At 35.6% G+C, this 72,089-nt stretch overlaps 1 non-coding gene across 1 annotated transcript; it reads right to left on the bottom strand.

Moving 5' to 3' along the window:
* Positions 1 to 39,645: 39,645 nt before the first annotated feature.
* Positions 39,646 to 39,717, bottom strand: TRNAE-UUC (transfer RNA glutamic acid (anticodon UUC)). The gene has a single exon. It is a non-coding gene; the product is annotated as a tRNA-Glu (tRNA).
* Positions 39,718 to 72,089: the final 32,372 nt, after the last annotated feature.

Genomic DNA, 72,089 nt, shown 5'->3' with positions numbered 1-72,089 from the left:
TCGAAGCCAAAGGAAGTCGTTCTCTCCTAAGGGAATCTGACAAGTGGCACCCTGTCAGTGTTTCGACACACATTTAATGCTGTCTGTAGACATTCGAGAAAACCTAGACTGAAGCAGTCAACTATCTATTGAGTAACCAGATTTCAACCTTTAACTTTCTTATTTCTATAAAAAGGAATAAGAAAAAGAATTTTGAAAAGAGTAGTATTGGGTAAACGAAGCCCTTGCCATCAAAAATAGCGTTCACGTTAGTTATAAAAATAAATGTTGTCGAAGACCTCAGGCAAGCTAGATGTGAATATCGATATGTAACTCTCTGTTGAGCAGTACGATTCTGTTTGTTTGACTAGCGTCGGTCGAAATGGTAAGAAATAAACTGAAGAAAATTATAATCTTTCTTTGTTTCATATTTAAAAAGGCACTTTCTTCGCATGTTATTGAGCAAGGTGTACTGATAAATATATACTTTTCTGCACGCTTCTTCAACATCATCTGCTACTCAAATTATAACATAAACGGAGACATTTGTAGAATACTCCATCCATTATGCTGCACAACAATACGCCAAACCAGATTCTGTCGTATGGCTTCGTATGTCGTCGAAGGAAGTAACTTTGGAAGAAGAAACAGTGGAGCCTTCCTTCATATCTTGTGGTGATAAAGATTTAATTGATAAGAGATATCAAGAAAATAAAAAAAATGTATTTTCCCCTTATTATTCATTCTCTCTTCTGAACATATCTTCCACCACTGTGTGAAAATGCGTTGTAAGAGATTTTATTAGACCACTCTTGGTCCAACATGACCACAAATCCAGGTGTCGTCTGTTGAGCACAGTCGTTTCTTAACATCGTAGTTCAAAAATATTTTATCGAGTTGAGACTGGATTAGGAATCCGTGCCGGCAAATCAAGTTTTTTTCTCATAATTTTCCAGAAACCATATTGCAATAGCATCTGCAGTCGAAAGTAGTACAACCAAAGTTCTGAATCTTGATGCAGGTGTGTACTGGGTGCATAAAACGTTTCCTCGATAAACCGTCATACTTACAGTCGCTCATGGCATGGACTTCAAATCTTTGATGACTTACACGATGTTCTTGACATCACTTTAATCTGGTTTGATTGATATCGTTTGGTGAGTGACTCACGTGCAGTCCCTTTCTTGGAAACTGGGACTGTACAGCTATTTTTTTTCACTATTAAAAGAACAGCCTCCGTAGACTCTTTGGACTCTGTGTTGATCGATCCAAATTGGTATTCTGAGATTTCCGCCCTTGAAGTTAATTTCCTCTGCTGGGGAAACTTTGCAATCACATCAGCTCAAGATGTTCGCTACAGTTCAATTTTAGTTGCGCAATCGTTTCTAATGACATGAAAGGATAGTTAGCTGATATGGCATACTGTGATAGGGCCTGGATAGAAGTACATAAGTTCTCCCCTTGTCACTGACAAATCTAGATTCAAGTATTTGCAGGTTATATATCTTCTCATATTAGAAGTAAAATCCTCGGATGAAGATAGGGACATACATTCTTATTGATTGAAAGTAAATCACTACATTTCACTGCATAATTCAGAAAGCCTGGTCAGATGGTCTAATTCCAGATGATTGGAGCAGAGCTCTTATAATACCCATCTATAAAAAAAAGGGAAATAAAACGGAATGTGAGGATTATTTCCCTACTGAGTGTTCCTGGTAAGGCTTATGGAAGTACACTTGAGAAACGGCTAAGAAAAAATTGTGCGTAGGGAAGCTTGGTGAAGAACAAACTGGGTTCAGGCCAAACATAGGTTGTCAGGAAAAAAGTTTTACTTTACGACAAATAGTTGACAAATCATGGGAATATAACAAAGATCTGCATTTAAGTTTTGTAGATGTGGAAAAGGCATATGACAAGGTGCTAAGAGAAAAGCTATTCAAAATGCTACAGTTATATGGTGTCAATGGGCATTACATCAAGAAATGCTTAGTCTTTATTTCAGTTGCAAGTCAGCAGTTACAATTAAAGCGGTACAGGAAGATAATTTGATGAGAAACAGGTGCGCGAAAATATGCAGAGTAGTGGAGAGAATATACTCTACTGTGTACATTATCTCTACTGTTATTCATTATCTATATGGATCACAATATGAAGGAAACTGATATTAAACCTAATATCAAAATTGGAGAAGTTAATCTCAGCTCTTTACGTGAGGCAGATGATGTTATACTTCTAAATAAATTCGGGAAAAAATCTGCAAGATTCTCTGATTAAATTGAATAACTGTTGTAATTGATTTCGTATGAAGGTTGGCAATAACAAGAAGGTTGACAATAACAAGAAGGTTGACAATAACATAAAAACAATGAAAATAGGCAGAAGCATTGAAAATATGAACTGTTGTGAATGGTGAACCTCTAGAACAGTATTTACCCAACGTTTTTTTGGATCATGTCCCACCTCAACGCCTCAAAGATTTTGATGTCCACCTCGCCGATAGCGATGAGTGTTTTGAGTATATCAGTAATGAGGTGACGAATGCAACATCATTTTGCAATGGCTCCCCAAAATATTCAAATTGCTCCCTGTGGGGCGTACGCCCCACGTTGAGAAACACTGCTTTAGAAGAAGTAAAATGTTTCAGCTTTTTTAGGAACAATATTTAGAAAAGATGGTAAATTAAATTTGGAAATAGACAACAGAATTAGTAGCCGACGGTAGGAAGTCGGCTGAATAAATTTATATGGAATAAAAAAAGAAATTAGTCAAAACTCTAAATTCGATGTATACAAGATAGTGTTCAAGCCAATTTTAACTTATGAATCTGATAGCTGGATTATAAATAAAACACTTGATCAAAAACTGGAAGCCTCTGACATGAGATTATTGAGAAAGATTAGTGGAGTGAACATATAACATTATTGTCACTATTTATTGTCACTTTTTAGCAAAAATAAGGATATTTGGAAAGAACTTGATATTGTTAGCATTCAGAATTGTGTTAACAGAGCTGATCTCAGATGATACGGCCACTTAAACAGAATGGGAGAAGAAATATTAACTAAAAACGTGTTCTTTGCCAAGTTGGCAGGAAAGTGACCCAAAGGAAGACCGAGATGTAGATTAATCGATATAGTGAAAAGTGCCTTAAAAGAAGAAATATAAGATCTGGTTATGTTAGAATCTTGACAGATCAGATAACAGATTAATTTGGATGAAAATTTTTGATCGAAGTTGGTAATAGTATAACTTTGGCACTATCGTTTAGCACTATCATATCCGGCACTCACACCCCCCTGAGGGTACATATCAGGAATTGGATGATGATGATGATGACATGTTACATTCTAAAATAAAGGGTGCCCTCAAACACTTATTTCTAAATAATATATACACTGATGCAAAAGAAACAAACATGTTTGCATAGAAAAGTAGTAATCAAATGCCATATATCTATAAAATTTAGAAGTGAATAACTTTATACTTAGACAGCATGGAGTAGATATATTGGGATATGTCTGGATTCACGAGGGGATGCATTGTTCAAAAGAAACTAACAATATTAAAATAAAATTTATGCCGATTTTAGGATTTCAGTATTTCTTATAATTAAAGTAAATAAGACAGATCGCTTGGGTGTCAAAGAGAGAATGTCTGGAGTATTTGATGTCTTCAAGGAAAGTTTCCTCATCTTATTAATTATTTATGAGAAACATTCACTGTCTGTTTCACTGGACTAGTTGGTCAAATGTCAGAAAATTTCCATGGTAGGAACTGACGACTAGCACGTGACTAAACAAAACGTGACAGACTCATACAGCTTTCAAGCCAATGCGAGAGTGGCCAAAAATCATATTAAAAATTACTACAAACCAGGATTCTCAGTGGAAGCCTTAAGAGCCAGTAAAGATATCAAAGCTACATTCGATGCTAAGACGCTTACATGCAGCAGGGTCTCGTTTATACGACAAAAATATAGTAATCGGAGCATACCAAGTCAAATGGGCATATGGTCAGAAACTGGCGATCTGTACGTCAGAAGAATGGGAAAGGTTGTTGACACAATAAAGTTTATAAGAAATGCTACAACTGGTCAAATAGCTGTGCAATACAGCATAAAACACAGAACACTGTCCCAAATGACGTGTTATAGCAGGTGACCATTGAGGGTACAACACCTTTTCAAAGAAAAACAAAAACAGTTATAACTAAAGATAGGCAAAGTACTATGGTAGTGAGGTCGCATTCCTTAATGGATAACTCTCCTTCAGTCACTGGATCTAGATCCCAATAAACATCTTTAAGATATATTGGAACTACACGTTCGTTATAGGCACACATACACAATCAACTAATTTGATACTAATCAAAAGATATCATTATGCTCTCTTGGATAGAACTGGAATGTTCTGAACTTCGTAGAGACAATGCTTCAAAGTGTCGATTCTTCTGCAACCTCACGGTGGGTATTTTTATATACATTGAATGGCCGGTTTATTAATCTCAATGTGAGTAAACTTCCCATTCAATGTATATGAAAGTATAGTCTATATTTCTTTCACCACCCATATTTATCTTCCTATCAATCAAACTAAAGGAGTTACTACTTATCTATTGATTACTGATGTATAATAGATATTAGCACTCCTTCAAGTTCTTTTTTTTTTCCTTTTGAAAATTTTTACCTTAAAATTATCATTGAAAATGTCAACTATATCAATGGGAGATATTAGCCCTTTTGGGAAACATTAGCACTCCATAGGTATTATTTCTAGGAAAACTGCCATGTTGCTCCTCTAAGTAAATATTATTTTTATGGCTATTTAGCCTATTTTTGTTTAGGAGTATCCCTTTTTTTTAATGTCATTGGCTTTTTACTCAAATTTTAGGGGATTGCTGATGTTTTGTATGACAGATATATGAAGAATATATAGGAAGAAAAATCGGAATATCTTGGTGGAATGTTGCTGGCTGTCTTTCTTTTTAGTGGCATCTCGGCGTATGGCGATGAACATTCATTGTTGAAAGAAGGAAGTATGACATGAACGGAAGGAAACTCGCACATACCCCGTGATGCCGCTAAAAAAGAAGATAGCCAGCAACATTCCACAAAGATATGTTCTGTTTTTCTTCCTATCAGTCATATATATTTTTTATTTCCTATATATTCTATTTTTATATATATATTTTTTCTTCCTATATATTCTTCATATATCTGTCCATACAAAACATCAATAAAGCCCTAAAAGTTGAGTAAAAAGTCAATGACATTATAAAAAAGGGGTAGTCCTAAACAAAAATAGGCTAAATAGCCATAAAAATAATATTAGCACTCCAGGGTTTCTATTAAAACTGCTCTCCCCTCTTTACAATGGAATAAGACATTAAAACGAATCGATATCAGACATGTAAATGCATCTGCCAATTAATGAAGGTCAGTTAAACGAATTGCATTTACTTGGTCCTTAAAAACCTCAGAGTCCCACACAGGAAGAATAAATAATATCTAATGAGAAGGCGAATTACTCTAACACTTTATTGGACAGGAGGGATTTCAGGTCGGCTTGTGATTCGTCTGTTTTATCATCTCAGCAACACGCGTTGGCGTGGTAACCACAAAGGAGAGGCTGGTTCGATTTTGTGCACGAGACCGCAAAGTCGGACGGTTAGCAGCAGAGTCCACAAGTCCTCCATCAGTGATGCGTTCGCTCAGCACTCGGCGTTACGATCGCTTGTTAAAAGTCACTAAGTTAGATAAAAGCGGGTATCGGCAGACGAGGAGCGAAAGAGCAGCATCGTCCGGGATTCAGTGAGGTGAGCATCGGAGAGGAAGATGGTACTGTGAGTGTGTCAGGGTGCAGAGACTGGGAGATATCCAAGGATCCGATAGAGAGGAGATAGGAGATTCCCGTTTAAAGGTAAGAGAGAGAGAGGGGGGGGAGGGAGGGGGGGAGAGAGGAATAGAAAGTATTTTTGAGTAACTTTGGATGGCAAATATGACAAACGAAGTATTCGGTATTTGATTATTTCCGTTTCAGATCCCTCTCTCCCATTACATTCAATACTCCGGAACCAAACTTTAGTAGTTTATAAGAGTTCTAAAGCAACTTAATTTAAACTGTTTAATACCATCAAAATAAATACGTATCATTTATGACATGTGGAATTTTTTGAAGAAATTTAATATATATTTAACGAAATTTAAAATTCTACCTTTTCCAGATGAATTCTTCCTATAAACATAAAGACATACATAAATATAATTGGGCAGCAAGAGGATGGAAATCAATATTAGATTATTTTATCTTAAATGAAGACATCAAAGTTTTCGTTAGATGTTAGAGTTCACAGAGGATATGAAATAAGCAGTGACCACTTCCTCGTTAAAATAAAATTAAGATTACCACCTAAATTGCTAAAAGTAACAAGAACAGAAAGAAAATTTAAAACATTTGTTTATAAAACTAGATTAATAAATGACAAAAATATACAATAGCTATATGAACAAAGAACTAACTTTGTTCTAGATAAATATGAAGAAATAGAAAGAGAATGGCTTAATATAAAAACGATACTAAATGCAGCAGCAAATGAAAACTTAGGAAAGACCAAATAATCCAGAAAAAGGAAAAAACTGAAGATATGGGATGATACAATCAAAGAAACAATCTAAATGAAAAAAAAGAAGCCTATCATAAATGGTTAAGAAGTAAAAGATTAGAAGATGAAATAGAATATAAAAGAATAAGAGCAATAGCTAAATTAGATGTCAGAAAAAAACAGAGAGAATCATGGAACAAATTTGTTTCTAATTTAGAACATGATTTATATAAAATAAGACCCAATGCATATAAAATTGAACTATTTAAATGCAGATACTGAAGAAAACATAAAATTAAACACTGAATTGAAATTAGAAGAATTTCTAAATTTCTACAAAGTATTGTGGACGGATAAATATTTTAGAAAAGACAACTGGCAAACATTTAATGAAAAGGAAAAGGAAATAACTAAAGAAGAATTAGAAATCAGCCTGAAAGAAAGAAGAAACGGAAAATCACCTGGAGAAGATAAGCTAGGTTCAGAACTATATAAATACGCAGGAACAAGATTTAAAGAAAGACTCCTATTATTTTTAAATAAAATTTATTCAATTTGTAAATCCCCCAGTAGAATGGAAAAAAGCAATTATGATTCCTATCTCTAAAAAAGGTAGTAGAAATGTCCCTAAAAACTATAGAGGAATAAGCATACTAAATTCCTGTTACAAAATATATAGCAGAATTTTAAATAGCAAACTAATGAAATATTCCGAAAACTTTATTTTAGAAGTGCAGAATAGATTTAGAAAAGGACGATCATGTATAGACCCGGCCTTTTGCCTAAAATTAAAAATAAATTAATAATAAATACAATTTAGAAACATATATTGCATTTATTGACTTTTAATAAGCACTGGGCAAAGTTAAGAGAAGCATTTTATTTAACATATTAAAAGAAAGACAAATACCAAATAATATCCTAAAAGTTATCATAAGTATATATGAAAATAATCAAATACAAATAAGATTAAATCATGAGCTATCATATACAAGAGAGATAAACCAAGGGATCCTACAGGGATGTCCCGTCTCATCAACTCTTTTTAATATTTACTAAATGAAATAATAATAAAATGGAATAAAATTTCCCTTCAAGATATTAAACTTTCTCCTACTGTGAACTTAAACACTCTCCTCTTTGCCGACGACCAAATAATAATTACAAATTCATAAAGATTTAGATCTAAATGAGATAGCCAAAGTTTACGGTATGATAATATCAACAGAAAAATCAAAAACTATGGCCTTTAAAGGACAAGATCCAGCAAAAGCTAAGATAGTAATAGATAACAAGATCTTAGAACAGGTGAATTCATTTAACTACCTAGGATGTAAGATCAGATATGAAAATGAAAAAGATATAAATGTAAAATTTTCAAAATATTTAAAAATAACAGGTGTAATTAACTCTATATTTAAACCAAACCTAGTTCAAAAACAAACCAGACTAAACGTATACAATACATTATCCCTACGAGTCTTATTGTATGGAAGTGAATGTGGACCATAAAACAAAAAGACAAACGAAGATTAACAACAGCAGAAATGAAGTTTATGAGAAAAACTGCAAGGTATACCCTATTTGATCACAAAAGAAACGAAGAAATTATGAAAGAATTAAACCAAGAATCAGCAACAGAAAAAATTAAAAAATATAAACATAAATGGATGGAACACGTTCAAAGAATGAAAACAGAAAGACTACCAAAACAAGCCTTAAAGTACAAGCCATTAGGAAAAAGAAAACCAGGACGTCCTCTTAAACAATTCAACGATGACTTCTAAGGCCAGACCAGGCCAAGCTAGGCCTAAATCCTTGGTATGTGTAATGATAATGATGACCTTTTCCAGATATATTTTTCAAATTTGTTAACTTGAACTTCGAAGAGTCTTTTAAGATTAGTTTTCTCACAATTAGATCTTAATTAAACTGCAACACGAAAACGGGATACTGGAAAACTCAAAACAGTATTCCCGAAATTTAGTTAACAAAATAACACTCCCACTCATGAAATATTAAAACCCAATAGTACTGTGGATTAGCCATTAAATTTGATATATGAGAGATCTTATAAGATTAAAATGGGGTTTTGCTATAATAAGCAAGATGGATGCATTACTGTCACATTGAATGACAAAAATCAACAATAATGATCATTGAATATAATTATAATTTTGTACCACATTATCATTATGCTTTATGATTTATTGGCTAAAAGTCTACGCTCATACAGAGCAGAAGCGTTTAAACTATAGATAATACAGTAAAATACTAAGAATTATCTGTGATATTTGTGACTATTTCATGAAGGCTTAACCAACTGAAAATGCTTATCTCACACACACACACGCACGCACACACACACATACACACACACACACACACACACACACAAAGTGAAGTAAATTTTTAAACAAAATATTAAAATCGATAAAGTAAATTTTCTTTAAGTGTTGTAAAAATAGCAATATTATTGATTAAATGTCTAGGAACAGTTTGGCAAATTTTAATGATAAAACATTAGTTAATTTCTGGAAAATTCTATTAAGTGCTATTCATATCGTAATTTGTGTAATATACGAAAGAAAGGAATCAAAATGCCCACAAATATATAAAATTTAGTCCAAGTTCTTCAGGATTGTTATTGAGATCACGTATTACAGATGATCCGGACTGTTCTATGTTTCACTCTGTCGCAGTTCCCTTAGCATGAAATATTGAAATCCTTCACCAGTGTCCCCTACGTTTGTTACCCCGCTAAGTTTATTTATTTATTAATATGTATTGAAACATTAAAATTAAAGAAACGGTGCCTCCTCGGTATGAAACCGATAATCCACCTTTAAATGAAAAGTCCTGATAATGGTTCTTCACGTCCTCGATCTGATCTTTCCAAAAATAAAATAAAGAAAGAAAACACTTCGTTGAATTCGACTCTACTATGGAAACTATCTGTCGTTTTTAAACATTATCAGTTACGGACACATAAGGAGAAAAAAAAACAAAAAAGTATAGATTAATATAGGTTGGATCATCTGTCATTTGAGTCACAACTGCAAAATTAAAGCATCGCGTCTTTTATTTTCAAAAACATTTTCAAAACATTTCAAAAGCATTTATGATTTGTAACCATCGTTGGTTCAGCACTGTGTCAATGGATCCTAAGTGTTCCTCTCTCTCTCTCTCTCTCTCTCTGGTAGCTCTTGTTTAGGATTATGAATCACGGGTATAAGACTCGTATATATCCTGTCTGTTCGAGGAAACTATATAAAGGCTCTACAACTGAAGGTGAGTTCTCCTGTCTCATACGGGACGACAAGGTTTTATTTTCATAAAGCAAATGGATTCAAGAACATCCTCACTCAATGTATGGGATATTCGTTTAGTTGCTAGAGTGAATCTCTCTCTCTCTCTCTCTCTCTCTCTCTCTCTCTCTCACTCACAATGGATTGCCATGGTTTCAGTTTTAACAGTCTTTGAAAATATGAATTCCATTATTGCACTAATGTTTGTAGTTGATAGAATGGCCTACTGTGGGATCGCTCCACTTATTAGGGGGTGTGAAATAGCTAGCATCAAATTATTGTATTCTGTCTCTTGAGACAGGTGTTCGGGTGCGCTAATACGTTAAAAAATTTACGGGATAGGAATTTCAAAACACACACACACACACACAAAGATGCCTGATTGAAAACTTGCTGTATTACCTAAGAGATCTTCCAATTATATTTATTTGTATGGAGTTCCCTTTTCTCCCCCGTCCCTATTAGGGCGAGTTGAGCCCCCTCATGGGGGATTAAGTATTTATGGCTGTAGATCCGTGTGTGTTCACGGGGCCTGTTTGCCTGCTTGCGGGATGAAAAACTGCAGATAAACGGGGGGGGTGACCATGCTGTTTACTCACAAGACCAGCTAACTTGACTATGGCTGAGGAAGATCCTTAAGTTCCTCACGTCGGCGACGGGAATCGAACCCAGGACACTCCTTCCCCAGGCATATGGTTGCGAAGAGCAAAGCCACTAGGCTACCTAATTAAGATCTTCAATGAGCATTGAAAACTGTTATTTTATTTCGTGTCAGTAAACTTACGGGTCACTTAATTAACCTTTATGCAGATAGATATAAACTTCACTTATGCAGCGATATACAAAATACTTGGTCATGTGGCTCGACGTATTCTACGTAAGTATTTAAGGATGATGCTGACAGTAACGTCAATAATGTTGATCTCCTCTTCTTCTTCTACGCGTTATTCCCGCTTCCTATGCAGGGTCCGCGTGTTACTTTTAGATGCGACTTCTTTTTAGTACTACTGCCAACCCACCCGTCGCCTGGTCTGCCGCTGAAGGGGGGATATATTTTTGACTGTAGAGGCGTATGTTCACGGGGCCGGTTTGCCTGTTTGCGGGATGAAAAACGCCAGATAAACTGGCGGAAAAAACTCTACTGACCGCGCCCAAGACCGGCTAACTTGGCTATACCTGAGGAAGATCCTCAAATTCCTATCGTCTACAACGGGAATCGAACCTGGGACACTCCTTCCCCAGGCATATGGTTGCGAAGCGCAAAGCCACTAGGCTAACCGCGCGGACAACCTCAATAATGTTGATCACAATTGGATAAACAAAGGATCTTTCGGAGTTCAAAAAATGACTTATTGTGCGTGCCCGTCTAGCTGGAGCTGCGATTTTTTAAACAGCAGTGTTGGCTGGTTTCTCAAAAGGAGGCATATCACGGGTGTTTAATCGGGGGATAACCCGAATTAATGTCTAAGAGACGTCACTGGAATGCTAACAGAGTCTGTCAGGAACGAGATGACCGTCGTCTGAGAAAGCTTGTACGGACAAACTGAATTCCTTTGCAGTAATAAACCGAAGCATTTAATGAATGAAGTTCCCGACCCAAATCTCACCGAGGTTTGTGCAGGTTTGTGTGTGTGTGTGTGTGTGTGTGTGTATATATATATATATATATATATATATATATATATATATATATATATATATATATATATATATATATATATATATATATATATATATATATATATATATATATATATATATATACCCATGGGAAAAGGCACATGGAGAGTCACATTTTTATCATCTGTGAGCAGACGAGCACACATTTAACTGACACACGTTTCAATTGCAAATCTTCTGTTAAAATTCGCTGGCACGAACTCCATGACAAATTCGTCTCCTCAAAAACTTGCTCGATGGTCTTTCGATGATTGTCATCGATTGCCCCTTTTCGCTGTTTCATCATTTCTGCTTGTTGACAGTCGGGCAGATTATGGTTGGTCTTCAACTGACATGTCCTCATTTTTGAAAAGGAAAAATCTCTGATAGACCTGCAGGATTTTTCTAAAAGCGTCTTCCTTAAAGACCTGAGGAAGCATAACAATAATTTCAACTGCAGTTTTATCCAAAAGAAAATAAAAGTTCCAGCACACTGTCTGTTCCTTGCGGTCAGGCATCACAAAATCGCCAAACTTGCTTGTTAAAGCAAGTAAAAACTAATAAAAAAGCAGCCAGAACGAACCACTTCACAATACATGACGCCACTTGCCAGACTTGCGCGAAAACTACACACTAACGATGCCTAGCGGCATCATCCATAACTAGCATGCGTCAAGTACAGATTCCGGTTATATTTAGGTACCTCCTCGTATGTGATCTATTTAAAAAAGTATTAGGTAAACAAAAAGTCTCTAACGCCTTTAATTCCCCTATAGGGAATCGGCGAAATAACTTAGACAAAGTAAAGAAAGTTCCACATCACATCCTTGTAAAACTCAATTTCAATCGTAGATATGAAAACGAATGGTGCTTCAGCCAAGTTTATCTTTTTTTCGAAAAAAAGATTTTTTTCGAAAAAAAATTTTCGAAAAAAATCTTGAAAGGCTATTGTGGATCAAATGATGCTGGGGTGATTATACGAAATTCGAATCGAAGAAGATAATTCTAGATTTCGATAAAGATTTCTATCAGCGGCAGAAAGTGGAGAATGTTGATGGCTGTAGGGAAAGTTTTCTGTAAATGCTAACAAAGCATGAATGAAACAGACCTCGTGTTCTAATTAAACATATATTGTTATTTGTCAATAATCTTCAATTGAAAACCTTAATATGGATACTGGCTTATTAATAGATTTCTTGCTTACGTCAGTATTTGGAAAACTACTCTGAAGATGTTTCTAAGCTAAGAAAAAGATCTTTCGGTTTATAAGAATCTTGCAGATGTTTCTTGCTTTTACGTTAAGTATTCTACTTCTGTAACTTTTTCTGCCAGCTGTTTTTCTTTGAAATATTAATATAAACCATATAGTATATAAAATTTTAACATAAAATTGAAAATATTTCAAATAAATCAAAAATTAAAAAAACTGCTTATACTTTTACACTTTCAATGTCATACTATTATATATATATTTTTTTTTACTGAAACGGTAAATTATTTCAAATTCGCTAATTAATCTCCTTTTTTTAATCGATCTTTTTTCGACAGAAAAAGTGCCATCCAATCTACTAAGCAATCCAGTTCGATCGTTTCTCTAAACAGGTTTTCTTTTTCTTCAGTTTATCATTTGATAGTGTACTTAGAGGGACAAACCTTTCGGTTAGTGTTATTTATTTTATTATCAACGCGTTTCTTAAGAAAATCTTGTTTCTTTATGCTGTTTATCCCAATCCACAAGAACTGGATTATAGAAATTTCTACTCATCGAGAAACAACAAAAAAATGCTGCCTGCTCAGAAAATAAATATTTCTACTTCAGAAATTGCTAGTTTACTTTACAAAAAGAAACTCTGGTTAAAAAGTCATTTGGATGCTTCCCTTAATTTCAGTAAATATCTTTGATCAAAGTTTAATGAAGTATTGTTGAAATATGCAGATGTCAGAAATCGAAAATTTCTGGTTATCCAATTTACGCTACTCCATTTTTCGAAAATAGTAGAAAGAATAGATGGGCGTATATGCAACAAATTAATGAATACGCAGACAGCTGGTGTTGTTTCCTTTGCAGTCGATGCAGATTAACTGAGTCGTTCGTGACTGCAGTTTGGCGAAAGTGCACACGGTGCAGTTTATGGTGTTGATTTTAATGCATCTCTTTAAATCCCAAGGCTTAACTGTGTTCATGTACGGCGACCGAGCAGAGCAAACAGTTTTGCTCTTAACCAGACTTAGTTTCTTTGGGATTCTTGAATAATTAGTTTTATTAAGAGTCTTCATTAACGTTTGAGAAAAATGCAGCGTCTTAACTAACTATAATTCAGCCCGGTTAAAACATGTCATATTATCTGGAAACGTGGTGAAGACGAAGTATGCGAAAAAGAAGAAAGAACATAAAAGAAAAGCTAAAAAGGTAGAAAAATGGTACGTTTACGAATACGGTAGAACAAGAAAGGAGAAGACTAGATAAAAACATATCGGAGGGTTTAAACCTATAGAAAATAAAACGAATAAATGAAGTTGGAAGAAACCAGAAGATGTAAGTCGATTTAGGAAGGAGAGAAAGAACAGAACAGAACAGAGCAAGAGAGACAGACACATAGCTGAATGGATAGCAAAAGGGAAATGTGGAGAATAAGTTGGAGGAAGATTTTTAGGTTTTTGTGACCAATTTTAAAACTGTTTGCTTTTCTAGGATTACGGTATGGAATTCGTAAAATTCTTTCAAGTTTTTGAAATTTTATGAACATCGATTATTTCCATAAAAAAGCAGATAATATGAAAGAGAGAATTTTAATCAGTGGCTCCACACGGTGGCGTGGAGCCATCTTATATAGCAGAAGGCTACATTTTGGTGGCAGCAACATTTGCCTCGACCAAAAAGATGTCTCTTGTCCCACATTGAGTTTTATTCTTCCATTTGCGTATTAGGCTAAATGGCCTGTAATTACAGTAATTACTGTAGTTACGGTAATGTAACTTGATTTAAAACACCTAATATTTATTATACAGAGAATATATTTGATCTCCATAATATTCTATGTATTATTGTGTGCACACTGTGTGTGTGTGGGGGGGGGGGTTCACTTTCACTTAACGAAAAACGCTTGTGATTTGGCAAACGCAACGTGTATATCGTTTCGAATGTATGAAAGGTAGTCGTTTAATAGTCTTCAAGACATGTTTTAAATGAAGTCACAATATCACTCCTCTTCCTCTTGGTTATGTGATTTTTGGAATTTACTCTGCTGATGATAGATTAAAATCTCGACCTAATCATCACTGTTTCCTTCGGCTATCACTAATTAAAGATCACGTGTTACATTCTTGCACGCGAGCTGATGACAGGGCAAGTACAGTATATGTGGAACACAGTTCCAGACACTAGACACATCATTTAGCAAAGCGGTTGTCTCACAACATGATATAAAATCATCTATTACCTGATGACGCTCCTTGACCATGACATCACATTAGTTTGTAGCCATAGAATGTTCATTACAAAATGGAAACCTATCCAACTTTTCCAAGCAAGCCAATAGATGGATAAGATTATTTAACTTATACATAAAAATCACACTTGTAACGGGGATAAAATGTTTAGCCCATTTAAGATACGAAAAGGAAACAGAAAGGTGAATAAGATAGCAACAGGAAGAATGGTCCATGACAAATATGCCGAATGACAGAAATTAAACTAAAATGAGACAGAGATGAAGAAGAAGAAAGGAATATGATAAAAATAATAATGATAATGAAGGCGAAGTTTAAGAAGAAAAGAAAAGAATATGATGAAAATGATGACGAAGTTAAAGAAGAAGAGAAGAAGAAGAAGAGAAGAAGGAGAAGAAGAGAAGAAGAAGAAGAAGAGAAGAAGGAGAAGAAGAGAAGAAGAAGAAGAAGAGAAGAAGGAGAAGAGAAGAAGAAGGAGAAGAGAAGAAGAAGGAGAAGAGAAGAAGGAGAAGAAGAGAAGAAGGAGAAGAAGAGAAGAAGAAGAAGAAGAGAAGAAGAGAAGAAGAAGAAGAGAAGAAGAGAAGAAGAAGAAGAGAAGAAGGAGAAGAGAAGAAGAAGAAGAAGAAGAAGAAGAAGAAGAAGAGAAGAAGGAGAAGAGAAGAAGAAGAAGAAGAGAAGAAGGAGAAGAGAAGAAGAAGAAGAAGAGAAGAAGGAGAAGAGAAGAAGAAGAAGAAGAAGAGAAGAAGAGAAGAAGACGAAGAGAAGAAGGAGAAGAGAAGAAGAAGAAGAAGAGAAGAAGGAGAAGAAGAGAAGAAGAAGAAGAAGGGAAGAGGAAGAAGAAGAAGAAGAGAAGAAGGAGAAGAGAAGAAGAAGAAGAAGAGAAGAAGAAGAAGAAGAGAAGAAGGAGAAGAAGAGAAGAAGGAGAAGAAGAGAAGAAGGAGAAGAGAAGAAGAAGAAGAAGAGAAGAAGGAGAAGAAGGAGAAGAAGAGAAGAAGAAGAAGAAGAAGAGAAGAAGGAGAAGAAGAGAAGAAGGAGAAGAAGAGAAGAAGAAGAAGAAGAGAAGAAGAAGAAGAAGAGAAGAAGAAGAAGAAGAAGAAGAGAAGAAGGAGAAGAAGAGAAGAAGGAGAAGAAGAGAAGAAGGAGAAGAGAAGAAGAAGAAGAAGAGAAGAAGGAGAAGAAGGAGAAGAAGAGAAGAAGAAGAAGAAGAAGAGAAGAAGGAGAAGAAGAGAAGAAGGAGAAGAAGAGAAGAAGAAGAAGAAGAGAAGAAGAAGAAGAAGAGAAGAAGAAGAAGAAGAAGAGAAGAAGGAGAAGAAGAAGAGAAGAAGAAGAAGAAGAAGAGAAGAAGAAGAAGAAGAAGAGAAGAAGGAGAAGAAGGAGAAGAAGGAGAAGAGAAGAAGAAGAAGAAGAAGAGAAGAAGGAGAAGAAGAAGAGAAGAAGGAGAAGAGAAGAAGAAGAAGAAGAAGAGAAGAAGGAGAAGAAGAAGAGAAGAAGGAGAAGAGAAGAAGAAGGAGAAGAGAAGAAGAAGAAGAAGAAGAGAAGAAGGAGAAGAAGAAGAGAAGAAGGAGAAGAGAAGAAGAAGGAGAAGAGAAGAAGAAGAAGAAGAGAAGAAGAAGAAGAAGAAGAGAAGAAGGAGAAGAGAAGAAGAAGAGAAGAAGGAGAAGAGAAGAAGAAGAAGAAGAGAAGAAGGAGAAGAGAAGAAGGAGAAGAAGAGAAGAAGAAGAAGAAGAGAAGAAGAAGAAGAGAAGAAGAAGAAGAAGAAGAGAAGAAGAAGAAGATGAGAAGAAGAGAAGAAGGAGAAGAGAAGAAGAAGAGAAAATAATATGACGAAAATGATGATGATGATCATAGCGAAGTTAAAGAAGAGGAGTGATAAAACATAGGAAGTTACATAGGAAGAAAGGAAGAGTGGATAAAACGTACAAAACGAAGAAAATTATAAATCGAAAGATGAGAGAAACAGAGAAAATTTTACAGGAGAGTTACATTTCTCGGTGATTTCCTTTCTTGCTCATCTAATGGAGGTGTGGGTGACAATATTAGCAGAGCGTTTCAACTCTTTATAATCTCCGCGAAAGTTTCCCGCCTATTGTCAACGAGTGGTGTCAATATTCACTGCAACTACTGAATCCCATTTTTCTGCAGCCACCCAAGGCGAGCTACCTAAAGGCCATTCACATGCTCACTCCCTTGGGATCGATCATACTAACTGAGAAAGAGACACATAGCAGTCCGAGCGTCTCACACGAGCAAGCTCGGTCGCATTTAGGTTTCCCGTGAATATGAGTCCAAAACAGCGGCAGTCTTTTCATGGTGTATGGCAGATGACTTTAAGGATTATTAATAAAAGAGGCTTGTCAGACGCAGAGACTCCCGAATATCGGTAAGTTCGTTTAAATCTTTTCGAAGATTTGTAGGCACACGATGAAGAGAGCAGCTACATGTAGTTCTGTTAACCTATTAGTAGTAATGTTGGTTGTCGGTGACTTCTTGCAGAGGAGTCACCGACAACCAACAAGGAGTCACCGACAAGGGTTTCGCCGCGCTACAAAGCCAAGATTATCTAGAATTATTAATAATTATGGCATCAGCTTTTAGATAAGGAGCTTCATTAAATCCGCCTGCTGCTACTGTTGCATCTCATGGAGCAGCAATTGAATTTAATTTTAATTGTTAATCCTTAAATAAAAAGCTGCTTACTTTTAATCTGTGCAGTTTTTAAGCGGTAGAGCTTGCGTTTGCTTCTCTTCTGAAGATTTTTTTAAAATTTTCCTATATGAAAATAAAATATAATCCTTTATTTGTTTGATAATTTAGCCATTCTTACTTCAAGTATTAACGGTTAGGAATTAACATTGCTCATGCGCGTTTGTAATTCTGTAATTTGTGAGGATTAAATATTTAAGCCAATCCTTTATTTCTTTTTTCACAGAGCAGAACTTTGGATATTTGTAACATGTTAGTTTCATCTCATGAAGGACGTGTTCTAATAAACTCAGTTTGCAAGTTAATGTCGTTAAATAAAGAGCTGCTTACTTTTAACCTGTGGAGTTTTTGAGCAGTAGAGCTTGCGTTTGCTTCTCTTCTGAAGAGATTCTCCTTTACGAAAATGAAATGTAATCCATTAATTCTTTGATAATTTAACCTTTGTTACTTAGGTTAGGTTAGGGACAATATATTGCACATAGAATTAAGCCTCTGAGAAGATTTTAAAAGCTGCCAGTTAACTTGTATAAGCGTAAATGGAAGAAGAAGACATTTCTCTTCACTTCTTGATGGTAAACACCATTTTGCTCGAAGCTTTTCTCAAAAAATGGTCTTAAACATTAGGAGAAAAATGTGAAAGATTCTCGTGGCACGAAAATAATTTTTCTGCAAGAAGAGAATAAATGAAGGATTATCATCAAATTAAGAGAGGATTTCATGGATTAAAACTTTAGAAATTACTAAGGATTTCAATTAACGAAAAGATTTCACTTCCGTTTTAAGAAAGGGAACTAATTTGCCTTTTCCTTTAATTTGGGTTTCCACTTTATTTTTCTACTCATTTTTTTTCTTCCTTTCATATTTCAAGATTTAAGAATTTTATTTCGAATCAGCAATCAGGAAATTAAGAATTAATCAAATATTCCTCAGAATTTATGGAATTATTTGAATATTGCAGAATTTAAAGAATATTCAAATATTTCCAGGATCTGAAAAGATTTTTCACAAATTTTCAGGATTTCGAGGATTATTTCATATTAATTGATCGAGTAATCATTTTAACGTCTTCCTTGAATGTGAAATTTTCCTGTTTTAGAGTATTTCAATACAGCCAGAGGAGGAAGAAGATTCTTACCAGTCATGAAATGCAAAGCGATTTTTTTCTAGAGGGATCGCCCACTTTATCTACTTCATAAATTCGTTAGTCTTTATTAATTAGAACAAGGTGATTAATTAACTGATTTCCGCCGACTCTTTTACTCCCGTTATGCAAAGCACGCAAGCCGAAGGCGCGCGAAGTACGCCAATCGATAAGATTCACTTTCGGGTTGCAGAGCCGAACACACTTCGTATTATAAGTCAAAGCCAAAATCATTTTGAGATTTCATAGAAAAAAAGCCATCGAATCATACATTTTCTGTTTGTTTTTTCTCTTACGTATTTCATTCTTGTCCGCGCGGTTAGCCTAGTGGCTTATGCGCTTCGCAACCATATGCCTGGGGAAGGAGTGGCCTAGGTTCGATTCCCGTTGGTGACGTGAGGAACTGAAGGATCTTCCTCAGCCATAGCAAGGTTAGCTGGTCTTGGGCGTGGACAGCAGGGTTTTTCCCCCCGTTTATCTGGGGGTTTTCCTCCCACAAGCAGGCAAACCGGCCCCGTGAACACATTCCTCTACAGACATAGGATACCTCCAGAAATAAGGAGTAACCAACCTATTCTGTAGGATTTCGGTTCCGAATGGCTACACGGTAAAAAGTGAAGTTCTACGCATAAGCACAAATTAGGATAGATAGACTTCATTCTTCTTTCTGGTTTCCAGATTAATCCTCTCATCTGGGTTTTAATCTATCTTTCCTTTTTTTTTTCTATTTCCACCTTTCTATATTTCCATTGGCAAGGTTTTATTTTTAATTTCCCCTTTCTTTTTTTTTTTCCTTTCTTCTTTTTCATCGCATGTGTTTCCTCTTATATATATATATATATATATATATATATATATATATATATATATATATATATATATATATATATATATATATATATATATATATATATATATATATATATATATATTTGCACTTTTTCTTTACTTGCAGGTCGTATCACGTCAAATAATGACAAAATATAGATATATATAAAGATTGAAAATCTAGTAATTTAGACCAAAAGAGCCGTAGGAGAAGTACGAAGACATTTTTGATGAAAAATCTAGAAATGTGTTTCAAATATAATACGATCCCAGTTTTATGTTAGGTTCAGTGGCCTGGTATGGCTACTTGGAAACCTAATTATTATCATTGCAGGGTGGTTAATCCTGCGTTCATAATTATTTGGCTGTGAAATGCATTTGTTCTTCTGGCGCTTGTTTTATTATTAGTAGTAGTAGTTGTAGTAGTAGAGTTATAAATTTCCTGGCCATCTAAGAGATGATGCTGAGAGAATATAAATATGTGAAATCTTTATTAATCAGTATAAACAAGATTCAGAGTAAATGAACACGATCATATGAAGATCCGAAGGAACTTTTTAAATTAAATGAGAAAGGCAACCAGCACAATTGCATGTATTACTCCGTAGACAATCCCAGTATTACATGGGAACAACATCTAAACTACTGACGAGTAACTGTCTACAGTGCAATGTCACTGAAGGGGATGATTGGACTGCACCTTTTTTTGAGAACACAGTTAGGGAGAAATCCCAAGTTAGACTCTTATCTTATCTCGATACTAAAAATTCAACCAGAACATATCTGTCTAATATTTTTGCAGGGCAGAAATTTATCAATAAGTTGTATTGGTAGATAGGATACAACTAGTAGGGGGACCTCTCTCATGCGACTTAATCTTCATGGAGTTCTCTCTTTGGAGAATTCTGAAGAATGAAGTTTACAAGAGAAAGAAAGGACACTTCTAGAATTAATAAAGAGTCCAGTTTGAAATTGACAAATCAAAGTAAATATATTTTTTTACAGAAAGAAAAACACTTTTAACCGTCATATGAAACCACCTAACGTACCTCATAAAGCATTTTCCAACTGAGGTGAGTCTTTCGCATCCTAGATTGGATTCAAATTGAAGTCTTTCCAGCCGAATGGTATCGTTGATACTATCTGAGCTACGGAAGCTGCATGTACTAATACTACACAGGAATGACATGACCACGCACATTTCTTATGATTGTCTGAATTGATGTCAATAGTTTACATTTTTTAGTGATGTTCCGAATTTAATGTTTCATTTCTTTTTATGTTATTTTTCAGATTACTTACCTGAACTCGTCTAGATGTTTTTTCCAAGCATGGTTCCCACTATCACCAGTAGAACCACCCAGCTAAATAACTCCGTCCGCTGCCATATGCCGTCGAATATGCGTCAGAATTATTTTATTAGAAGCATTTATACTGTGAAATATGGCTCCGAATAAAGAGTGAGCATCTGGCTGGGACTGCGAGAATGCGGTTGAATGCATGGAGGGGCCTTGACTTTCATCTACGCAACTGAGTCCATTTCGAAGTAGTACACACACTTCAAGTTATACAGAAAACGGGATTTTTGTGAAACTATTTAAGAGGATAAGAAGAAAGAAAATAGTACATTTGAAGAATAATTTCTTGTAAGGGTAACCCATAAATTAAGAAAATCAACCTACTGCATTTGTATTTACTTTGTATAAATTGTAAGCAGGGGGGGGGTGTTTTTATTATTATTTTTATATTTCTGTATAACGAATCATTCATCAATGCTTGGTTGTGTTGCAGAAAACTGCTCAGCAGCTGCGTTTAGATTGTGACATGAATCTGCGAGGATTTTTAGCACATCAACTTGAAATTCATTATTTATCTGCTCTAAGTTTCACTTAAGTGGCTCATCTTCACAATTTTTTTTTTTTTTAGTTTTGTATATTTGTACCTGTGTATATAAATATGCTAATTTAGTGTAAAATTCTGAGCAGCTTTATTAAAACTTTATTTGCTTATGTTATATATTTGTAATATCTTTTTTTACAATTGTATATATACCAGGTAGTGTTTGTCTTTATTAAAATTTACGGTGTTCTATACTGGTAAAAGTGTCTCTATTATTACGATTAGAAATAAAAAATAATAAACATCAACAATCATTATCTCACCTAACATTTTATTCATTATCGGCTTTTCAAAAATATGCACTAAATTCAGTCTTGCATATCATTTGGATTGTCATGTGATTTAGTTCTCTCAAACTGGGATTAGGAAAAATTGAGAAAATTCTTAACTGTGATTCACATAATCGTGTAATCAAAGGTTTAGAACAAAAAGTAAAATAACTATAAATGAAAACGTGAATGTGTGAGATTTTCTACTTCACATACATTAAATAAATAAAAAAAAATTATCCCAATTGTTTCGACCGCGACAGCCGAAAAAATTGCAGCGTAGGTCGCGTGTATATGAGAGATGCATTCATTACTAGTACGTGCTAAAATGCGATAAAACTTAAAAAAAAACACTGCAAATATAATACATGATGGTTTATTTATTTTCAGTTACAACATAGAAATTATTGAACAAGAAACAAAGAAAAAAACAACAACTAAATCAATACTATACTGACATTAGAGTTCGCGGTATCTCTCAGATTCAATTTACTATCAAATATCACTTTCGCAGTGGACTCTATCATTCTCATCATCGGACTAGAGTAACAAAATCGCTGAATCTCTTCAACATCTGATGATAAATAAATTAAATTAAATAAAATAAAAAACTAAACCAATATTATACTGACATCGGAGGTCGCGTTATCTCTCAGATATAATTTACACTGAAATATCACACAATTTTACATAACACGTGTTAAACCAAAACTCACCGAATAAACAGTGTGGAATATCGCTCGTAATATATGCATGCGCAGCTACTCATGACCTCCAAGCAATACACTGGATATGTGTATAACTTGGAATATTTATATTTATATTAATTTAATATTATTAAATATTTAACATAAATTAAGTATAAATTAAATATTAAATATAAAGAATATTTATATGAAACTATTTGTTTGTATCTGTCAGATCAGTCGCGACCTCCGCAGGGTTAAAGAATGTGTTTAAATCACACCTTTCCTAGTGGATGTAATTCCCACCTGGATCCCTAGGTGGCAGATAACTTTCATCGCCCCAGTGAATACCACTGCCTTGCTTACTGGAAGCAAGACATGGCTGTTTTCATAATGGGACAAGAGACAATGTTGCATCCTTCATTGTCATCAAGCAACTTTCTCATTACATATACTGTATGAGCATACCTAATAAACGCTAATTATATAGGGAGGCGTTACCTCTCTGAACGTGCAGCAGTAACCTGTACCCTCAAACGGAGGATGCACTCTTATACTAGGCAGCACATTAGGTTGAACTTGCTGTAGGAGGCATGTGATCAGCTAGAGAATAATCCTGTTGCCATTTACTCTTCTAAAGGGCCATGGGATGAATTCAAGTACAGTGGATAAGAGATAAGATATAGGAGTTATGTAAACGTGTTTGGAAGTCTTTTCCTTTCCCAAATGCACGTTATCCTGATTGTAATTAACTTCCGGGTATCGCCTTCTGTAAAAGACAAAAATACTGCTGTCCAGAAAAAATACAGAAAATAAGAAACCGACATTAAAAACATCGGAAATATAAAGAAACATCTCGAAATCAATAGAAACATTTTCGCTTTACTACAAACATAAATGATATGCATCACCACTTACACATTAAAATCTCACATCTTATTTCTTACGGAAACTCAAACGGCAGCTTCAACAATTATCCCACCTGAACATCCAATCTACATTTTCCATGATTCCTTCAGTTATAAAGATAGTACATATGGATTATATCTGACATTTGTCACAGAAAGCCACACTTAGAATTCTCTGTTTATAATGTGCAATATATCGAAATTTCATCGCCACACTTTGTATTTCTATTTTGGTATTCTTTATACCTCTCTAAATTCTAATAATTAATCACTGATTCATTTGATTTTCTGCAGCCCAAATGTTCAAGCAGTGAGGCCATCATCTTTTAGAAATTGAAGATCTGGAACTCAAGGTGACTCTGATTCCCTAACTTCATTGATCAAATTGGAATGGCCAAGTATTTTCTGGTGCTAATACCACACAAATTACCCATCTATTCACCATATGCAGTAATCTTCCCTGAGCTTCGTACATCATTCTAAATTGTAAAGCTCTCCTTCTAAGCATAGTTCAGACACAGGAATTAAAGATAGTCTTTGATTTCGCCTTGAACAAGGGTCTTTTTCCCATACACACTCTAAACTCCTGACAACTGTGCAAGCCTAGTTTTCAACAAGTATAAAGAAGTCTAATAAAAATTTCTGCATGTTTATTAAATTATTTATTTTGAAATGACCAGACAAAAAATATCTAACTCCAGCTAAACTGACATTTGAGATTGCGCTTCAAGACTGTAGGGATAGACTTCTGCTCATGCCCTTCAACCTTTCTCACATTCAGATTATACCAGTGTAATATCACTCACAAATAAGGAGAACGCCGATGCAGACTTCTACATTTGCATTCTACTTCAGCTCATGCTGGCGGAGAAGTCTAGAAGATAAAATGATGTTTACAGATCAAATTAATTTTATTAAATCAATAAATATACAGCTAAGAAAACATGATGAGTATTGTGGTATGTCGCCATCCACCAGTTGTTGCGACAGAATGTAAGCCGTCTCTTTATTTTGACTTTTTAACAATACAGTGCATCACCACCAAAACACAAATAAGATGTGCTATTTAACACAAAGATATATTTCGTATTCATCATTACATGTTTCGCACCACTGAATCGGACGTGTGTGCGGGGAGGGATGAAGCAAGATTTTAGAGGTGATCGGAAGGCATCTCATCCATATCCACAAACGCTAGAGCGCGAATTAAAAAACAAGGGTAATAAAACGCAAATAACTGTAGAAAAGGAAATATATATTCAGGGATTCATTAATTTTAAGATATAATATAATGTATAATGCTGTATAAGGAGTACTCACCACCATTTGTCACACACAAAATGCACATCACTAGATGACATAAATTTTATATCTATTTTTTATAAATTTTTATTTTCATTTTAAAAAGTGAAGACGATCGCCTGATATTAATTTTTGGCTTAAGTGTTCTTTAATGTTATAAGAAAAAAATACGCGCAAATGTATGATAACCATGTGATAGAAATTGTAAAGAAAACAGAAGCAATAAAAATTAATGCTTCTGGTTTAACTCTCGTTTGTACACAAGTACAGATATTTAGCAGCGTGTGGGGTTGCTTGAGTGAATAAATACGTGCTCGTGTCTTTGATAAGTTGACGTGGTACGAGCAGATGATAATAAAAGTCAAGTGTATTTAAGTGTTTCAAATTTTTTTATAATAAAAATAGACTATCACTGCAATACAGAGTTTTTTTTTTTTTTTTCAAAGCTTTTTCGAATGCAGAAGTTGAGATATGTTGTCCATGTATTGCGGTGGCATGTGGTGAAAAATTATTTCGCATTCCATAGGTTGCTTACCAATGCGATGTACTATATATGAACGACACATTCCTTCTGAATTAGTTGAATGTTTGAAACTATTTTATTTTAAACAAACTCTAGGGAGTTCATTGTGTGTGTGTGTGTGTGTGTGTGTGTGTGTGTGTGTGTGTGTGTGTGTGTGTGTGTGTGTGTGTGTGTGTGTGTGTGTGTGTGTGTGTGTGTGAGAGAGAGAGAGAGAGAGAGAGAGAGAGAGAGAGAGATTCTTTCTCTGAAAGCCCAGACAACGGCAAGCTTTTACCTACTTGTAACAAAACTATTATTTTCGGGTTTTTAAATTATAAAAAAAGTTGCCTCGAGAAATTGTTACGCTTTACAATTCGAGGCGTCAAACATCGCTTCAAGGAATAAAGTGAGAGTCTCCCATTATGTATAGAGGGGCAATGAATGGGAACACCAGACTAATAAAGAATTCGCACATCCCTAAAATATAATTAAAAAAATGAAAGAAAATAGAAAAAGAAAATCTTTCTTATTAGGGAGTCTAGGATGTGCCAGAAATTAAAAATGCTTATGCAATTGCTTTCAGTCATTAAAATACAAATAAAAACATAAAAAAAAAATAAAACGAAACATTCAGTTTATTTTTAATCCCTTAGCTGGAGCCTGGATGGGGTGGGCCTCATAACCAGGTAGGATATTGCCATGGATTCTTATGAATCTCTTTAGGTTGTGAATGAATTTTGTATTCGCGTATAAACCAACCCTTTGCTTGTTAGGGCTTTGAAATGGCATGCAAAATGCAATACGTTTGTTTCTAGAAGGTCTTCCAGATTATCATTATGCTAAGGTACTAATATTAACTAATTTACTATAGGAAAATCACAATGTTTACAATATTACATAGGACGTGGGGAAATTTATATAAAAAATTCACAGTTTCTGATATCCTTTTCTTGTCACTTTCTTGGACAAATTTTATGGTGGAGTCCTCCTTTGTTGCTCCTCCTTTGTTAAAAGAATAAAATCCACCTTTTTAAAGATCTTACAATGAAGTATACTTTTTACGTCACTTTTGATCAATTTCACTATGTTAATTAAACAAAATTTTGTTTTAAAAGTTTCTCAAGTGAAGCTCTTGTAAATGACTGTGTAGAACAACGCAATGTTTGAAAGATACTGCATTTAATGTTTCAGTCAAGTTTCTTGTTTATTGATTGTAAATTAGTCTACACTAGGAAATTGCAGTGTATAACAAAACTAAATTGCGAATTTAGCTTGTTACAGATCTCATTAACATAGTGAAATTTAATTTCGTAGATCTATATCTATCTATCTGTCTGTGTACCTATCTATTTATATTTGAGTCTATTTGTGTGCGAGGCTGCCCCTCACAAATTAACTATAGCCCTTAAATACACCGCAAGAATTCCCGAACTAATATATCTCAACTTCAGGACCTACACTCAAAATTAAAATGTAAAAAGGGCAGAGCAGAGGTAAGCGAATCTACTACCTGATTAATGGGCTACAAACACAATATTAGGAATAATATTAATATTACAACCTACAATTCAACTTTCATAAACATAATGTCTCTGAGCCTTTTTTTTCTCGATGCAAGAGAATGTGCCTCTGATTTACGCAACAGAATAGTACTGGCAAGACATCATATAGACCTATTAATTCTGCAGGAGACAAATATAAACTCCTCTTCCAAATGTTCTCTAGAAGATGGGCAGAGTGGCCTTATGACCTACATCACTCTGCAACCCAACAACATCATGGAGCAGGAGTCAGCTTAGGAGTACGTCATCAATTTCCCTACAAAGTAAAAGTGATTGCTGATATACCAGGATACGCCTTAATAACCAATCACACCACTTGAAGGAGGATACAGAACTAATGAAAACATGGTGGCCCCACATAAAGTCACAAATAAAATCCTTCACGCAGGTCTACAGTCACCAGAAAAGTCAACAGAGGAACATTAGAATCCGACAACTTGAAGAACAGCTCAAGTATCTCCCAGAAGAAAGCATTGAATATCACTCTGCCTTCCAAGCCATGCAAAGACAGGCAGAATTACAGGCAAAAGGTGCCCTACTTCGATAGCGGCATACACAAATAAATCTTTCAGACGCCCCCACAAAATATTTTTTTCTCTTTGGAAAAAAAATGCCAGGCAGCAAACTACATCTCTGCTATCAGACTTCCAGATGACAGCATCACAGAAGATCCAAGTAAAATCACTTCTGAAATCCTACAATACTACAAGAATGGATATGGATACAGCACTGCAGGAACATCCCATCATGCCATTAACGAAATACTGAAAGAAACAAAAAAAGCTCTGCAACAGATCGGAACTACTTAGAAAACAAAAGCACGCTAGATGAACTGAAAACCGCATGCACATCTTTGCCAAAGAACAAATCTCCTGGCCTTGATGGTCTCACGTCAGAGTTTTTCCAAGTCTTCTGGAATCAACTCGGACCACTTCTCCTCAAAACACTGCAAGAAGCCTACATCAATAGGCTCCCACAATCCGTCACGACCTCAGAAGCGCGATTGATACCAAAGAAGTGAGACCACACGGATATCCGAAACTGGCGTACAATCTTCCTACTTATTACCGATTGCAAAATCATTTCCAAAGTTATAGCATACCGAATAAAGCCAACACTGCCTGAAGTTACTGGCCATCATCAAACTTACTCTGTCCCAAGAAGATCAATACATGATAACCTCCATTTAATAAGAGATCTCATCCACATCGCAAACAGCCAACATGATAACCTAGCACTCGTCAGCCTTGATCAGGAGAAAGCTTTTGACAGGAGAGAGCACGATTACCTTTATGAAGTCCTAAAGGCATTTGGCTATGGTCCTCTCATCATTGAAACAGTGCAATTGCTTACAGAGATGCAAACTTCTGTTTAAAAACCGACAACAGGCTCACTCACATTTTGTTATACTCTCAAGGATCAAGCAAGGATGTCCCCTCTCCGGTCAATTATACACACTGGCCATAGAACGATTCTTAAAAAGAGTACACGACACCATCATCTTCAAACAAACCAGCATAATAGAGCCACATCAAAAAATTACCCTATCAGCATATGCCGATGACGTCACTGTAATAGTCCGAAATGAAGAGGAAATAAGAGTAACCGAGGAAGCACACAGAATATATGCACAGGACTCAGGGGCCAAATTAAATTCTGCAAAAACCACGGGCTTGTGGTCATACAGATGGAAGTATAGAAATGATTCTCCGATCGAATGTACCTGGTCAAGCGAAGGACAACGATACTTAGGTGTGCACCTTGGCAAGACCAAAATATATATCACACGAACTGGACACAGTTGCACAACCGTTTTAAACAGGTGCTAGGTAAATGGAACAGCGTTCCTTCCATGTCTTCACTTAGAGGAAGGGTACTAACAGTTAACCAGATGGCTGCGAGTGTCTTATGGCATACACTCAAAGTACTCACACCTCCTGAAGAATTTCTCTACCACATTCAAAAGGAAATCAAACGTTTCCTCTGGAACAAAACTCACTGGACAACATACTATCAACTCTGCAAGCCACTCAGCAAGGGAGGTCAAGGCCTGATTTCCCTTGAAAACATAATTAGATCCTTCAGGATATCCTCCTCCTAAAGAGACTTCAAAGCAATCATCCAACAGAGGACTTACACTTTCCACAATCCTCCGAATGGCCAGTCCTGCACCATCTCCTCCTAAACTACCTCATTTTTACAAAGATGCTCTGCAGCGGTGGAAAAACACAGGACTTCATCACACATGATCAAAGTGTCAGCGATACTTACAGAACCGCTATTTTCGAACAGAAACATAATATGTCTCATAACTGGCCAGCCCTTTCTTTTCCCTACATGGAACTGGGTAGAAATAAGTGTCATAGGAGACCTCCTAACTCAGACCCTAAAGTGTAAAACATTCACAAGCCTACCAATAAAGAACCCAAAAACTGAAAAGCAATATCAACAGCTGCAAGCCTCCATTATAAAAGCCTATCCAGATATCGCTACACCTCAGGAAATCCGCGTTCCTTCTAGAATCTGCTCGGGGCCGACATTTCATCTTGAACAATCTGAAACCTCACTTCCAATATTTCCCTCCAATTACAAGAAAATATACCACTTCCTCATGTCAGTGTCTCCAACTTCGCCCTTCTTATATTCATCCTTAACCCTCGCATCTACAAGGCTGCATATGCCACTCAGTTTTCAGTGGGATCTGCCATATAAATCGAAGTGTGCCAAACCAGATTCCAACATACAGTGGAGACTATGGCATAACATCTTACCAACTCCTTCTAAACTCTACAAATTTCAGCTAAGAGAAACGGATCTGTGTCTATTCTGTGACGTTTCAGTTACCTTGGAACACACATATCTAACATGTCCCGCAAACAAAGTGATAATCACCTATGCCCTGAACATGCAATTTCATCTTCATCTGCGCTAAGGCCGTCATCTACAGCTTCTACCTAAACAGACAAGAAATAACCAGCACCCATCTCTCTCACAGAAACTGCACAAACCCTCATCTATATCCTCCGTCGGAAACTAAAAAACAGGCTTTTATTGGAACTTGAGTACTTCAAAGAAACAAGAACTGTCGCGAAATTCATAAAGTAGTGGAATCCAACTGGTACTCTCTTCTGGATTGACTACGACAATACGCTTCATCTGAAAGATAACTCAGACTGAAACTGAACTGTAAATTTTGAGTTCATTTATTGCATTGTCTATTGTATACCTTCTCTATTATACCTTATATATATATATATATATATATATATATTTGTTGTTGTTGTTGTTATGTACCTTCGAGTCGTTTTCGCCTTCTGGTGATTCTATGAACATACATTCTCCATTCAGATCTGTCCCTGATCATGTCTTTCAGAATATCCAATCGCATTCCAGTTGCTTCTTTAACCCCATCCACCCATCTAATTCTTGGTCTTTCTCTCTTCCTGCTTCCATCAACTTTAGTATGCATCATCATCTTCTCCAGACTATTGTTTGCTCGTATAATATGTCCGAAGTATGACTATGTTTGCTTGATTATCATAGCTTCCAGGAGCAATCTGACTTTATTCTGTCCATCACTGATTTATTAGTTTGCTTTGAAGTCCATGGTATTCTTAGTAAGCGTCTCCAAACCGATAATTCAAATGCTTCCATCTTTCTTCTTTCACTCTTTCTCAGGGTTCAACTTTCACATCCATACAGTACCACAGGGAATACCATTGCTTTCACGATTCTGATTTTTGTTGCGAGGTTAATATCGTTATCTTTAAATATCTTGCTTAAATTTGTCATTGCTTTCTTTCCGAGTAATACTCTTCTAACTTCTTCAGTACAATAACCATCTTCATCAATTCGGGATCCTAGAAGCACAAAATTGTTAACTGCTTCCATTTTCTCCCCATCTACTTCAAAATCATTAAGTTCACATGTTGCCATAACGTTTGTCCTTTTGAGGGTAAGTTTAAGACCATATTTAGCACTTTCTTCTTCTTCTTTAACTTTCATAATAAGTTTCTCCAAATCTTCTTTCCATTCTGCTAGCAAGGTGGTATCAAATTATTAATATCCAATCGCATTATTAATATCCAATCTTTCTTCCACCAATTTTGATTACAATTGAAGACTGCTCCAGCCATGCCATTCTTAAAATGTATTCGCTGTACAAGTTAAACAGGTACGGAGATAAAATACATCCTTGTTGCACTCCTTTACCTATAGTGAAGTATTCAGTTTCTCCAAGATCTTTTCGGATAGTAGCTTCTGAATAAAGATTCCTCAGAAGGATAATGAAATTCTCTGGTACTCCCATTGTTCTTAACACATTACACAGTTTCACATGATCTACAGAGTCAAAAGCCTTGCTATAGTCAAGAAAACAAAGGTAGACATTCTTTTGATATTCCTGTTCTCTTTCTATTATCCATCTCACATTGGCGATTTGATCACTTGTTCCTCTGCCTTTACGAGATCCTGCCTGTTCATCTGGCATTTCTCTCTTCATGAATGGTTCCAGTCTTTTCTGAATGATTTTAAATAAGACTTTAATTGCATGAGAAATTACTGCTATAGTTCTGTAATTTTCGCTCTCTCTTGCATCGGATTCTTCAATAAAGCTATATAAACTGATTTTTTTCATTCCCTAGGCCATGTTGTTGTGATCCAAATTTGCTGATATAGAGCTGTTAAAATTTTAACTGCCTCTTCTCCCAGGGTTTTGAGCAGCACAATAGGTATTCCATCTCCTCCTGGTGCTTCCTTACTGGATAGCTGTCGCAGTGCCAACCTCACTTCACTCTCCAGTGGTACTGGCTCCTTTGGAGTCTTTTTTTTTAATCCTTTCTGTAAAGGGCTTCTGTATACTCTTTTCATCTTTCTTTGATGTCTGCATCTTCTGTAAAATATACTTTGTGTTTACTTTTCAATATCGTCACCTTGACAATAAACTTTCCTGTTAGTTCTCTGATCTTTGTAAAATTCTCTTGTATTTTCCTTTCTTGTTTTGGTCTTCTATTTGTTGGCATTCCTGGTTAAAGTATTTTCCCTTGTCTCTTCTGTCTTGTCGTTGAAACTCTGCATTGAAATGCCGCACTTCCTGCAAATTTCCTGTGGCCTTCATTTTCCTCCTTCCCTGAGCAGTTTGGATGGCATCTTCTGACAGCCATTTTAAACTTCTTTTCTTCTTAGGAACTGTTGGAATATTCTTCTTCGCTTCTGTTTTAATTATATTTTTAATCTCTTCCCACGGTTCATCTGATTCTCTTTCACACAAATTGAATGTGTTGAATCTGTTCTGTATACTAATATTGTATTGAGCTGATATGTTTCCAAGATCATATCTGATTGGCATTTGTGTTGTTTTCAGTTTCTAATTTCACATGTATCGTAGCCACTAATAACTCATGGTCTGTTCCACAGTCTGCACCTGGAAAAGTCTTGACAGTTGCACTTCTCCATCTTCTTTGTCCACGGATATAATCAATTTGATTTCTGTATTGTCCATCAGGTGATATCCATGTGTATAATCTTCTTTTGTGCTGATTAAAGCAGGTATTAGCAACAAATAAAGAATTCTCTGCACAAAACTCAAATAGTCTCTTCCCTGCTGGCGTTACGAATACCTAAACCAAAACGACCTGTTATTCCTGGTTCCTCAGTCTCTCCCTCTTTTGCATTCCAATCTCCGATAAGTAGCCATAAATCTCGCTTTGGTGTTGCATCTATCACTTGTAACTTGCAATTAAATTCTTCAATGTCTTCTTCTGGTGCCCCTGTAGTGAGTGCATAAACCTGAATGATGGTCATATTCATTGGATGTCCACTCACTCTGAGAGAAGTGATTCTGTCACTCACCGGATTATAACCTAATACATACTTAGCCATCTTTTTCCTGAGTAAGAAACATACTTCATTTTTACGACTTGTCTCATTGTTCTGAGTAATACACCATATTACTCAGAACAATGACCTGGAAAAGTCATTGTTCTGAATAATAAATTCCCTGACTGAAAATGGCCCATTCCTGTACATCTAAGTTAGTTCACTTATTCCTAATATATCCTGCGTCTTGCACTCCATTTCCATCTTTATTATTTCCAGCTTACCTTGGTTCATACTTATAACACTCCAAGTTCCAATCCTGTATTTCTTGTGAAACAAGAAGCTTCCCTTTTCCAAACAGCAACATCTGTGACCAGGCTTCCTTCCGGGCTAGACCTGGGCACATCATAAAAACTAGTTCTACTTGCAGAAGCCCTTTGTTCTTCCTCAGTTGCATGTTGGATGCCTTCAGGCCTCGGGGAAGGGGTCTTACCATCCAATACAATATCGTACTTTCTCATTTTTGGCATGTTCATAGAATGTTCTTGGCAAGGTACAGAGGTGGTTTGCCTTCCTCTGGAATATTTTTCGACTTTCCAGTCTAGATCCGCACTGTTCTGTGAAAGCGGGGGCACCTCTGGAAGGATGTGACTCTTCGCCACGCAGTATGGTCTTGGTAAATAAGAGGCTAAGTCTCTGTATTAGAGATGTATTGCGCATATCTTTACCCTGGAATAATTCCCAGTAAAGAAATTATCCGTTATCCCCATATATCTCTATATATCCCCTATCTATCTATTACCCCCCTTCAGATGAAGTGTATTGACGCTTCATCTGATCAATACACTTCATCTTAGTAATAACTAAGAGTTAACTAATATGTTAAGTTATGTATTAATATTGTGATTAATACATAACTTAACAGCAATAGACATATATTTAAGAGCAATAGAAATATACTGATAATTCCTGTAACTGAACATATCCATTGAATATTACTCTATTGTTTACTCGGTACAAGTCCCACCTTTCGCACAAGCTATTTAGGTTCGATCCTTATCCTGACAAGAAGCACAAACACCCCGCTTAATGATTTTTCCATTTATACTGCTTTCGTTATTATTTGTTTTTAAATTATTTATTTTTATTATTTATATATTAAAAAAAACTTTTTATCATTCTTTTTTTGCAGCAGACTTTTATAACGTTCTCGAAGCAGGTCTTAGCTTTCACCCATCACTTTTACGTGATGACACATGCCCAGTATGGAATTAATAACTCTTGACATAAGTTCATAGAAACTCAGATGTTCGTGGAGTGTTACATGCTCGTAAACTTCCCATAATCCACATATCACTGCAGAACGTAATGATCTTCCAACATCATAAATTACGTCGGTGACCATGAATCACATTTCGTATCTTTGAAAAGGCATTTACAATACAAAATGTAAAATGATTTTTACAGCGCTTCCTCTAATGAATACTCCTGTGTAGTACATAGAGACTTAACGTGATCGAATTTTAATATTTTTATAATATTATAATCTTCGCATTTTCTTCTTTCTTCTTTGCTACTTTCTTTTCCAAAGATGTTTCGATCAGTATAACCCATTTTCGCTCATATCAATCCTAGCCTCTCCCTATCTCTCCTCAACTGATGACAGTTATCACATGTTATGTCTTTATTTATGTATGTTTGCATTCTTTATGGGAGAAAAATATAAGTTTCCAAGAACAAATACTCCTATCTCTGTATGACACCCAGGTAACCGTTAGTTAAAAACAATTCCTCATGTGGAGGTTCCTCTCATTTGACGAGATCCAAACGGAGGCCTTTTTTGAAATAAAGAACTCATTCCACATCAAGAATGTTATCGAAGGAACCTAAATCGATTAGACAGCTTGTCTACTTGTTTTTGTTCAGATAGTAAACACAAGAAGAGTATAATTTCAAAAATACTAATTAGGAGTAAGAAAGAAGACTGAGAATAAATAGTGAAAACAGATTCCTGCTCTGGTTCTGGACATCTTTTTAAAAAGAGTGGGAGAATTAAATAAATCGGATTAACAGCGACAGCAACGTAGTAAGAAGTAGAGCCCAGAGAAAAGAAAAGATCGTTAATGAAGCTCATTTTTTGTTGTTTTTTTTCTGTTGAATACAATCTACGATTTTTAAGAAGTTTCAGAAATATTTTCTTGAACCTGGGCGAAGAACTAACAGACCATGAACGTTTGCAGTGTGCGATATCTATGAGTATGTGCGTGCAAAAAGAAACTCTAAAAGACTCATCAAAATTTTCATTCCGAATATTTTCATTCTCAAAAAGCTTGTTCGAGAACGCCAAAAATTGCAGCCAGCCACATCACTACGTGGACTCGATATTCCATTTCCGGTGGCTCTATTGTGTGAATAGCAAATAAAAGTAGATGTGAGGGAGATATAAATTGATTGATTTATTGCTACTACATTTTTATATTTTATATTTAGTGCATGCATATGCTACATGAAATTTGGGAAATTTAAAATTGTTTGGTCATTTCTGCTTTGGTTTGAATCGGACAACTTTTATTTATCTGAAGTATGCAAATCTTCTTCTTCTTCTTCTTCTTCTGCAGCTTCTCCCACTTAAGTGGGGTCACTGTTTGTTATGAGTCTCCTCCACACCTTCCTGTCTTGGGCTGTCACCACATCCAAGTTCTTCATCTTCAAGTCCTCTTCTACCAGCTCCCTCCATCTCTTCTTTGGCCGCCCACGCTTCCGCCTTCCTTGCACATCCATCTGCATGACCCTTCTTCCCACATATTCGTCCTCCCTCCTCATCACATGACCAAACCATCTCAACCTTGCCTCCTGTATTTTCGCTCCTAAGTTCGTAATTTTCACTGTTCCCCTGACATAGTCATTTCTCAGATGATCCTTTCTGGTCACACCGCACATCCACCTAAGCCTTCTCATCTCTGCTACTTCCATCCTGCTAATGTTATTTTTCCTCAGGGACACAGTTTCTATAGCATATGTCATAGCTGGCCTCACTACTGTCCTATAAATTTTGCCTTTCAGATTGATCGGCACCCTCTTATCACATAACACTCCAGCCATCTCCCTCCAGTTCCTCCAACCTGCTTGTATCCTGCATCCCACTTCCTTCTCACCTCCTCCATCTTCTTCCACTGTCGAACCTAAGTATCTAAAGTCTCTCACCTTCCTGATGACATTTCATTCCAGCTCCAGGTCTGTCTCCTGGCCACCTCCCACTGCGCAACACATATACTCTGTCTTACTTCTGCTCAGTCTCATACCTCTCTCTTCCAGTACTTTTCTCCATCTTTCCAGTTTAGTTTCCGCTTCTTCTCTTGAATCTACACACAGCAAGATGTCATCTGCATACAACATTGTCCAAGGTGCATCTTCTCTCACCTCCTCTGTTACCACCTCCATCACAATATTAAACAGAAACGGACTTAATGCTGACCCTTGATGCAAGCCGACTGTTACTTGAAAACTTTCTGTCTGTCCCAAACAGGTCCGAACACTTGTCTTCACATTTCTGTACATTTCCTGCACCAACCTGACATATTTCTCCGGCACCTTCTTCTCCCTCAGACACCTCCAGACTTCTTGCCTTGGCACTCTATCGTATCCTTTCTCCAGATCAATAAATACCAGATGTAGCTCCCTTTGTTTCTCTCGATATTTTTCCATCATCTGTCGTAACCCAAAGATAGCATCTGTTGTTGATCTACCAGTCATGAAGCCAAATTGTTCCTTTGCAATCTCCACCTCCTCCCTCAATCTACCATCAAGAACCCTTTCTAGGATCTTCATTGTGTGGGACATCAACTTTATTCCTCTGTAATTTTTACAGTCTTGTGTATCCCCTTTACCCTTGTAGATGGGAACAAGAGTACTCGCCCTCCATTCCTCGGGTATATTTTCCTGTTGGCAAACTTTCATGAACAGGTCCCACAGCAGGTCAATTCCCTCTTCCCCCAGTGCCTTCCATGCCTCCACTGGAATTCTGTCGGGGCCCACCGCTTTTCCATTCCTCATCCTCTTCATGGCCTCCGTCACTTACATTCTACTGATGTTCTGCACCATCCCCTCAGAAGGCTGCCCATCTCCTCTGTGAGTCCTTGCATTTTCCTCATTCAGAAGTCCCTCAAAGTATATTTTCCATCTGTTTCTTATGTCCACATCCCTCCATAATACTCTTCCTTCAGCATCTTTGATCTGCCTCACATGTAAGATGTCCTTAGCTGCTTTATTTCTAGATTTCGCTAGTTGGTAAATTTTTCTCTGTCCTTCCTTTGTTTCTAATTGATCATACAGATCTTGATATGCCATGGCCTTCGCCTGTGCCACAACTCTCTTGGCTTCTTGCTTTCTCTCTTTGTACACCTCTCTGTCCTCTTCCACTCTTGACTCATCCCACTTCTGCTTTGCCTTCCTCTTAGCTGTCACTGCCACTTGTACATCATTATTCCACCACCAAACCTCCTTCTGCTCTCTAATCTTTCCAGATGTCTCACCAAGTACCTCGATTGCACAGCTCAGGATTACTTTTGAATTATGTTTTCACCAATCTTGTACACTTTCCAGTCCATACGAAATCCTCTCTAACACTCTCTCCCTGAAACGATTCCTCACACTCTCTTCTTTTAAGCGAAACCACTTAATTGTCTTCATCCCATGGCAACCAGAAGTTCTTATCTTCGATCTTAATTTAAAGTCTGCGCACAGCAGTCGGTGTTGTTGTGCTACTTGATCTGTTGGAATTACCTTACAATTTGTCACAACCTTAAGATGTTTTCTTCTAGTCAAAATGTAGTCAATTTGTGAGCTGTTGTTACCACTTCTAAATGTTATCAAATGTTCTTCCCTCTTGAAGAAAAACGAGTTCACAATTGCCAGATCAAACGCTACTGCAAAGTCCACAACCCTCTCTCCTTCCTGGTTCATCATTCCCACTCCGTGGCCACCATGCACCCTTTCACAGTCTCTATTCTGTCTTCCTATGTGCCCGTTCAAGTCTCCTCCGACAATCACCATCTCATTTTCTTCCAATTCCCTCATTTCTTCATCTAACACGTTCCAGAACTCATCTTTTTCCTCTGCTGTACAACCAACTTGCGGGGCATATACACATAATACGACCACCCGCTCTTCTCCAAGACCCAATTTCATTCGCATAATCCTGTCGTTCCTTCTACCCACGTCCAGTACTTCACCCTTCATTCTGCCACACACCACAATTCCTACGCCATTTCTTCCCTCGTTATTCGCTCCAGAGTAGAACAATTTATATCCATCTCCCAGTTCCTTTGCCTTTCCCCCTTTCCACCTTGTCTCTCCTGCACACATAAAATGTCCAACTTCCTCTTCTTCATCATGTCTGCCACCTCTCTTCCCCTTCCAGTCATGCTTGCAACATTCAGTGTTCCCACTCGCAACATCCTCTCCACCTGCTGGGCTCGCTTCTTTAACCGCACCAGCCCTTGATGCGGTAGCCCTCGTCCACTTCTCACAGCTGTAGGGCGATGTGGCTGCGCGTCGCTTAAGGGGTACGCCCTAGCCCTTATATCATTTTCTCTTCGACTCATAATCATAGTTTGAGTTGGCACTGAAGTTTTACGACCGGATGCCCTTCCTGACATCAACCCTCGCATTTATCCGGGCTTGGGACCGGCACCTATTGAGGCTAGCTCGCCTCCTTCGGTGGCTGCATAAGACGAAATGACTTAGCAAGATAGGAAAGACTCACCCCTAGCCCTCGAATACCCTAATAGCATCAGGAGGAAGGAGCAAGGAGAGGAGAAAGAAGCAAAGAAAGAAGAGGTATGCAAATAAATCTGAAGTATGCAAATAAATCCTACAAATTAGAAAAAATCTAAATAGCTTGAATTATCACAAAACATCACTAAAAAACTCATGATAGAACGCTTATAATCCAAAATATGTTTGTGCGTGTCGAGAGATTGAGTGAATATTCTTGGGGGTCTTCCATACGATGGAACATTCAAGTGATCTAAAGTCTCATGATTGTAGATATTATGGTTTTTATTCAATAAAAATTCTTTAAGATGCAGTTTCGGAGTTTTTTTTTTTTTTAATTTTTTTGATCGTCAAAAATTACTTTATCGATATGTTCACATTGGATCATAGCATTTTGCATCAAACATTCCGCACGCTCTTACTAATATGGTTGAAAGAGAAACCTTAAGAAATGTTTTCATCGCCTTCAGAATAAATTATTATTATTATTATTATCATTACATGACACTTCCAGGGAGTCCTAAGACTCATCGAGGAAGGGCAACTACTCTACAACTTTCTGTCCACCAACGCAGCTACCGTCATCATCATCTACAGCAGCGCCACCTACCACCACCCACCACCACCACCACCACCACTAGAGTTTCACAGACAATCACAAACATCCATGTCCATGGAGGGATTCAAATCCACAGTTTTTTGGCTGGAGAGCGGATACGCTAACCACTCGGCCAACCAGGCCGGCAAATAATAGGTACAACCTCCAACCTGGTCCAAACTCCTATCGAAAAGAGGGGGGGGAAATACAAAACTAGTATGGTATTAAGATTTGAAATCGGCTTTGGATGGCATATCATTGATAAAAGCACACAGCAACATCTGGGCAAGCAGGTGAGTATAATACAGTGAGGTTGCAGATTGGCATAGGAAGAAAAAAAAAGGAGGAGGGAAGGAAGTGCTTTGGATTCCCATTTCTCATCAGTGACCATGTTCACATTCTGAAGTGTGAGTTTCAATGTTTCTCTTCCCTATTATTTAAGGAATTACAATTCCTAATTACAGCTCTCATGATATTTATTATTTTTGCTGAATGGTTTGCCACATGTGAGTGATTCAACTAATGAAAACATTGTATCTACTGTACGTTTATTATTACTATGACTACAGCAAAGAAACATTTTACTCTTAGAAATATGAAGTTATACGAAGACAATAATATGATAAAATTAAAGGCCAAAAACAAAATTAAAAAACTTCCCACGCCGGGAATCGAACCCGGGCCGCCTGCGTGAAAGGCAGGAATCCTAACCACTAGACCACATGGGACTGTATATATTGCTATCTCCTTATATTAAAAGTGAACTTGCTAACCTTCAGATTTCCTATCACTAATCACGTCTCTTGCAGCTGTTGCGAAACTGTCCTTGTACATGCATGACGTAAGAGGTAAAAGCGGAACTCTTTCATATTATTGGGCAATAAGCAGCAGTCAGTAAAGACAAGTGTTTACTGTATTATGGTTTTTGCGATCATTATAAAATTAATAAATATAGCTATAACGATATATAAAGATATGAATAACGGATATAATTATTTTGATATTTGAGAAGCAAATAAGACATGAATTTTCATAACAAGTGTATCATTAATTATGATGATAATGTGTTAGTGGTAATATGTTAGTTTTTTTGATATAATCATGAACAAGAATAGTTGAAATTGGTGGCGTAGATAAAGGCTCGTAAAATCAGCAGTACTGACCTCCAAAATTCGCAAATTAAATATTGCACAAAAGTTGCTATTATTGCTTTATTTTCATTGCTGTTCTTGTGTATTTTGAATAATGTGGCACGTAGAGATATGCGCCTCTGATAAAATGTAAAATTTGCGTTCCCAGTCTTTTTTTGGATATAATAATAATAATAATAATAATAATAATAATAATAATAATAATAATAATAATAATAATAATAATCTCTCAATAGTATAAGCATTTTTTTTCCTTTTAATTTTAAGCATTTGTTCTTCTTGTTATTTAAGAATTGCAAAATTATAAAATTGAAAGGTAGAATGAAATATGAGCAAAAAATTAAGAAATTTATTAAACTTCTTTTTCGTTGTATATAATTCAAATATAATTATTTTGTATAGTATATTTCGAATACAATGAATGCTACTGTTTGCAAATCAGAACTTTTATTATAATATTATAAGCAGCGTATTGATATTTTTCATATATAAATTAATAAAGTTCTGTGTTAAATGTTAGCATCAAAAGAAAGATCTTTTTACTCGTAAGTGAAATCATTTTGGAAGGCTTCTTTAGTTCTTTTGTTGACTTAATAATTATTTTAATTTAAACTTAATAAGTTTGACTTATCAGATTTTGCATTATACTCTAAACTAGATTCACCTAATATTGAATTAAGTCTCAACCATTATTATTATCATTATTATTATAAGTTCACTGCGTGTATTTTCACAAGGTCAACACGAGGTTGCCTTTCTATTGTAATTGAAAAGTATTTCACTAAAAAGGTTTTCTCAGCAAAAACAACCCGTATCCTGTTTTTAAAGAACAAACTATTTGGTTTCTCATTGTCTAAAAGAATAAAAAAATAATTATTTTATTCATGAGATGGTGCTACCCAGTAAGTACAAGCAACAGCAAAAAATGAATGAAGAGGTTCGAATGAATGATTGATGTTAATAGAAGCCATCATTCAATGACAGAATTGTTTGCTAAAGCAAAAAATAGCTGCGTTATAACCGGCGAGCTTCCTTCTCTCCCTGTAACGAACTGTCTTGTAGTCAAATAAGTACATTATGTTAAACTGCACGTTCGAAGAATCACTAATCTCCTTTGCCCTGTTCCTTTGGTAGAAGTGTCTCGGAACCGTGTTAGGGTGAGTTTTGGAATCAAGAATAGATGCAATTTCTCTTTGAATTAGTAACTGCCGTGGGTCGAAAGCTAACTTACTGGAATGCTGCAAATGAATACTGGATTTAGTCCATGACATTTATTTGTAATTGAAGAGTCGCGGCATGCATAATGGATTCTTTCTGATCCTCTCTTTTTCTATCTCTTTGTTGAATTTTCATTGCACCTTCTAAATGTTATGCAGCTGTCAAAATGGCGCACTAATACCAATTAGGAATGGTTCTAGATATTTAGAAAAAAATATTACATGCAATTCAAAAATAATATATTATTAATCCTGTAGAAAACAAATGATAGTTTAATAGGTTATATATATATATATAACCTATTAAACTATCATTTGTTTAACTATCATATATATATATATATATATATATATATATATATATATATATTAAACTATCATATATATATATATATATATATATATATATATATATATATATATATATATATATATATATATATATATATATATTCATTTGGTGCACATAATGAATAAGTTTAAATAACTCAACGTGCATAAAATAATTCTAACGATTACTTTAGTATAAGGTGGTTGAGCTATAATTTCTAAAGTCGACACGTTATCTAAATGCGACTAATGGAAGTCAATCAGCAGTTGTGCTCCAGAGAAAAAGCGGATCTTAAACTGTCGGAACAAGTTAAAAATGCTTCTCATCTGGTAAAACAATGTGTGTGTGTGTGTGTGTGTGTGTGTGTGTGTGTGTGTGTGTGTGTGTGTGTGTGTGTGTGTGGAAAATGGAATTTAAAAAAAAGAAGATGGTGATTTGAATTAGTTTTTTATTAGCTCTCTCTCTCTCTGTTAAGCTGGTTACCTTCTTATGGGCCGCACAGTACATTTTTTAAATGTCGTGTGAATTCCATCCACGACAGATGGGATCTTATGCCGTAGATGCACGCTGATACAAAAATCCTTTATCAACTAAAACATTCACAAACATCCACGCCAGAGTTATTACTGTTGCGAAACTGCATCTGTACATGGCTGATGTATGAGATAACGTGGAACTCTTGCATTATTAAAGAAAGTGCTTAATGCATTATAGTTTTCATAAGTTAATAAAATCCTAAAATGTAAATATATGAAGAATAAGCGTGGCACAAACAAATTGCGTTTTATATGACATAAGAAAAGAGTCTTAAATATGAAATAAAGAACAAGAAAGAGAAACGAACACCCGAATGGATTTATATAAAATGAGATGTTTTGCATGCATATAGAATTACAGAGGATACATGGGAAACATCTTATGCTCCCACAGTTATTGACCATGACAAGTAAGTTACTCAAAAGCATTAAACAGTTGCGTCTATATCATCTGTTCCCCAGGTAAAAGCATCTGCGTAATGTGTAAAAGTATAAAGCTAGAAGGACTGTAGTCCTTAATAAAATTAGTAAGAAGAAACCCTTCTCAAAGGAGGTAGATTGAGGAGGAGGAAAGAGAAGTGGGAGAGGCGATCAAGTTTCTGTGAATCTGAAGGTGGATGGCGAAAGAATATTAACCAATACAAATAGATATTTTACATGCTTAGAGTGCAGAATGGTGGAAGTCAGTGCACAAAAGCTCCGATGAAAATACCCATAGAAAAGGGGAAAAAAAAGATGGTGATTTGGAATTAGTTTTTTATTAGCTTTCTCTGTAAAGCTGGTTAACTTATTATGGGCCGCACAGTACATTTTCTAAATAAGTTTTGGTGCACTACCTCAAATCTGAGACCTGTTTTAAAAGTGGGCGGAGCTGGGATTTACATGAGGTTAGTAGCTATACAAACACGAATTAATGCCTTGAACGAGCAAGTTACCTAAATGCTTCGAACAGCTGATGGGTGTGTATGTTATACGCATGCTCCAGGAAAGGGTAGATCGGTATATTATCAAAGATAAGAGGAAACGAAGTGAGTTCTTGCTTCGCTGAAGTAAGACAGATTTGTATATCGTAGCACTGAAGTTCACTAACTTCTCTTCCCCCCCCTCAGAGGAAACTGTTAAGGGGATCATTAGACTTGCATTAACTAATGGTAGAACTTGAAACAAGAAATGTTTGGGCACTATCAGTTTTGTCAAATGACGAAGAATAATTTTTCTATCATTGACAAACTATGGACGTATTAGAGTGGAATGAAAATACGTCATTAAGGTATTCAGTTAAAATAAGGAATCCTATTTGATAAATGCAGCAGTAGTGTGGAAATTGAAAAGATAAAGCAATCAAATGTCGCGTCATGACCAGAAAGGAAACTGACCAACGAACCTAACCAACTACAAAGGTTAGAAGGCAATCCTACATATCGAAACGGGCATATAGGCCTCCCTAAGCAGGAGATTATCGATTCCGATTATATGATTTAGAAATTTCAAGAACAAGATCACAAGTTTATTGCATATTTCTATGGCTTCTAGAAGTCGATTGTTGCAGAATCTATATTGGTGAAAAGGTTAACTGTTGATGAAATTCTCCGTCATCTTCAAGAGAATGGAGATGAAAGCATAAGATTCGAATTTGATAGTTGTCATACAATGACAAATTCCTTGAAACACTTGTTTCAAGGAATTTGTCAAGGACCAAGGACCAAGTTTTGAATAATGCTTCTGGAATTCTGAATGCAATGATGGCCTTCATTCCAGCAATAATTGTTTCAGTTGTTCAAGAGGGTGTTATATATGAGAAATTAAAACTGTAGTCGTGAAAATATACTTCTAAAGGACACAAAACAATGTGGCTGAGGAAAGGATTCTACACAGAAAAATAGACAAGAGGAGTGCCAACATCTAATATATGTTCTTGGAAGAAAACCTAGTTATAACTCGTGAGTTTTTAAAGTTGGTTTTAAATATATTTTATTTTCTTCTAATTTAAAAAATTATCTTAATAAATCTCTACTTAAAATCAGTTTCTGTTGTGTAGTGCTATTTTTAATGATTTATTTTACTTTATTTTTTTCACTATTTGCATCTTTTTACATCCTTCGTAAGTTCCGGATAATGCTGCATAGAGTTCTCTCTATGACAAAATGAATTTATATCCACTGTCATAAATTTAATTTAATGGTTGCATATCATTATTATAATATAGATACTCTATATGTCGTTGCATTCTTTCATTAAGTCTACTTTTATATATCCTGGAATTAAAGCTGCTTAAATTATAACATTTTATCTACTGTTACCCACGTATAAACCTCATAGAGCTTTTTGCAGTTAGGATAAACTATGGCACATTTTTCCATTGCTCATGTTAATCGCTAATATTTTCTCGACCTCCGCAATAGCTTCGGGTTCCCTTAGAGTGAACAAAAGTGTTTAGCATTTATTGACCTCTCACAGCCGAAGCGGAAAGAAAATCAATAAAAACAGATTAGCGTGACGATTAATATGGGACAGTAAATGAAGTTGAAATGAGGTGTTCTAAATAGTCACGTGTCCTGTTTTCAATTCTCTTCCGGTGATCCTGAATGAAATTTTAATTTTATTCATGACATCATTCCGTTCATTAGATCGCGCTGCTGTTAATAATTCTGTTGTCATCTCTCGCCACTCCTACTGTAATGACAGAGCTGTATGTCACATTCATATGCAGGCAATTTGCGACAAAGAAAAAATTGAATCGAAAATTACTCATTTACTTCTTTCCTGTGGTAATATTTTCAGAATAATTCAGCAGAAAGATTCTGCGAGTGCATCCATAAAAGAGTTCCGTACATCGACAGATAAATCAGTCAGAATTAGGGTTTCTGTCCCGGAACTAAATTCCCAGGAAATTTAGAATCTTTCTAATCTCCAGTCCCGAAAAAAGCAGTTCGAGACTCGACATTTCATAACTTTAAATTTACAAATTCGCAAAAGAAAAGTGTAGAATTTATTATAATTTTTATATATTTTTAATTTTAGTAAATTGAGTTATATTGTACAGATTATAGATGATAGTCGATATTTTATTACAAATTAAAATAATCATCGACTACAATTAATAAAATGTTATTTCGTTATATTTTCTGTGTTTCTTTTAAATGTAATACAATAATATTAGTATATGACTAATGTGGCTATGAAACAAGTGGAATCAAACGGCCACACGTAAATAAACTAAACAGACTTTTTTCTCCCCCTTACACTTAGCACTCCAAGTCGGTTCCTTACCTCTCTCATCAGGGGATTCGCTAGGCAAAAGGAAAACAAACGATCCCTACCAGTACTCAACAGACTTTCGTGCTTTTGTTGAAGTTATTATTTTTCATTTTTACTGTTAGATGTCGATCCCACTTACTAACTTGATAAGATTATTGAATTATTTTCATAATTTTAATATTTTCACTTTAGTGAAAATATTTCGTTCTCCGTACATCACTTTTTACTTTGATGGATTGTGTCACTTTCATCCTCGAAGATTCCATATGCTATATAATACTGCGTTTTGTCTGCTTACACATTTAATACGCCAAAATGTTTTTTCATCTCTCCAATTCCTCCATCCTCTACGGAGAAACATTTCTACGATAATTCTGACTGCAATATGAAGAACCGGCAGAAACACGCATTCTAAATTTTCCAAACTCTAGAATTACGGCCATTGACAATCGGTCGTAAACGAAATTTTTTACTCATATGGCACTAGTGTTTATATCTTGATTGCATTTCGTTTTGTATTGTAAGAAAGAAGTAGGGAAATAGATAATATTTAGGTTGGCTGTTATATTGAGCACAGTTCGATACTGCTCTATCTCACTCATCCCATTGATAGCGCATGCGTTAAAGTTAAAGTGCACCGACCAAGAAAGTTTGTCAAGCAATATATGCCATTCCGTATATGGTTGTTTGCTAGTAGTACTGTTCCATAATTAGGGAACATCATGCTGAAGTTACAATGAACACTTCCTAAGTTAAATATAAGCAAAGCAAAAAATGAGTAACACTAAGAATGCTGGCATATGGTCAAATTTAATTAGGAATTCGTAGCTATCTAACCCGTGAGCTTTGTATTTGTTTCTGTTATATTAACACGAATATTTTTCATATAACAGAAATAAACTACAATAAAAAAATAAAATAAAATAAAATTAATTTAATATTGACTGCAGCCAGCTAGTATTAATAACTAAGGAAATTATTAGAAATGCACGATCATTACATTTTTTGTTCATTCATTCATTCATTCATTCACAAAATGTGGGTATTTCAGTCAGGATTTGATTTGGATCTCACATACAGCAATATTCAGAAAATCCTAGATATGTTCCTCGCATTTTTGTCCTCAAATCTGTTCTGTTGTGAATCTAATAAATTAACAAGGGATGCTGTCTTTGTAATACAAGAAAATGTTCTTTTGAAAAACATTTTGCCAATGTTCGTAAAGTAGACTTTCTGATTTATAATGAGGGTGGAAAAGATGCAAATGCATTTAATATTCTGGATTCCTATTTCTATTGGTTTGGTGGTTTTCCGTTTTGATGAGTCTTTATTTAATTTTGTATTTAAGTTGATATTACCTTGTTTATGACAGGAACTACTTCTCATGGAGAACGAATGTACACAAAAATACAGTGACTTTTTCCCTTAGTTTGGTGCGAAAGGTGAGAGAAAATATGAAGGGATTGCTCGAAGAAGCGAGGACAACTAGACTGTACGGTTAGTGTAGTGGTGATAGCAGTGTCCCAGTATGGACATTGTTCTCATGGACATCAATTGATCTTCTCATTCCCACTGAACACGTCTTGACCGCCAAGCTTCTACTGCGGATTGTTGATTCCGGGTATTGTTCTACATAGTGAAAATGTGGTCCAATCGACATGACCTCTTCAAGCAAGAACAGCACTCTGTGTCACAAGACTTGCATTTTGGAAGCATGAATCTAAGGCCATATACAAGCATTCCGTGCTTCTCTGGCAGCAGCATCATAATTTTCTTGAGTTAAATCCAATTAAACATTATAGGGATCACATGGAACGCAGGACTTGTCGCTCGATGACAGAACCCTCCGGTCAGTTTCTGCCCTGCATGACGTTATTCTATGTAGTTGTTCCAGAATACTTCAGGTCACATTCAGTTTTTCAGTCAAATTAATGCCAAGACGATTGTAAGCGAAGAAACCTAATACGAAGAGTCAGTTAACTGGTTTGTGATGGGAGCAATGAAGAGAATCATCTGTACGAGTGACTAAGTTATGCAAATATGTTAACGAAACGAAAGTGCTTAATCATGGAGTTGATTGTGATGAAAGAATGACTGTGGGTTCTTCCGTTTCTGACTTATTAGGATGTCAGCATAAGTGAGGTATTATACACGAATTGTTTTCATAAAGAAAAAACAAAGTAAGAAATAGTCATCATTGTCATCTATATGTCCGCGCGGTTAGCCTAGTGGCTTTGTGCTTCGCAACCATATGCCTGGGGAAGGAGTGTCCTGGGTTTGATTCCCGTCGAGGATGTGAGGAGCTTAAGGATCTTACTCAGCCATAGCCAAGTTAGCCGGTCTTGGGCTTGGACAGCAGGGTTTTTTCCGCCAGTTTATCTGGGGGTTTTCATCCAGGAAAGCATGCAAACCGAACCCGTTAACACACAGGCTACAGTCATAGGATATAGTAAGGCAAGGAAGGCAAGGGGAAACCACCTATCTCCCTAGTAATCAGCTGCAACCCTCTCAAAGAGAGGAAGCTCCAGAATCAGATCAGATCATCTATATAATGCGGACGATTTTTTTTTTCAGTGTGACCTCCAGGGAGTCAGGAACTCATCGAAGGAAGCTATACTTGTACTTGAATTCATTCATGACACTTGCACACACAACATTCAACAGGAATCCATTCCAGTCATGCACCACCCTATCAGAGAAAAATCTAGGTCTCACCCTCTTCTTAGCAGCATTCATCTTCACTTCCAAGGATGACTTCATTTCTTTTCTCCAATCTCTCCATAAATTGAAACATTCCACCAACTGAAATCCTGTATGATCCTTTCAGAAGTTTGTAAATCTCAATCATATAACCTCTTTTTCTCCTGTTTGCTAGTGTCTGCAGTCTACAAATTCTCAATATGCCTTCACAATCAGTATTCCGCAATCCTGATATTATTTTTAACACTATCCTTTGCAATCTCTCCACTGTATCAGAATCACCACGGAAACAAAGAGATCCGACATGCGTACAACAGTCCAAGTAAAGTCTTATCAAGGCCTTGAAGAGGCAAAATAGCCTCTTCAAGGCCTTGATCTCTAAATCTCCAAGATCCCTAGCCTGATCAGTTTCCAAGTATAATCCCCTAATATAATACGACGTTGGATATCTAATCACGCCAAAGTACATGACTTTATATTTACTGACATTAAATTGATAGCCATTTCCACATACCCACAATTCCAGCCAATTCAAATCAATCTGCAACTACTGCATATCATCAGCACTCTGATGATATGCAGAGTGCTGCTGATATGAAAGTGAGTCTATCATGAACAACTGTTTTCGGTGGCTTAGCTTTCTGAAAAGTTATTTAAATGTCTGTAGAGTCTCAGTCCCATTGTGTTTTGATGTTTTCCATTGATTTCCTTCTTTGTGTTTGTACAGAGATCTTTTTCCTTTTTCTCTGCTGCTTTTCAAGATTTGTGAAAGATTTCTGCAGACGTTTTATATACGAGTGTCATAACATATTTAAATGTTATTCTTTGATTATTGTTATGATTGTAATGTGGTAGCTTAATTCTTCTCTGGTTTTCATATCAGTTCTTAGTATTATTTCATTTCTTTCATTGTAAGTTCTTTAGTGAGATGTGTATTTTATTTTTTTTTCAAATATTTCAAATATTCTCTCTTTAATAGTTTCTTCAGAAACTATTAAACAGAGAATAAATTAAACAGTAAATAATAATTAAACAGAAACTACTCGAAACAGTGTATTTTCTGTCAAAAATAAGTAAGAACAACTTCATTATATTTCTTTCACATAAACTCATTTTAAGAATTTTCACTTCCAGTGCTGCCACCTATGTTGTTATAAGATACGCTTTATCTGGATGAGTCGCCTGAAAGAGATAATCTGATGGATTAATTCAGGTAAGTCGTAGATTTATTTTTAGAATTGGGAGGGTTAATGTACGCTGAATTGCTATTTATGACTCAAAGGAGATTATCGAGGGATAATTACTTATGTTATTTAATTAAGGAAGAACATTAGACGTTGGGCGATGATTTGATTACGAAATAGTAATAATTATTTGGATATTTTTCGAGAACCATTAAGTTTATTAGCGATGGATTTTATTGTCCGTAGGATTATATTTATGTACTAGAAGCAAGATGATATTTAGTTTCACTCCAAATTATTGCACTTAGATAATAAGAAAAAATAGAAAATACTGGAATTACGTTAAGCTGTTTCTTCTAATGAAGTAAATCTTTCGAAAATGTTTTTGTTACGATATGTTTGGTTCGTAAATTTTCTTTGAACTGATTTAGTATGAGAACAGAGATACTGCAATAATCCTATAATCGAAACAAGTTTTCTTTTATTTTTATTTGAGTTTCAATAGGTGTAGATTTTTAGATTTCTTTGTCTCTCCATCCCTATACAGATGACAAATGAGTTCCGACTGCAGAGAGTTTAATGAAATTTGAGATCTTCTCAAGTATTTCCTTAACCTCAAGTTTTCTTTAAATTTGACTACTTTATTTCGTAAAGGCAACGAAATTCGCGTTTGGGATCTCTGCTATAATTTGTTGAGCATAGATTATCTAGTTTTGTTGTTAATATGATTGGTTTTTCGAAATATATGAAACAGGGTGATTCCGTAAGATATAGAAAATCTGTTTGCTATAAAAAGCAATAAATAAAATGCTTACTGTACACATATTGCAAACACATATTGCAAATTCTCGATTCAGTTACTATGATGATGAATGGTGACGTCACTATACAAGAATGCTGTTGCAAAACGCATTGTTTTATGATTGCGTCCAATTTTTATTTCCAAACTAGTTTCCTGTTTTGTTTAAAGATTCACACAGGTTGGAATTACTGTATAAATTACAAACCGACAATTTAAAAAAATGATGGTAGTCTGCCAATCTTTCTGATATAAAACAGACAACGTGCCAGAGATAAAATCAATATCCCAATAATACTTTATGAATAAAAGGATTCGGGTATTTTGAGTTACAATGCAAGCTTCTATCTGCGGTTATTTTTATTTTCTTGTTGTTATTTTGTTTTGCTGAACGTGATTTAAGGTGGCCATCCAGAATGATCTTTTTAGCCACAATCATTGATGTAATCAGTGACAAAGATTATAGCAGATATTTCTTTTCTTATTCAAAATATGGTTGTAAGCTTATTCATTACCATACTGAGGCAACGAAAATGAGCTGTGTTGTCTATTATTTGCACATTCACTGGTCTGTTTGTCTATATTGTTCGGTTGACCTGAATTTCTGTAAAGAAGAACTCAAGTTATGAAATAGAGTAATTAAATCTCAGTTGAGAAGTCCGTTCTCCTTCTTCTTCTTCAACCTTTTGGTTCTGTCCACTGCTGGAAGAAGGTCTCCCCCATGATTTTCCAGATCACTCGGTTTTCTGCCTTTCCCATCCATCACTCCTGCAATTTGTTCCATTTCATCTCTCCACCTTCTTCTCGGTCTTTCTCTGTGTCTTGCTCCATCCATTGGTCTCCACTCTGTTGTTTTTCTAGTCCATCTCCCGTCACTGCATCTGGCAATATGGCCAGCCCATCTCCACTTAGCCTGTTTAATGTATTTTACAATATCCATGACACCTGTTTGAGATCTTATCCCGGTATTTGTCTTCCTATCTCTTAATGTTATTTTTTAGCATACTTCTTTCCATGCGATGTTGTGTTGTTCTCAGTAGGACAGGAAGTATGCACTGATCGAAAGCTTTCCTTTTTAGACTCATAGGAATGTCACTTCTGAATATGTCTCTCATTTTCTCATAAGCCATCCATCCAAGGTGAAGTCTTCGTTCAATCTCTTTTCTTTGGCACTTCCCAAAGGATAACAATTGGCCCAAATATACATATGAAATAACTTGTTCTATTTCATGGTTTTCAACTTTGACAGTTCTATAGTTAATATATTTATTCATCATTATTTTTGTTTTTTTTCTCTATTTATTTTTAATCCAATTACTCCGGAGGCTTCATTTAGCTGATTTAGCCTTTCTTCCAGATTTTCAAGATTATCTGCTATTAGAACAATATCATCTGCAAATTTCAGATGATGCAGCCTTTCTCCATTTATGTTTATTCCTTTTGTTTCCCAATTAAGGCTTCTAAACACTTCCTCTAGTGCAGCTGTAAATAATTTGGTAGCCTTGTCGGATACCTTTTTGTATTGGGAACTTTTCACTGTTTTTATATAATTTAACTAGGGGGCTAAGCCCCCCCCCCTCGAGTTCCGGACTGGTAAGCCGGTTCTCCTTGAATTCTGATGACTCCAATTTTGAAGACTCGACACTCAGGGTAGCCCCTGAGTTTCAAAACGTTTCAAAAAACGTGACATACAAACATGACATAAAAAGGCTTATCATTTTATATATATAGGGTAAATTACAGAAGTTGCATTATTGTGAATATGTTTTAGTGTTTCAATACAGGGTTTCTCAGTTCCCTGTTCCCTATTTTGAATCGATAAATCCTCTAAACCAGGGGTTCTCAACCTTTTCCAGTGAATCCCTGCTCTAGACGATAATCGAGTCCATATTTTTCAACTAAATGGCACGTGTCATTTTCACACTGAATTTTTGTCTTCTTTTTTTATGTCTACATTTAAAACCATACAGTGTACATCACAGAAATACAAACTCTGGTGGTGATGGTTCTATTGGAAAATTTGTTTATGTAGTTTGTTCCTAAATATAAAGCTATCAATTCGGAATACAAATGTACAGCATCAGAAGAAAACTTTTCGCATATCTGTACTAGTTGAAGGATTTTGAAATAGCAGGTTTTTACTTTTAATCGCTTTTCAGAAAAATGTTCCTATGTCAAGAACTCCGTTAAAATAAGTATCACAAAATGAATTCTTTTATGTCTATACACAAAATAAGAGACAAACTTTCATCGGTTCCTTTGATGTCTTTCATGCAAACAAATATTTCACCTTATTAAGTGTAACTATATTTAGAGGCACGTTTATTATTAGATCCCTGGGGATACATGAAGTGTGGTTTACTTTCCTGCCTCTGTTGTCTTAAGATATAAAGAAGAAACGAGTTTAATCACAAGAAAATACTCATTTAACGTTGGGTCATCAGCGAGACTCCACCAAAGTGTTATCTGGTTTTACCACAATGCAAATTCCCTGAAATGAATGTAATTATCTGCGGCGAATTTAAATGAAGTTTATTTAATAACGTGTGGGAAGTCTGGGATGTTGAAATGAACCGACTAATCATTTTTTTTTCTCGGACGTGTAAATCTACATGAGAAAAGCACCATTTTTTGGTACAAAGAACGAGAATAGATCATGAGCGTATTTCTCAGATGGGCGTATTCGTTACTGTTGAATGACAAGAAGAAGAAAAAAATAATTAAAATGAACATTAGTTATTCACAAACTCTGTTTCTACCTGAGCTGAAATTCCAAGGGAAAAAATATATGTAAATATTGTGCTTGCAGTGTTTGTTACTCGTTACCCTCGGTAGATGTCGCTTTACATAATTCTGTAATATATGAAGATGGATTTGACCGTAGTTGAAAGAGTACAGACCTAAAAAATGCATAATATAAATTCTGTACTAGCAGTCTGGCATTATTTTTTGAATAGATACATTTTACTCAGTCAGTTCACTTCGAAATGCATTGGTTATAAATTAGTTTAACGACCATGTAGAATCAAGATAATTAAAGAAAGTTGTTATCTACTTTCATCTGAGGAGTGGCATAAAATGTTTTGCAACATTCTACGCGAACTGGCAAAATATTACTTTATTAGTACAATCAGCAGTATTTTAATGATCCTTTAGAAAGAACTTTCCAAGTGTTCTTGGTTATCAGAACCGCAATTTTAGGATAAGTGGTTAATCGGTTAGCATTATGCCTAAATATATATCTTTTGTGTTCTCCTGGTTGGCTTGCCTGGTCGCAGGACTGAAAACCGCGGAGCTTCCTGGAGGTGAGACCAGCTAATCTATCTTCCCTTGAAATCTCAGATAAAGGTTCTTGGGGTCTTGGACGGGATTCGAACCCAAGTTATTCCAAACAAAGAGCTCCTTCGAAACTGACAGAGCTAAGAAGGCTAAATTACATTACTAAGATTAATTTAAAATTAAGAAAACCGAAGGGATTTCAAAGTTGAATTAAATTTCATGACATACGATGAGATATTATTCAGTAATTTCGGATATATGAAACTATGCTATACATGTTCCGCATAAAACGCAATGGGATGTAGATATTTTTTACTGTTATTTAGAATAATTCTCAGAGGATAAGCAAACAGCCTTCGTTCTGTAATCTCACATGAGTCTTTACAGTTATTAGAATAATTTTTCAGCTGCTACTTAGGCAAAATTTTGCCTCTAATTGCTTGCCAATTATTGTTTCTGTTTGCACTTAGATAAAATCAGTACTTATTATACCTTCTGTACATTTGCTATTTTATTTACTCACTTTTTGTATTTTAGTTATCTATTCAACATTTGAACATTCAACATTTTGTTTATCTGTTTAGTGCGTATCTGTTTAATGAAAAACCTTAATTTCTAGGAGAGAGAATCTTCCTGCTTCATTTGAGACCAAATACCATTTTATGCTGACGCAGCAGCCCTTCGCTAATAAACACTTTAGATGTTCTTCCCGATTTGCGTAAGATTCCAATCCAAGTCTTTCCTAACTGATGGGCATGGGTGTTCTTCAGACTGAGCTACAACAGGGCTGTTGAACGCACTAGACAGGTTGCAATCGTCATTGATACTTTATTTTAAATGATGTCTGCTTGTCAATTCATATATCAATGAATGCCTTGCAATCATTGATATATGAATGCAACGCAGCCGTCTATCTACTATGTTGCATGCATATACGTTTCTTGGAAAGCAGTCAACGGAAGCCATAATGTGGAACAAAACGGCAATGGCTCCTACCATAACAAATTGCAGGAGCTTTTCGTTGCGATGACTGCAGCAATCATACTGGACAAATTTTACACAAGCGTACGATAGTAAGCAATGGGAAATTTTGGACCATTCTTCCTGTAGGTTTGTAATGAGGTCCTGGACTATTGCGGGGCGGACGTCCTTTCACCCCCAAGCTCTATTTCATCCCACTGATCTCAGTATCTGTTCAGATGCTGAGAGTTATCTGAACATTTTGAAAATTCAATGACACCACAAACAGAGGTCCGAGACAACCAGGTAAAACAGGACCATACAATCACACTGCCACCTCCGAATTCCATAGCTGGGGTTACCGACTCTGGCAAGAAACGTTCTCCAGGCATCCAATACTCCCGCACCCGTCTTCTCTGTAGAGGATGTAGCGTGATTCGTCGTTTCATAACACAGCTTTCCAAGTTTTCAAGTCCCATTGTATATGCTCATTGCACCACTGAAGATGAGTTGCATGTTAGTTCGGGTAATGTGGGACTTGCGTATTGCGGTCCTTCCATGGAAACCCATGTTCTGATTGTCTTTGTGCAGATTGGTGTTCCAGTCTATGCCCGGAACTTCGCATTCAACATGTCCGCCTACGAATGGCAGTTTTTGCATATTATCCTTCGTAGCCCCCCTATGATCACGTTCGGCGAGTGTGGTGGGTCATCAATGGCGGGTAGTACTTGCGGTTGCCTCCCTGCATGCTTCCTTCTCAGTATGGTACCACTGATTGCTGACCAGGAATAGTTCAATTTGTTAACAATTTGCATAGAAAATAGGCCTGCACCATGGCATCCTACCTCAAACTCCTTCAGTTCCCTTTTCGCAGCCATTTCACTCGGACACAGTTGCACCGACTTGGGAGCATCATATTCCTCCAATTTATACCGGCTGCAAGCAGGTGATTCATTACATGACACGATATACCTTGCCCATGAGGCTGTTCTTTGACTTCTTTCCAAGCTGAGTACATCCTAAAAAACAAAGGTTTTAAATTTTGTTTCCAACCAACTTTCATCAAAATTCGTCGAAATCACATTGAATTTTGATATTTTGATATTTTGACAAATGAAATTTGATATTTGAGATCTTCATTAAACTTTATGGAAGTATTTCACTTTTTCTGTTTATATGAAACAAATTAAATTGTAATTAGCGTTCAAAGGCATTTTTTTAAAAAGAGTTTTTGATTACTCCAAATCGTTTCCATATTTCCCTGTAATAGATGTTCATGTGGAGTGCATTGAGCTAGGCGATCCATGGCCTTAATATTTGTATTTTTTGTAAGTAAACAGCTAAAAAAAATCCATGTCCAAAATTTTGGCACTTTCTAATAATTTTTTAATAAATCCTTATCTTTTTTCATATTCAAATTTCACACATCAATGAATGAATGAATGATGTCACCCCTACCTGATTTCGCTTGAAATCCCTCTCCAGTTTGCCTCCCAAAAATTCAGGTTTAGAGACTGACTAAAGGACAGCGTTGTCTATGTAATTTTCATGATATCTCCCATGAAATGTTGTCGATTTACAGCACATCTAAATTCTCTGTAAACTAAACATAAGAAGATAAGCTAGGAATCCGGTTGTATGACACCTTTTTAAACCACTTGAAGCATTTAATAAACAAAGTAGGATTTTATATTGGGCAATGAAAACCATCTTTTACCTCATAAGGACATTCACAAATATCCGTGCCACAACAAGATTCGAATCCACTATCTGTTGGTAAGCAGACTGACCACTCGCTCTGCTTCCCAGGGACAGCGACCTATGGGAATATTTCGTTTTTGTATTTATACAAGTAGAAATTGATATAAGGGGAAAATGTCTGAAAGTCCAATGCTTGGAGAATGAATAACAGATTTCATCTATTGCGTTTTATATATTTTTTATTATTAGACAGTAGTATTAGGGAAGTTTATTAATATTCCGATGGAGAGGGGGGGGCAATAAAGCACCAATCGCGAGTAAAATTACACCATGTACGTATGGCGTGTCACATGACAATAACTTCAGAAAACAAAAGAAATAAAAACTGGCATGAAACTAAATGGACCCACCATGTACATCGAAAGTCTAGTTGAGCAACATACCATTTGTAGGGATAATTTCTCCACCCAGAAATAACTTGCCTGTTTTGTTCTCACATTCATGTTCAGTTATTACAGTGTATCATTTATTCCTGTTGTTTCTAATTCCATAGAGAGACTACTTGACTGTGCTAATCTTATTCTGATTATGTACTATTCTGAATAATAATAGTATTAATAGGATATTTAACAAGAATTGATACACAACTATGAAGAGAATGAAACAAAAAAAAATCAGCTAACCCCTTTTTATTCCCGTATATAGGGAGTAGGCGAGACCGTTTTTATCCCTATCTAACTTTTGGAGACTAAGTGGGCAGTTCAATCTCCACTGGTACCCAATCAGAGATAGCTGACCCAAGGCTATCACTAATTAAGCGGCACTCAGTGAAGAGAGGCGGCTCAACAAGTGCCGCCATCTCATGGTACCTAACCTTAACACTCGTATTTAATGTCTGAAATAATGTTGGTTCTACGGTCGATTTTCTTGAGTTTACGGGACGAAAAACCCTAGTTTCCCAGAGAAAAAACCTGCTTGCCCGTGCCAGAGATCGACTAACTCGGGAACCGGTCAAAAAAGGCTCAGAAAAATTTCCTCTAGTCGCCGACTAGATTCGAAATCAGGAAGTCTTCCTTCGTGCGATAAAGCGCCGTGGTGCACAAACGCCACATCCACTGAGCTACAGAATTATCGTGTATTTAAACTAGACACCAAAATCAGCTTTGATTTCTCGAATGACTACTTTTTAATGTTAAATGAATAAAAAAACAAAAATTCACACCTTTCAATTTCACCCGAACTTGAATTTAATTGCTTCAGCTTGCAAAAATGAATAATTTCGCTAAATCCTTTTCATTTCCCAAACGGAGTAGTTAGCATGTGATAACAGTTAACTTTTTGAAAGTGGGTAGGCTGTCTCCACCTCTTTCAGCATCGCCAAAGTTGAGCGTTAGATAAGAGGTTATTTTCCTAACTATAAGTAGTTAATATTAGAATGTACACTCCTGAGTCTATGTTGGTAGGCTGAATGGTTTTTCAATGACAATGGTTTTTCATCTGTACTCCGGTTATTGTGCAACTTCCTCATTAATGTTTTTAACCAAAACACTAATGAAGAATTTGTTACAAGATCACAGGATTCATAAATAATTCCTGCGCTGGTTCCGATTAGTTTAGAAACGCTGTGTAAACCTAGTGAAAATGTAAAACGCAAGTTAAACATATGTTAGGAAATAACCAAAATTTCATACCTTCCATGACGAGTTGCTATGATGCGAAACAGTTCATTCTAATTGCATGAGTCACGAAATAGCGATCACAAATTATCCAAGATTTTGCACCGCGGTTTTGAAAGTTCGGTATTGACTTCTAAAGAGATGTGCATTCCCTTAACGTATTATTTCCCCACTTACATACCCCCACCACCATTTTATTGCGATCGATTGTGGAGTTCTGCGGCCATTGGTGCGAACCTAATTAGCAACTACATTCCCATTTAAGGGAGAAGCCTATCCCTTCTCCGTTACCCAATTCAGAAAGCGTTAAAGTATCTTCAAGTCTCTCTCGCCAGCGTGTTCCTTACTTGATTATCTTATCACTGACTTAATGCCTGTAATTAGTACACGGTATATCCCCTGGTTGCGGATATATCGGAAGAGTGTTATGAAATTAGAACCGCAAGTAAAATTTTACTCAGACTCACAACCTAAAACTTGCCCAGAATGTTAATAAATGAATGCAATGAAATACCCCGGGATTCTTCTCGATGCATCTTTAAAGTGCGCCGGTGATAATAGCTATTAGAATTGCGTTTCTGAGAGACGAGAGCTTCAAATACGTTGGAAATAATATCAAAGGTAAATGCTACCTCCTCCACTTTAAGCAGTAGGTTCGATGAAACAGCAGTAGCAGTTTAAGTGACAAACTGACATATGGTCGGTTCACTGAAGCATTAGCATAAGCGGCTTTCTATACTTGAGCTATTTATACATTAAATGGCAGTCCTTGTTTAGGAATTTACATATCATTAACGATAGTGGTTTTAGTTGTCATTGTTATAGTTCAGGCTCTTTTGAAATGTGCATCCTACCGTTTAATGCTCATGCGTAGACCCACACTTTACCGTGTAGGCATTCGAAACCAAAATCCCTAAGGAATAATTGGTTGGTTACTCCTTATTCCAGGAATGTCTTATGTCTGCAGAAGTGCGTGTTTTTGAGGGACGAAAAATCCGAGTTTCCTGGTGAAAAAACCCTCGACCTCCGTATGATACTGACTAACTCACCTTTCGTCGAAAGAGACCAGTTTCTCACGTCATGGACGGGAATCGAACCTAGGTCTTTCCGACCAAAGGGTTTCGTCTAAACCGACTGAGCTACTGAGGCTCTGATATCTGCATGCAATAAGTTAATATTCTTGGTCATGTTGTTATGGATGCTGCTTTAAAATTGACATCGATTACTATTTTTTAGTCTTGATTACTATCGCTAGTTTAAAAATATATTTCATTCTCAATATTAAAATATTATTTCCTGAGATTTTTTCCCCAACAGATTTTTATGACAGATATTCACGGATAGCAGATAAGTAATTGCTAGCGTTGTTTTACGTATATATAGTGAAATATGCTGGATCATTCCAACTGCATTGATGATATAATGATCGTATCATTAGAGGAATTATAATATTTTTATGTTATCTCAATCTTAATACTTACTTCTTGCAACCTCTCCAATCTACAGCTTAAGAAAAAAAATTAATTACTTCTTAAATTCCAGAAATAGCACTTAAAAAGAATGAAATAAATAGTTCATTAAACGAATCTGAATTTCTTTGAGGAATTTTTTTAAGAATTATAAGATACAAAGAGTTATGGATATATACAACTATATATACAGGATGATCAAAATTTAAGTATCCATATTTACGGGCTTGACTAGTACCATCTAATGATCCATATGCTGCGAAACTTTGCAGAATACATTATGCGTAATACAGAAGCGCTATCTAAGAAAAACAAAATTCACCAACATGGGCGTTGTAACACCAAATGCATGGAATTTCATATCACCAACTAGGAAGGTGCCAGGAAGATTTAAACAGATGAACACGGAATTTTTCCTTTCATTATGGTTCTTAATACCCTTTACAGTGATGGCACTAACCTTGGGCCATCGTGCTTTGCTCGTGAAGCTGTACAATTTCAGTGCTGTTGCTGCACTCCACGAATTTTTTCGCCTGAACAAATGTCGAAGAGTTCCACTATTTCCATGTGTTCTGCGACGTTGTTTTTATTTCGCATGTTAAGTAATTCTGTTACATTTTAGTAGAAAAAAAAGTCGTTATAATAAAAACAAATAAAAGAATATACTTTAACATATATTGTCACAGTTTCGTTGTTTTGTACAATATGTATATTTTAATGAAATTCGATATAAAATTTCACCTGTGTATTCTATATGTAATAAATGTTTTTCTTGAAGTCAAAATACCTTTCTTTTTGTTATAGAAGATCTTGAAACCCTTTTATTAAGAAATACGATACACAAAGAGTTGCACTCCATTCATTACACAAGCCGATTATTCTAAATATACATACACTGTTTGAAAATTTCCGACTTAGTCGAAAACATGGGGACAAAACGATCGACCTTGCTTACGACTTGTTAACATTTTTAAAAATAGTTAACTAGATGGTAGTTATGCTTATAGAGAACTCCTTTTTAACATAAAAGGCTTGTCCACAATCGCCTTGATGAACACTGTACACACACTGGTCAATACGGATGTTTGAATATTAATATCTAAATTATTAAAAAGAACCTCGCTTTATTTTAATAAGATTTTGTTAACGGTTCATTCCTGTTTTGATAATTGGCTTTCATTGTCTCATGATAATGAAGAGAAAGTTGAAGCGATTCAACATTCTTTTCATTATACGGCATTTTTTTACGACATAGTCGTATAGCAAATGAAAACAAAACAATAATAAATGAATAATGACACAGAATTAGTTAACAAGGTTTTCTGTTAATGCATACAGTAGGTTGCATGGACAGAGTAAAATTCATAGAAAAAGGGAAGTGTAAATAAAATCACATGGAAAAAGAAGTACAGCTAGAGAATTTGGTAGCTATTTTCATATGATCGGCATCTATATGACTTGACATAAAAAGCGCTAAATGTCATGTGATACGCTATGAAGGCATTAGATTCATGATCTTGATGATTTGCAAAATATGTAATAAGTCACCAAGACTTACAGGATTTGTGGAGAAATATTTGCAAATTCAATATGGAACTGTATGGTTATTCTTAAAATATATTTAGTCATTGCACACATGAACTGTACAGCTATGTTGCAATAGTGGTTCGAACCTGCATCGCGACATATACTCATTATTAAGTGTGTTACTACCTTGACGTTTGTTTTCCATCGGCCATTAGCTCTATACTCGGAATAATTGCTCTAAGTTTCTGCCAGAACCATTACATATTAAACACGGAACTCCGTTACTGTGGATCGTTCAGATTTATGAATTTGTGCATTTATTTTATGTTAACATGTTAATTTTTATGGTAAAATTGATTCTCTGTCCGTTGGACATTTTCTTTCTTGCAAAAGAGGATATTATTTCCTTTGTAATAAAGCTCTGATTCTTAAAGAACGTAAAAAAAGTGATATAAATAAATAAAAAAAAAACATTTGCAAGTAAATATAAATTCTCATATTTTATGCTCACACTTCCAAGATAGAAGAACATTTTCTCGGATTTAATTATAAGAGAGAGAGAGAGAGAGAGAGAGAGAGAGAGAGAGAGAGAGAGAGAGAGAGAGAGAGAGAGAGAGAGAGAGAGGGAGGGAGATGGTTAGAATAGTGAGAAATAAGCTACAAACATTATTCGGTATTTTTCTTGTTTTGTTATGACACAATAACGTAGAAAGCGTGGCCAGGTTTCTGTTTAATGAATTCCTGTCCACAGCACGTGCTGTTCCATTTGTCAGCTGCGTCACGCAGAACAGTTTCAAAATCCTTTTACACCGGTTAGCCTAGTCTAACGTACACAAATCTCCGTTTGCTTTGTCTTTCTGCTACTGATGTAACAAATCTAATTTGGTTCCGGCTGTCGAAACAGTCCTAATTTATAAAACGGAAAAGCTCCAACAAGCTGTTGTTGGAGCTTGTTGGAGCTCCAACAACAGCTTGTTGTTGGACCAAACAATATTGTACAAAGCGATAAAACAAAGTACGAAATGCCATATTTGTGTTAAATCCTTCACGTGCTGTCTGTAACAACATAAGCAAGAAAATTGTTTATTTGTTTTTGTATCAATGAAACTGAAATACAACTTTACTTGCTTGTGGGTAGCACGTAATAGCTCTTCTATTGTATAAACTGTAGCATTTCTACTTGTGTTTTTATTACTTAACAATATAGCAATTCACGTTGCATTTTGTGGCCTAACAATTGATATTTCATCTTGCATTTTTTATCAGCGTCTTTATATAATAAATACGCTGATAATAAATTACCATGCAGAAATGTTGACAATTTGAATTTCATTATAGAAGTAAAATCGTAATGCAATAAGATTCTGCCCAACATCACTTTACTCCTTATTATAATCCAGATTATCTCACAGGCTAAACAAGTATTCTTGTATACGCTGAACCTTTCCTTCTTCAATTATATTTTTATTTAGTATACTATTCTTGGTAAAATTCACTCTTAAAAGCTTTCGATGCTTATATGACATGAAAAGCTGGCTAAATTGCAGCAAAAAATGACTCCTTGCAGGAAATATTCTGCAGGTAGTTGACTCATAATGGCATACACAGATATTTCACAGAGAACTCGGTTAGTACCACTCTTAGAAAGGTACGATAACATCGGATTCCTGTCTGTTCCTCCGTTTCTACGCACACAAAAAATGCTTGTATGAATAGTAAATTCAGTAAAATATTTTCGTGTTTAACAACATAGCGTGATGTCCTGTGAATATGTATAGAAATATTTTTCATGAATATGTATAGTAATATTTTAAAGTTAATAAAAGGCACATTACGACACGCCATGCATTAGTTTGAAAAAATATCTAACAACAAGAAGACTGTGCATGAGCAAATACCCAACTTCGAATTAAAGTTCTTTTGTGACGTCACTGAGCTTAACGTATTTGCATTTTCTTAAAAGAGCATTCACTAAAAATAAAAATGTGAGCCTAAAAATGAACTTTCATGAGACTGAATTTCTTCTACATCGTTATTAGGATATTTTACGAGATAAATTAAATACATGATTGGAAACGAAAAAATATATATATATTTCGTTTACTTTTATGTTATTCAATTAAAAAAACTAGAACGTTAAATAGAGAAATAAAGACTTTTGAAACATCTTCAATTTATCAACGACCGACGAAATGACAATAAAAATAAAATGTTCGCTACTTTACACTATTAAACGACATTCAGTAGAGAATTTATTTCTCTACTTCATGCTTGACAGACTTTGTACTCAAATCTATAAGGGCCAGCGTGTAGGCAATTAGTGTTATGTCAAGGCTTTTATCGATTAGAAAACATAGCAGTTACCTCATTAAAGAACCGCCTACTGCTTGTAGATGGGTGTAAAGTCCTTGTCAAGAATAAAGGTGTACGTAGCACTCTGGATAATGTGACGTATAGGCATGTAAGACATGATAATTACTAAACACCAAAAAATGGAATTAAGAGAGCGAAAATTTTCACCCTAGTATGAAGGGAATCTTCAGTATGACTTGCATATTAAATAAGGACACAAACTAATATGACACGCGCGAACTGCACTTACATGATATAGAACGTCATGGTTTAATTATATTAAGGTTCTAGTAAAATTAACTCCAACAAGATTAAAAATAAATAAATAAATGGCGCGCACGCGCGCGCGCCATTTATTTGTTTGTGTGTGTGTGTGTGTGTGTGTGTGTGTGTGTGTGTGTGTGTGTGTGTGTGTGTGTGTGTGTGTGTGTGTGTGTGTGTGTGTGTGTGTGTGTGTGTGTGTGTATGTGTGTATGTGTGTGTGTGTGTATGTGTGTGTGTGTGTGTGTTTTTGTATTTGTATGTATTTTTTTTGTATTTATTTGTATGTGTGTGTGTGTGCGTGTGCGCGCGCGCACACGCACACACACACACCATTTAATTTTGCAATTTGTGAAGAGCTATTTCCCGTAAGAGGGATAATTTAAGCCCATCGTTTTATTTAGATTCGATCCTTGTTCGAAGGTCTCACAACTTTCTTTGTATAAACGTTCCAAGAGATTATTACTTTTACAATGAACCTTAGTTTTCTTCCAAAGAACTCGGTGTCTGGTGGTGATAGCTAGCTCCGCAAGTCTCGATTGCTCTCGCTCATGAACTAAACTTAGTCCAAATGTTCATCACGTCGCGCTGCTGCAGATCTATCTATTTGACCAAAATACGATAATGCACACTGGCAAGGAATTTGAGACACACCCAGAGTGGTCTAAAGGCAGAGTTTTATCTTTCGGTGAGGAACCTTTATTATGTTACATTTGCTTCTTTCGCAGGATGAAAACTCGGGTTCCATGAATAAAAAATTGAAGGAGAGAGAGAGAGAGAGAGAGAGAGAGAGAGAGTGATCCAGAATTCTACTCTGTTCATGTAGCTGCGATAATCGGCCCAAAGGAAGATTTCATACGGAATTCACACGATTCTTATGTGATTGACTAACTTCCTCGCCTTCGTCTTTGTATTAATAACGTTAGTAAGGGAGATATAACAGAAATTAGTTAGAAAATAGTCATTATTTGCACTCAATATGTTTGCTGTGAGAAAGGAGTATTGATTTTACTTCATAACTTGAAAGAGGAAGAGAGAGAGAGAGAGAGAGAGAGAGAGAGAGAGAGAGAGATAAAAGGGGAGTAAGAGATGTGCAAATTAAGTGATCTTGAGATTGAATTGGAGAAATAAGAACGGATAACAATGGAGACAGGAGAAGGGTTAAAACAGAGAGTAAATATAAAGAATAAAAAAGACGTGGAAGTAGGTAGAAAGAAGAGGAACCAAAAAAGAGGAGAATAAAAATATAAGAGAAGATGAAGTCACCCGAAAGAGTTAAATCGAATGCATAGAAAGTTTTTTTTTTTTGAGTGAAAGCTTCTTCTATGTCTAACGACACAGAATTCCTGTTCGAGGAAAACAAATTTGCATTTTCGCTTAAAGCGGAGCCAGTGAGGAGTACTCCTGTGACTGCACAGGAGAAATACAAACGCGCGCATTCCATCTATTGCAGTTGGAAATTGTAATGAAAATGGAAACTATCAGGCACCTGGATGAGTTGAGCGTGTCCTGAATTAGAAATGCGAATGGGTTATGGCATGGACGATGTCTTATTTCCTTTACAGAATGTACTTAAGAACTTTTTTTTTTCAAAGGGAATCTTTGGTCAGAAGGGAATTTCACTCAAGGCTGTACTAGTGAAGCAATATCCCGGAAAATATAATTCCCTTTTCCTTCCATTCAAGCTGTTCATACACGCACTTGATAATTTGAAATGTTTGGTCTCAGTTATTTAAATAGTTCAGAGAAACAGACATTAAGAATTCTTTTAACACATAAAGCAATTCATATTTTTTTGCTTCTAATTTATTTCGCGCTTTCTGATAGCATGACAATTTTAAAGCTAGTCTACTGAGGTCCGTTATCATATAAGAAGGGTTACAATCGGTACTGGTTCGGTTTCTACAGCTCTCGTCGATCAGACTTGAATAAATAAAACAAAAATTACAATACTACTTTGTGATAATCATGTGATTCGAGGCATAGTTTGGGTTTATACTGTGCTGATCTTACTTTGATTTTATCTTTAAATAACAGGTACTATGTATGGTGAGAAAAGTGACTATATATATATATATATATATATATATATAAATTTAACTGACTAGAACCCGAGAAAGTATAACAAAAACCTTTAATACATCACGACTAGTTTGATTGGTGCTCTGACTTCTTCAGGTGAGAACTAAAAAACATAAGACATAAAAATAACAAGGTAAAAAGCATGGACTTTTTTTTATAAATGTATACATCCCGAGTAAATCCTAATTTCAATAATATTTATCTACCTTCTGACGAGGTTAATCATATTATCAAGGATTATGAAAAAACTCGAGTAAAAATTTGACTTTTTATTAATAGGTTAGTTTTTCTAAAATGATGCAAATTTCACTCTGTCATCCCAAAGTTTTTAGATTTCAAAGAATCGATTCACAATAAACATGCTCATAATATCTATCACAAGGCTAAACTTGATTTATTATATGAAAGAATCGCAGATACCAAGTCCACATTAGCTTCTTTGTTCTGCAAAAGAGATTCTTCAGAAAATAACTTAAGTTCATCTCTAGATAACAGGTCCTGGATTGATATTAAAAACATGAGCTCTCTCCGTGCTTCTAGATCGCAACTCTGCAACAAATTAATTCTTATCAGAAAATTCAACCAACTTAAACAGGAACAAACTCTCCAATCCCATATCAACTCACAAAATTTTAAAAATGTTGTGATTAACAAATCCTCTCACACACTTTCTCCTGCAGAACTTAGTGTGCTCTCAAAGGGCCTTAACTTCGTTCCTTCTCCGACCTTCATTCCTAAAGAACTCTTTCTTACGAAAGTTGAAAAGGCAGCAACAAACTGCGAATCTACTTAGGATCGATGCCATCTTTACCATAAAAAACAGTCGTCGTCCTACAGATAATCTATCGCCGACAGAAAGGAAAGCAATACACCAACTTCGTAACAACAATGACATTATTATCTTACCTGCTGATAAAGGGAATGCAACTGTAATCTTAGACAAAGCTGACTACCGTTCAAAGATTAACAACTTATTAAGTTCTAATACGTATTCTAGGCTAGAAAGTGATCCCACAAGAGAACTTCATAACCGTACAAACAATCTTCTAAAATCAACTTCTGAACTTCCTAGATACACAAGACTATCTCTCCGCTCTCTCCATCCCCTCGTTCCTCGGTTGTACGGCTTGCCTAAGATCCATAAGGCTGACACTCCTTTAAGACCTATTGTGGAAGGAATTGACTCACCTACGTACAATCTGTCTAAATATCTTGCAGCTTCTTTAAAACATTTAGTTGGCAATTCCTCCTCCTTCATCAAAAACTCTGAAGATTTATCTCAAACATAAACAATTTTAATCTTATAGACTCTGACAGAATGGTGACGAATGTACCTACAGATGAAGTTCTGACTCTTCTTAAGGACAAGTTTCTAAAACAATGTTTGCTCTTCTAACTCACTGCATCATTTCCGGCTATTTCTGCTATGAAGATAAAATATACAAACAAACTAGCGGGTTAGCTATGGGAAGCCCTCTATCCCCAGTCTTAGCTAACATTTTTCTAGAAGATTTTGAAGAGAAAGTTATTTCTTCAGCTACTTTAAAACCTAAACTGTGGTTACGCTACATTGATGACGTCTTCCTTATCTGGGGACATAGTTTAGAGGAGCTGCAAAACTTCCTAAACCATTTAAATAACCAACATCAGAACATTAAATTCACATCAGAACTAGAGATTAACGGCATTCTCCCCTTCTTGGATCTAAACTTCAGCAGATTACCTGACTGTCTTAAATTTTCAATTTTTCGAAAAACTACCCACACTGATAGATATTTACATGGTTCTTCTCATCACTTCCCTCTTCAGAAACTGGGCATCATCTCCACACTTTCCAGCAAGATGTCTCACTTCCACAGAAGAAGACCTTCAAACAGAGCTTAACTTCCTGAAAAACACCTTAAATAATGGATATTCGTCTCGTAACATCACTAAACGTTTGAGACCACGAGAACATCCTCGACAAGAAGATGAATCCAACCCTATCACTCATATACAGTTACCATTTATCAGCTCTCTTACCCGAAAACTAGCTAAGATTTTGAAGAAATTCAACATAAAGACCGACTATACTACTCTGCCAAAACGTCGTTCTTTTCTGAGTCGACCAAAACCAAAACACAACCAACTGCATTTTCCTGGTGTTTATAAAGTTATGTGCGACTGTGGTCGACCTTATTTTGGCCAGACAGATAAATCTATTTCACTTCGTCTTGAGGAACATAGACGTGACATCTCTTACAGTAGAACACGAGCGAGCGCCCTTTCCAATCATGTCCTCTTCTCGGCAAACTCTAACCTTGAAGAACAGTCACATCAAGTTGACTGGGAACGCACTACTAATTTATATATATGCAAGGATGAATTCGAAAGAAGAATTATCGAATCAAAAGAAATAGTTCTGGACCCTTCACATTTGAACAACAATCTAAGCTACAATTTGCCTGATTCCGATAGCGCAGTAATTCAATACTGGCGCTCTAAAATTAGCTGTCGCACACATTCAACTCATGCCAACGGTAGCACGCGGTCACCTATTCAAATATGACTGTTACTATTCTACTTTTTATTATGCTGGAAAGTCCATGTTTTTTACCTTGTTATTTTTATGTCACATGTTTTTTATTTCTCACCTGAAGAAGTCGGAGCACCGATGAAACTAGTCGTGATTTATTAAAGGTTATACTTAATATTAAAATTATACTTTCTCGGGTTCTAGTCAGTTAAATTTATTTTTATAAATGTATACATCCCGAGTAAATCCTAATTTCAATAATATATATATATATATATATATATATATATATATATCATAACAACAATGTATCACCCACACAGTTTACATTTATTATTTAGCACAAGAACATAATTTAAGTACATGTGGTTGCTAATGAATATATTACATATAAAAACTGATTAGGGGCCTAAACGTAGTTCCAAAACTGGATCTGTGAAGAATATCAGCCTTCCGTCTGATCACGTGCAGAAATTCATGCTTGCGAATCCAGAATGCAGTAGTATCAGCTACCCAAGCCTTCACTGAGCGAAGTGACGGACAAATCATCAGAGCGCCTACTGTTCTTTTTACAGACTAGGCAATTCACTTTGTTCACATTGCCAATTCAAAAAATTCATCAGTGACCTAAAAGGTCACATCTCAAGTAGCTTTAAAATTGGATCTCTTATGAGTCTCTGCCCGATCAACGAACCGGAACAACGGGCCTACTGTTCTTTTTGAAGACAAGGCAAGTCTATTGTTCAAATTGCCAGTTCCGTTCCAAAAACTCGACAGTGAACTTTTAAGTAGCTCCAAAAGTGGATCTCTTATGAATCTCTGTGCTCGGGCAGATCAACAACTCGAACCTCAGCCCAGCACAACCAGAGGAAAGTTCTGCCACCGAACTAAGCTTTCGCATGGCGAGGCAGCAGACAGACCGGTAGAGTGCACGGACCTACCTTTTTTTTTTCTGCGAAAAAATGCCTACTGTTCTATTTATAGACTGCTATATCTGCTCTAAAAAGTAGGCGATCCCACAGATCACTCTAAACTGAGCGAGTGACCCGAAGGATCATTTAACTCAGCGGTAGTTCTACTCCGTGCTCACTCTACCACCGAGCAGAACCGCTCATATTCCAGGGAATGGCATTCACTGACAGAGCCCCGATAGAAACCAACCCGGAAAACACCGATCCCTGGAGCCTCAAGAGCTCTCCCAAGGTAGAAACTATAAGAGAGCAAAACCGCTGTTGGGATTCAAACTATCTGTTTTTCAAATGCGTCGGCATGTCATTTCTTACTTATAAAATAAGGATAAAAAAAATAAAAGTGTGCGATGTTTTTTAAAGTTTAAACATTTTTTTAATTTACTTTCAAGTTTAAAATAAAAATTTTAAGTAAAATATAAATTATATTATTATTTTTATAAAAATAAATTATAATGATAAAATATGTAAAACTTTTAGGTATGGTATGGAAAGAAAACTGTTTAAAACGATAAAAGAAACTGTTTTTTGTATATTGATACAGAGATTTCTGTAGGTAGGCAATTAGCCTTTTTCCTAATTGTTGTAGGTATTTTTAGCGATAATCAGATAAATTTTCGAAAACTGAACGGTACTAACAATTTATAATATTTAATGACATAAGTAACAAATTCTTATATTAGAAAAAAAACGAGAAGAGAAAAATGAACGAGTGTACTGTAAACATAATGCAAGAGCATTTTGCATATAAATTGCAAATGCAAATAGAAAAATGACTAGAAGTGATAGCCAGCTAGACATATGTAGTATTGACAGTTTTTGTGATCAATTTCTCTTAATAGTCTCAAAAATAAAAATATGGAGAAGATGGAGGAAATTATTACCAAGAAGATATCCTCCAAAACAAGATATTTTAAAGTATACTCATCATGAAATGAATATATTACAAACCTTTACCAACAAAAAAATAACATCGAACAACGAACAGATACTGAAAACAATATTGAAGATGAATAAAACAAATATTAACTCTAGAAGCTTTAGTAAATAAAAATAGACCAACATGTGAAAATGGTTGAAATATTTGAAAAAGCTACTAATGTGAAAGAGAAGATACCATTATTTGCACGGGAAGAAAAATATGATAGAAGTATATAAAAATAAAATAAATAAAGCTAAAATATACATAGTTCACAAAAGAAATGAAGAATATTGGGACGGATTTATCAGTGATATTGAGGATGATGTTAATGGTCAGCACAGTTCAGCTTACAAAGTTTAAAGAAACGAAGAGTAAAGAAAGGAACGATCAAAATCCAACCTCGTAAATAAAGATCAAGAACACTACGAATCCTTGTGCATGTGGTCCACAATTTTCGGTAATGACCAAATTAGAAGAAGCGAATACCGAAATAGACCCAGCTTATATGAAAGAACTTCGAAATGTACTGACATCTCGAAAAAGCGAGAAGGCTGCAAAACTTGGAGGGATAAATCAAGAACGTATTAAATATGGAAGTAACTTATTAAGTGAGAAGTTTCTAAATTTGTTGAATAAATATTTCTTCCAAGCGATTGGTTTAAAGCAGGAGTCAAAGAGTTATTTCTACATGAAATCGCTATAAAATATATAATTGAATTAGTTTTTGAATAGTTCATATAACATATATCGTATTATAATTAATAGAAGGCTTACAAATATATCGTATGCTCTTTTGTGAAGAACCCACTGAATTCAGCAGACGTAGAGGTTCGTGCTTTGATGATATATTTCTGTTGAGGAAAATTATAGAAAAACATAGAATTTAATTTAGATTGGCATAATAACATTTGTCGACATGTAAAGACATTTAGTAATGTTATTTAGAAAAAATGTTTTTCAAATAATGAAGCTAAAAGGTTATCCTAATCAAATGGGGTAGATTCAATGACAGAAATATATTTATTTATTTTTTTTTGTCTATAATAATTTCATTATTAAATGTAATTATGTATCTTTTTTTTAGAATGCCCACATTCATATTTTTTTAATGTCTTCATTTCTGATGTGATTTAATATTGTGCATCCTTTTATTGAACGTTATACACTGATCTATATGCAGTATATATGAAATTTCATGTATACAATCTTCATCTTAATGAGATTTTTTGTTTAGAGTCTCTGATCTATACAGTAATGCAGGAGTGGCCATTACTTTATAAACTTTTATTTGTTTTTTGTTAGTTTTACTACTCAAAGTTGATATTCCGCATGTTTTGAAATTTGTTCAGTTTTTTTTTTATTTATTTATTTCAAATTCTAAAAGTCATTATTTAGTTTCTTGATATGAAAATATTATTTTATCTTTTTATTACTTATTGTAATTTGAAAACGGTTTTTGGATTTATCTTCATTTTTCTGTGTTATTGGAAAACTGGAGTAACAAATAATGAAGTTTTCTTGAATTATTATAGTCATGAATTGGTATTTCGAAGCAAAATACGGAATTTTATTTTTTTAATTACAAACGTCTTTCGACTGTAGAATGAATGTGTTTGGGATCGATTGCGAATGTTGCACTTTATGAAAAGCAGAGTAGAGCAGTGGAAGTTCGAATTACAAAGTCGAGAAAATCGTAGAAAATTCTCGCAGCAACTCTTAGCGGATATCACAACAAAAGTCGCTAGACTGCACTTGAAGTTGTCGAAGCGGTAAAAAGAAAAGAGGTGGGGGGGGGATGAGGAGTGAGGAAAGAGAAGTCCAAAGTGTTTGGCACACGTTGTCGTACCAAATTGTTTGGATTTAAATCTGCCCTTCCAGCTGTTTTACTAAAACTGTCTTATTCGATTTTGGTATTTTTGGTCGCCAGCAAGAGAAATAAATCTTATTGAACATCTTTTTTACGTGCTCTTTTCTTCTATTGGATTATTTGCTCTTAAGTTTAGCGTCTCTTCTTTATCTGACCAACTGGCGAGTTAACATTTTTCTTGTTTTCTGCAGTAAACTCCTTAACTAATCCAGGTTTTGTCGTTTCCCAAATGAAACTTTTTTTTGTTTTCTACTGCTTCAAGCTGACTGACCGTTCTAATGATAAGCCTCTAGTTTATTTTAATATACTGTGAATGCGAAAAGTACAAACTGAGGAGAAAAAGAA

This window comes from Typopeltis vanoorti, chromosome 1 (genome assembly GCF_054136105.1).
Source record: "Typopeltis vanoorti isolate ZY-2024b chromosome 1, IOZ_Tvanoo_1.0, whole genome shotgun sequence".
NCBI classification, from domain to species: domain Eukaryota; kingdom Metazoa; phylum Arthropoda; class Arachnida; order Uropygi; family Thelyphonidae; genus Typopeltis; species Typopeltis vanoorti.
This window is presented reverse-complemented; position numbering and strand designations above follow the sequence as displayed.